Source organism: Castor canadensis, chromosome 16, assembly GCF_047511655.1.
Source record: "Castor canadensis chromosome 16, mCasCan1.hap1v2, whole genome shotgun sequence".
NCBI lineage: Eukaryota > Metazoa > Chordata > Mammalia > Rodentia > Castoridae > Castor > Castor canadensis.
The window spans coordinates 77796628-77868716 of record NC_133401.1 but is presented as its reverse complement, the minus strand read 5'-3'; the positions used below and the strand labels follow the sequence as shown (position 1 = coordinate 77868716).

At 34.9% G+C, this 72089-nt stretch overlaps 1 protein-coding gene across 1 annotated transcript; it reads right to left on the bottom strand.

Moving 5' to 3' along the window:
* Positions 1-16677: 16677 nt before the first annotated feature.
* Gabra1 (gamma-aminobutyric acid type A receptor subunit alpha1) lies at positions 16678-71667 on the bottom strand. The gene is made up of 10 exons (XM_020154258.2): positions 71255-71667; positions 68816-68904; positions 65424-65536; positions 51302-51369; positions 43414-43634; positions 40718-40800; positions 34483-34626; positions 26390-26542; positions 21201-21403; positions 16678-19550 (listed from the first exon to the last, which is right to left on the bottom strand). The coding sequence occupies exons 2-10, from the start codon at positions 68887-68889 to the stop codon at positions 19239-19241; spliced, it is 1371 nt and encodes a 456-aa protein (XP_020009847.1). The 5' UTR covers positions 68890-68904; positions 71255-71667; the 3' UTR covers positions 16678-19238.
* Between the last annotated feature and the right edge of the window lie 422 nt (positions 71668-72089).

Sequence of the window (72089 nt, the reverse complement as noted above, 5' to 3'; positions counted from 1 at the left end):
CTATAGGAAACTGATATAAAATTATAAAAATACATAAAAATTTTAAGATGCCTTGAACATAGTTCTTTTCTACAGATACAGAAGTCAAGGGCTGGAGAGTTTTTGACTAAGAATGCCCACCAATTGATCAACAGTATAATTTTTATCTTCTATTTCCTGGCCTAGGGTTTTCAGTTTACACAATCTAATTTAAGTTTTCCTTTTAAATCAAAGACTGAGTTTTAGTAAGGCACTTATTAGTTGTGACAACTTGCCAAATTACTTTAGCTCTTCCTTTTTAAAATTTGTAAAATGTAGTTAATAATTAGATCATATGAAAAGTATATACCTGGAAGCTGATTAGAAATTACTGTGTTATTTGATATTTGCATTGTGGCACTTTAGTTCAAACACAGCATTTAAATAACTCAACTTTCAAATTCCTTGAAAGAAACTTTTACCAGTTTTCAAGCCTTAGTAAAATTAGGTATGTTTAATGGAGGAAAGCCACATGTTATGAAGGCCACTGATTCCATTGTGACTTCTTTAGCATAGTCTTTGCCTATATTTGACATAGTGAAGGGAGAAAGATAGATTAGAATATTGTGAGTAGCACTTGGATCATGGAAAGAAGTAGAGAGGAGAATCGGGAAGAGAGAAGAATGTCTGAGGAAGGGGAAAACTTTGAAGAGAACCCAAAATATCTTACATGACTTTTAAAATAAGATTGTCTCTAATTTCATCTCTTTTGCAATCTGTATGCAGCTTTCAGGATTAAGTGCTCCTTTTCTCACGATAAAGTCAATAGATTATTATAATTTATTTACATAAGCAAAGATGGCAACAACAGAAGGCATGGTGATGCAACTCTGTACAACACTCTTAAACCAAAAATATTAAAAAATACAATAATCAGTGATAAGCAGAGCTAGCAAATATAGGTCCTTGTCATATGCTTAGCACTGAGCTAGCTAATTGCTCCACTCACATTACCATATTTAATCACCATTGTGATTCTGTAGGAAGAATTGTCCTCATTTTATGCATAAGGAAAATTAGATTTGTAACTGTCAAACATATTGGCCTTGCTTTTAATCAGGTGTTGATTTTACATGTTTGACCCATGTCTGGTATATCCACGGTGGATCTAAGGGTCTTAGGAACAGTGACAAGTGTAGGAGTGAGAGTTGGCAAATAAAGGCTGTTTCTAAAGAAGAGAATAAGGACAATAAGGAAAGATAAACTTGTAACTAAATGAGAAAAGTTAAGAATTAAAAATCAATTTAAGACAAAATAATTCCACAGAGTTAAAGAAGACCTTGGTCAAAGAAGAAATTGGGGTAGCTGAAATGTACTCTCTGAGACAAATATTCAGACATCTAACTTTCAGTGCAAGAACTTGATCTCATGGCAGTCACAATCTTCTCAGGACAGTGAAAAGATGAAACTATACATTCCATCTATAATGCCTCTAGAAATGCTTGACCTTGTAGGTATTTCTAACTTTTCCTATTTTTGATAGTTTTTGTGTGCATGTCTTATTGTTTGTTGCTTTTATTTTTTCTTAGGATGGTATTAAGTTTTTATTCTTGTGGATCGAGAAAAGGATGTTTGATCTCTCCTTAAAAGTGGGTCCCCTTTGCTCTGGAGGACATTTGTATTCAATGAAAAAGAGCCAATGGAACAGTTGGGAAGGGAATATTCACTTATTTGTCCTGTGTGTACTAAGGTACCCAAACTTCATGCCACCTGGACCATTTAGCAGTCCTGATTAAAGAGCACAAGGCCTGGCGGTCTGTGGAAGGTTGCTCCCTGTGCTGTTTGGACAGCCTTGGGCTGCGAGCAGCTTTATGGTCTCCAGACAATCTGTCATTTCTGCTGTGTCCCAATAACCTTTGGCAACACCAGAAGCAAACAGGTACCTAAAGGCTGAGCAAAGACAAGACAGAGGATTTGCCCTTTCTTTATTGTAAAAAATGTAGCAGTCATTGGCATTAGAAGTTTCACTTACCATCAAGGTCACCTTTGTGCTTTGTATAAAGAACGTGTGGATGTGTTTTTACCACCTTGTCATAATTTTACTCTGTCTTCAACAGGTCTGAGAATAGGAGGAGATATTTAAGCACTGAGGAGAATAATACCTACTTAGGCATATGTCTCTCTACAGATATCCATACATCATGTAAATATATACATAGATATGTCTCTATCTCACAAAGATTTGGATCTATATGATATACAATGTCAGAAAACAAGAGTCTCCAGATGCCTTATGGTTGAGAAATGACCATGAATAAAGCCAAGCCAGGTGTTGGGATATTTTGGATGTCAGAGTATAGCAGGGGATGGTGAGGCTTATGGAGAACTGGGCACATTATGGCCAATCTGGACATGGCAACAACCACTGGCTTCTAGTTCTCTGGAATTTAGTCACAATATTTCTAGATTTTCTTTCTATTCAAAGCATGCTCACCAGCCAGAGTGCATACACGTTCTCTTCACTTAGAAATAGTGATTCTATTTTGCTCTTAATAAAAACTCACCAACAGGGTGAATATTGCTATACACAAGCCTTGTTCTGTAGCCTGTGTCTTCATGGTCAAATTGTTGAAATGACTACAACTCTCTCATTTTCACTTTCCTCTCTCCATTCCCCTTCTGCAATGAGTATCTTTATAATTGAAGCAAGTTAAGTAATTTTAGTAAGCTTTCAATTACTTCTTTAGATTAGAGATGTTGGTTAAAATTAGTACATTATTAAAAATCATTTTCATATGTTTGATTATAGTTTGATTTTATATGTTTGATTAATATGGTTAGAAAGTATATTTTAGAATGACTGTTACTCTAAAAATATTATCTCTTATACTATATTATTAGTATTCCAGATAATAAAAACAATATTCTGTTTAAATAATAATTTTTCTTATTCATCATCTCTTAAAAGTATCCATAATATAATGCTCATGTATTCAACAATGAACATGGGTTTTCTCCTCTTCATGAAAGCAAAGCCTATTTACTGAGATTTAAGTATTTCTTATCTATCATAGATCAAAATCTTTTCTGCATGATTTTAGATAAAGTTCATTGTCAGAAAACATAGTATGATGGCTTTTTGAATTTTTCTTGTTAAGCTCATTTCACCTTGTTAGAAATCTCTGCTTTTGGATATTGGAATTTTTAGTATTGCTGGTATCTGAAGAAGGTATTTATTCTTTAAAGAATTTGTTTGTGCTTAATTTACCCAATCCAACTTCAATTTTATCTACTATTCACCCATTCTTGCTAATTCTTTGTTGGCAGTTTTTACATGTTAATTCCAAGTCTACAACAAGTTCTGAATTTGTAGCTACAACTTTTCATATTTACATCCTCACCCCACAGACATTATTCATTAGGTAGGATGTGAATAAAACCACTCATTAAAAGAACAGTTTTCCAAATGCTCTTCCTACTTGGAGAAGTCAGCATTATTAATATTTATTTCTCAAAACTGCTTGGGATGCACAAATAATTTTGTTTTCCCCAGTGTAACTGGCTTCTGTTATCTGTTATGACTTCTCAAACATTTGGTCTTAAGAAGACACTGTTGCACTATAATAAGACAAATATTGAATATACCAACGATTTTTGTCTATATGTTTTATACCATCAATATTTATTATCTTAAAAATTAAATGAGAAAATATTTATTTTAATTCATTTAAATCTAACATGTAAAGATCCCATGTAAATGTATATACAAGCAAAAGATATACTGTTTAAGTTTTGGTTCCTGAAAAATCAGATTTCATTAGCAGACTCACTCACTGTTGACTTTGCCCACTGCTATTCCATTTAAAGCAGTTGCCCTTAGTTTTTTTTTCTAAAAGCTATTTGAAATGTCCAAGTGATTTTGTTTTCCCCCAATGCAGTTCTCATCTGTTTTCAAATCAACATTATACATTTTTCATGAAAGCAGTTTTGGTGTATGCAATTGGTAGGGTTGAAAAACTCAAATTTTTAACTCAGACAAAACAGAATGGCAACTAGCCTTTGATAATATCTTCTCTTTATACTTAGAATTGGAAACAACCACTTAACTATGGTCTACAACACCTTCCAGGACATGGGTTCTGGATTCTTGTCCAACGTCATCTAATTTTTTTCCTCTTTGCCTCAGTACTAAATTATGTGTACTTTCTCTTGCAGGTCTTACTTTCCTCTCTGACTCATGTGGCTATCTGTTGAGTTTATTCTTGACTTCTTACAGAGGTCATTCTTAACCAGCACAGGTATGACTTACGTGCTTATGTTCTTCATTAGACTTGTGATTTTAATGATTCAATTATATGTTAATATATGTCTTTTCTAGTCCAATGTAAAGTCTATGAGATCAGGAACCTGGTACTCTTCACTTTGACATTTCTGGTGCTTATGACAATGGGAAAAACCATTTTCTCTCTTTCTCTCTTCCTCCCTCTCTATCAATCAATCTATCCCATAAACTATATGAAGACTAATAAAATTAGTATTCTTAGTTTATTTAAAAAATCATGACATGTATAAATAATGTGAAATTTATTAAGTTGTATGCATTAATAAGGCTATACATGTAGACATCCAGGAGACTATCTGGCGACTTAGCAGGTAAAGAGCAGCATCCGTTATTATTTCCAGAATCTCATCAAAGATGTCAAAAGACCTCCAGAGAATTTCTCGTAAATGTCTTAAGAGGTTCTGTGGGACTACACGAACACGGAGCATAGTTTAAGGAAAGAAGCAGAAGGTTTCCCACTCTTGGATTTTAGCTATAATGTAAGGCATTTTCTAGTGTAAAATGTAACGGAAATAACTCAATACCCAAGACTCAAGTCATCATTATTTAAATTTTTAAATAAAAACTTCTTGGAATGTACAAATGATCTTGTTTTTCCCCAAAGGAACTGGTTTCTGTAATCTGTCGCTGGTTCTCAAGAATCTGATTTCAAGACCCCATTGGAATATAACTTAAAAATTGAGTATAAAAAAGATTTTTTCTTTATGCTTTATACCTTCAACATTTACTAGCTTAAAAATTAAAAGAAAATTTTCAAATATTTACTTTAAGTCATATAAAAATAAAATAAGAAAATCATTAAATATAAAAACAGTATTTTTTGATGGAAATTGTTTTTCCAAAAAAATAGCAGAGTGACATTGTTTTATATTTATGCACATTTCTTCAAGGTCTAGCTTAATAGAAGAGAGCTGAATTATCGTATCTTGTTATCATCCATTCTATTACAATATGTCATTTTGGTTGAAATAGATGAAGAAAAAAGTCTTATCTCATACAGCTACCATAGTGGAAAAGGGAGGAGTATTTATATAACCTTTAAAAATAATCATGAATGTTCTCTGATGTTACACAAACCTTGAACAACAGTAGATTCTTAAAGTATAGCTTTCATGTAGAACTAAAATCATATCCATGAAACTTTCTTTCTTTGTTACATTAAAATTCAGTAGTCTACCTAGGAGAGTGAATGGGTATTTTACCCATATAAAGTTTTTTGTTGTTTTTAATGCTATGTACAAGTTGTGTGGAAAATATTGGTTTATTCAATGAGTTATGCAAATTTTTACTTGAAAGCTCAGAACTTTTCATGGGCAATAAATATCAATTGTTTTCCTTGAAGAGATAGGATGATTTCATTTTTGAGAAAATGTCTTCCCTATACTGAAATTTGAATATGTCAGGGTTTTTTTTTAAGTAAAAATTATACTCCATAAAACAAGAACTCCAGATGGAAATTCAAAAAACTTGTTTCAGTATTTTCCCTTGAGACATCACAATAATTCATCATGCAACAAATGTATCTTATCTATATTTCTCATTTCATCACACAGAATACCATGATGTTATGAACTCAGTGGTTTAGATTTAATGAAATCAATAGTTTTAATCTACTTTTATGGGCATTGCTAAGTGAAGCTGACTGTTTTCTCCTACAATATAGAGAGTAGTAAACAGCAGAAACACTAACTAGTAGTAATTTTGGGTTTAGCTGTCTTGATGCACTCTACAGTATAAGCAATTTTACTCACAATGTCTATTATATGGTCAGTACAAATGTCAATGCAATGAAATTAGGGAAAATGTCTTAGTACCATTATGAGAAAGGTTTTGACCATATGGCTTTGCTGAAAAGGTCAGAAGAATCCCAGAGCTCCACATAGCACATGATATCATCACCAAATGTTTGAACATATATTAGGATAGATGACTTCATCTTCAGTTCATTTCTACTCATTCAAACAAAGATTAGTTAACACTGACAAAGGCTCAATCAATTTTACTCTTTCTCAATATACCAAACAAAATGATAATATTAAAGAAACTAGAATACTTATATTTGAATTAAATTTGCCTTTCAAAAAAATTTAATTCAAACACTCAGCCAGGGCACTTTGACTAGCTACTAAATAAATAATCTAAAATGTTAAGATAATCAAGTATCATGATTCTGGAAGAATGGCTACAAGGGTGAATATTTAATATTCCATGAATAAGCCAATATTCAGGTCCATATTAAAACGTGTAGAAAATTTGTGCCACCCATTCTTGCAAAGGGAGCTGACCTTCTATGTAATCTACATTAAAAATGATGTACTTGAATTAAGTTTTACTCAGTTTTAAAAGTTCTTAACAGTTCCATGTTTCAATTTCTGATCTCACCATCAAACTAGTGACTCAAAACAATTCAGGTATATGTGAGCTAAGATTGAGTCTTTGAAGTGATAAAAGTAGTGAATCAAACAAACAAAAAACCCTTAGACAACTTTCAAATTACACATTCAAATATAAATTCTACTACATATGACCACAAATATTCCACAGTACATATAAAACATAACTTAAAATCCTTTTTTAAAAATTGTTTTGCTGGGTGAGGGTACATTGTGGCATATACAAAAGTTCTTAACAATATATCATACTTGAATTCAACCCCTTTACCATTCCCCTTTATCTCCTTTCCCCCATTTCTGGAAGTTTCAACAGGTATCATTTTTCATTTGTATACATATGTACACAGTATTTGTACCATATTTACCCTCCCACACCCTTTCCCCACCTACTCTACTGGTACCAACCCTCCTCCCCAGGTAGGACCTTTTCTGCCTGCCTGTTCTCTGATTTTGTAAAAGAAAAACAAATGACATTTTTGTCTTGAAAATCTTACTTGACCTATATTTTAATTGAAAAAAAGAAAGGTTTCAAAATTGTGAGAATCTGAACTCTTTAGACAATAAACTCTCCTGAACGTTTGCTAAGCAAATATCAGTCTCTGTACTTGTCTAACAGGTAATCAACCAGGTAGCTTTCACTCTATTTTGCCTGATTGAAACAGAAGAACTTACTTCTTCATACTTTTTTCTTTGAAAGAACCATTGCATTTAGTAATTTTCAGCTCTTTATTTTCAGCCATAAACACATTTTTCATCAATTAAACAAAAGCAAAAAGTCTCCAATCAAAAACTCTAAATTGATGGAAATCAGCAGGGAGGCATGAAGTGGAAAACATCTGCGATCAGGTTGAATGCAGAGCGGCAGAGTGAGCACTCATCTGAATTAGGCAAGGTTTCCTTTCTGCCTGATCACCCCAGTCCCAGTTCCTGGGCACCACTGGGGGGCTTGGGCTTTAACTGGAAGCTCATCCTTCCATGAGTTAAAACATAGGCGTGTACCACCATACCCAATGTACAAACCACATCCATCACCTCTAAAGGCCTATGTCACCTCACAGAACAATAAAGTCAGTGGTCACGCACCTGTGACGTTGGTGCATCAGAGCAACTCTGTTAATAAGTTCTCGCGATTCTTCAGATTCCGTCTGTCCCCTCCTTCGTCTGCACTATCCGTTTTCCCCTGGGGTTAGTTCCTCTCACAATTCCAAGACAGCTGAAATTCAAGGAAATTCTAGTTGTACAGATCCAAACCCAGGAGAAAAAGAGCACCTGTGTGCCTCTCTAGGGTGGCCAAAAATATTTTCCTTAGCCCAAGAGCAAACTTTACCTCACATTTTTTAAGCCAAAATTACATCACACCTGGCTACAAGAGGATGGGGCCATGAAGAGGTAGCTTAAGTCCATCAGGGTCATTTTTGTTTGGTACCAGGGATAAAACTCAGGTACAATACTACATGAAACATATCCCTAGTCCATTTGCTTTTACCTTGTTGTTTAGGATAAATGCTCCCTGACTTTTCCCAGACTGGTGTTGAACTGTGATCCTCCTACCTCTGCTTCTAGTCTATCTGAGATCACAAGTGCACACCACCACACCCTACCTGTTTTGTAGACAGTATCTTAGTAACTGGCCTGGTTTGGCCTCCAGCAGTGATCTTCCTGGCTCTTTCTCCGGAAAGAGCTGGGATTACAGACATGACTACCAGGCCCAACCTCCATTAAGGCTTTAGGTGTTAATCATTTGAGACTTAAACACCTTCAAATCCTGTTTCAAAGATTTACACAAAAATATCACCTTCTCCCCAGCCTCTAAAATATGGAATTTTCTTTTTTAGCTTCATTGAGAAAAAACTTTATATACAAAGTATTGCATACATACATGCAATACTTTTAAAATAATTTTTATAAGAATGTTTTTATAAATTTTTTATATAATGTTTTTATAAGAATGTTTAGCATGAGATCTACCCTTCTAACATGTTTTAAGGTGTACAATAACATATTGTTAACCATAGGTGCTGTGTTTTATGGAAGATCTGTTGATCATATTCATCTTGCATAACAAAAACTTCATAGTCATTCAGGAACAATTCCCTATTTCCTTTTCTCCCTAGCCTCTGGCTCTTGTGACTCTGATTATTTTAGATATCTACAATAAGTAGTTTAATGAAGAGGAATTTATTCTTTTCATTTCTCTTTTGATCCTAACCTCTTCTCTAGTAAACTGACTTTTCATGAGTTTAATAGCTAAGTAGTTCTCAGCAACAAGTATAATATTTGTTTTCAAAAGGGTAGTTTAAGTATTTTTATGTTGCAGATCTTGCTAGGAATGCAACTCTTTTACTTTTGGTAGAATATACAAAACAATCATAAACCTTTATATGACTTGAAAAGGGTGTGTAATTCAAATAAATGATCCCATAAGAGCCTGGCAGGCATTAGGACTGGAAATCTTTCTTTGGGTTTTTAGTGTATGTCCTAATTTAGTAATTTCCTAATGCAATCTGTTATAAAATATTGCTTTGGAGGTCATCATATCTTTAAGCTAACAAAATAACTTGTTAAACACCCAGGAACATTAAATAGAACCAGGTACATTACTTGCATAAGTGTGTGAAATTTGTTGACATTTTCACAGCACAAGGACCATTTGTAGCTTCCTTTCTCAAACCCAGTGTCTGTTAATAAACCTTATATTTTCTTGGTAACGTTGAAACTGCTGAATTGTTTAGATAGAAACATGAATAAAGCATCCTAGAAATAGCGTTGGCTGGGAGGTGAGATCACATTTCAGATACAACCTTTGCCATAAACTGTGTAAACTGGGCAACTCAAATCTGTGTGCTGTACTGGCCTCATGTATGAAATGAGGCTACTGTCCTGGATGTACCTTTCCAATTCCCTGACCTATATTCTCATTCCTAAAATAAGTGACTCTGATTCCTGGTATTTGAATGTTTAAAAATGGTCTGGTTAGGTTTCTATTCCTTTTGTTTCTTACTAGCAAGCAGTAATTCTGTATGTTGGTATTTTATTTTTCACCATCCATGACCTAGGATGTTTTTGGATGATTAAGATGATAAGGATGAGGATGAGGATGTTAGTTTGATCCAAATATGCCATTTCCTTCCCAGAGAGATCCAGGTTTACATAAAAATGCTTTTCTTTTGATGCATCTTTGTTAGATGTTTAAGCATCTTATACATAATATTTTCTAGTGTATTTTTCACTTTATAAGAATTATTTGTTTTCAAATGGTGGCATATGGAAGAGTTACTGAGCACCACTAAATAGAGTATTAAACCATTAGGTATGACTGTGATAAAAATCTTAAAAGTGTACCACGCTTTGTAGTCACATAATTCAGTACTTCAATTCTCAGAGTCCCTTCTTTAATAGACAAGATGAATTCTAAATTTCTTAAAGTCAAAGCTTTAACTTTTAGCTGTCTGATATAGGCAAGGTCTGTATCTATTTTTATGTATCACATTACAAGGAAATTGATGGCAGATCTACTTCAAAAGGTGTTGGCTTAGAATACCTCTTTCTTTAGGCTAGGAATATCTATTTATGTTATAGATTAATTATATAAATTAATCTATATTAATTTCTTAGTGCCATTATAAGAAATTATCACAACCTGATGGCTTAAACCATCACAAATATATTTTGTCAATGTTCTGGAGGTCACATAAATCAAGACGTCATTAGGATTTCACTCTGCCCAAAGGCTTCATGGGAAGAATACTTTCTTGTCTCTTCCAGCTTCTAGTGACTTCAGGATTTCCCATGACTGCATCACTCCATCTCTGTCTCCATCTTCATGTGGTCTTCTCTTCTGTGTCCTGTACTTTTCTGTCTATCAAATCCTCCTATGCCTTTATAAAATTATGACTTTTAAGGACTTGTTATTAAATGGAGGACCACAAAATCCAGAATGATCTCCTGTTAGATACAGTTAGATCTTCAAAGACTGTTTTTCCACATATAGCCCTATTCACAGGTTCCAGGAGTTTGGGAAATATATATTATATATGCTATATAGTTGTGCTGTGTGGGGGTACATTGTAACATTTACATATATTTTTGAAGCCTTCTATTCAACCACTTAGTCCACTGTAATTGTGTTCCACAAAACTGTCTTTAGCCTTTACTCTATAAGGTACCTATGTGTCAGGAAAAGGAGTGACATCTTAGAGAGAAAAGCCATTTTATAATCATCTTCCTATTTCTAAGGTCTAGCACATTTTCTAATGTACATTCAACTCACTAAATGTATCTGCTCAAGGAATTAATTTTATAATACATCCTAAAAGCTTTATCTCATTGCTCTAAACATTTGTTAGTATCGTCTGGTTAAATCTCTCCCTTTTTCTCCATGTAATACCATTGTTAAGGGCTAAAAGAACAGAGTGAAAAGTCCAATATAAAAGAACAAGTTCCTATTTTTTATTCCTTGTTAGAATTTATAAAATGCATACTACAACTCTGTACCTACCTTTAGCTGAGGGTTTAACCATTATGGCTTTCATTTTTTATTTGTATGGTAAAGCTGAATTTATGAGGACAACTGAATTCTAGAAATGTAGAATCAAATCCCATTTGTGAATTCACCAACCTCAGTAGTAGTCTGTAAAAACTAAATATGACCATTAAGGAACAAAGAATCATCATTACAAATAAAAACAAATTTAAGTGTTTACCTTTAGGAACTAAATGCCAGAAACACAGTGAACAGTACTATGAAGAGCCTATTTTTGTTGCTCTTACTCTGAGATAATTGTGGTGCTGTAAGTTCAAGTTATATTCAACAACGTGTTTTCACAACCTTTTATATTATAAACATCTAGCCAGTTTTTCATTATGCACATTTTCTACTCTCTAAAATTAGATCATTGTAAAAGTAATCTACACTTTATCTTCAAGATTATAAAAGCTTATAATAATTACAATATTCACAGTCAATTTTCTGTTCCTAAATCAGTTAAAAAATAGAGCTAGCAGGCAAAGTCCACATAGCCACAAACAGCAGGAGCTAAAGCTACAGCCTGACCTACAAATAACTGTGTTATATATTGTAGAGGATGGTCTCATTTACAGTGTCTGAAATTGAGTTTCTGCTTTAAAGAACAAAACAATTTGATTTTAAAAATCATTTCAGTTTTATTATGTAAGAAAAAAATCTTCTGTTTCAACAGGTTCATTGAATTTTATTCCTTTATTTTAGTTGTACTCATTTTTCTGTTTGTGGGTGGGATTAACAGTTTTCAATTTTATATTGAATGAGACAAAATCTCCAAGATCTATTTCAGTAAATCTTTGAATTCCTTGTCATTAAAAGTCAAATATACATGTTTTCCTTAATAAAGCCATTAATTTATAACTTAAGCCCTCAGTCTTCCCTGTTTCCACATGAACCAGGTTAGCAGGTAGTTAGAACACAGCCCTTGGTAATAAATCAAGGCTCACAAAATGTTTTAGTTCCAAGGTCTCTGTGAGAAGCAAAAGGCATGGAGACTACAAAGGTTTCCATGAGAAAGTACATGAGGCATGGCTCACTTCCTCATCTATAGGATCATGGCTGAAGTCCTTCAGAAAATCCTCGTCATTGCCTGATGCATGCTCAGAGACCTGATAGGGCAAGAAACATAACCAACTCATGCAGATGCCTGGTTGGTCCAAGAAGGCCATCTGAATGGTTTCCAACCAATCAGGATAAGGGGCTTTGTCTGAACTTTCTTCCTTACAACCATGTCTTGGGACCCCTCCCAGCTGTGGAACAATTCAACTGTGGGACAGCTCAGCTGTGGGATCTCTGTTCTGTGCCCTTTCTCCCTCTTAATAAACTTTCCCCACTTTTGCTCACTCTTGTTGTCTGTGACTTTGTCTTCAAAATTTCAAGACCAAGACCCTAGGCTCAGACAAAGCCAGTCAATAATATTCATTCACATGGATTTTTGCCTTAAATTCAGAAATAAAATAGATGACTCCATGAACATAGGCTGTGAGTAATGCTAATACCACGTATAAATTTCTCCAAGTGTGTACCCTGAACCATAGCACCAGCATTGTCTGGGGACTTGATAGAAATGCAAATTCATGAACACTATCCCAGATTTATTGAATTGAAAACTCTGCAGATTGAGTCCAGCAATTTGTTTTAACAAGCCCTTCTGGGCAACTCTAAAGCATGCTTGAATTTGAGAACAACCAGGCTGTGGGTTTCTAGAATGCTGAAATTCTGAATTCTCCTATCCCTGAATTCTCTTACACACATTTGATAACAGAGACACCACCACAATTCTTTCCAATAACTGTTGTCATTTTTCCAACTTTATTGCAGCATAACTTACAAAGCATAACAGTTATTTATTAAATTTTAGTGAATTCACATTGTACAGCCATGAACAAAGTGCAATTTTAACACGTTTCCACTGTACCAAAAATATCCCTGATGAATAATTACAATCAGCCCTGACTCCCACCCCAGCAGCAGATGTTGTAATCGGCATTACCTTTGTAGGACATTTCATGTAAATAGGACCACAATATGCATCCTTTGTGTCTGGCTTCATTCACATAGCATAAGATTTTTCAGTTCATTCATATAGCTTGTGTCACTCATTTGTTCCTTTAAAAATGCTTTGCTAAATAATACTTTCTATCTATTCATTAAGTAAATGTGGTGTTTGTGGTCTTAGGTGATTATGAATAATATACCTATCCACATGCAATTCTTTGCGAGGATTTGTACCTTTGTATTATTTGGAGGGGTAGTGGAACTGTTGAGATTTATGGAAAGTCTATGTATTTAAGAAATTTATAAGCCATTTTCTAAATGTCTAATATGGGTTCTAATTCCTCCACATTCTCTTAAATACATTTTATGGATTGTCATTTGATTGTAACTCTTCTATGGTATAAATTGCTATCATCATTGCAGATTTAATTTACATTTTGGGGTGGTACCGGAAGTTGAGTTCAGGGCATTGCACTAACTAGGTAGGTGCTCTACCACTTGAGCCATGTTCCCAGCCTTTTTTGCTTTGTGCATTTTTTATATAGGGTATTGTTTTATGGCTAGTCTTGCTGGCACTGTAATTCTCCTATTTATGCTGCCCATGTAGCTGGGATGGTAGGCACATACTACCACACCCAGCTTTTATTGTTTGAGATGGAGTCTCTCACTTTTTGTTCAGGGTGGCCTCAAAACATGATCTTCCGGATTCCTGTCTCCTGAGTAGTTAGGATTGCAGGGTTGAGTCACCCATTTGGGCCTTTTAATTTCATTTTTAATGACTAATGATAGTGAACATCATTTTCATATGCATGTTGGTCAGTTGTGTGAGAGAGACAGAGGAGAGAGAGAGAAATAGACAGAGATACACAGAGAGAAAATCCAACAGAGACTCTCTGCTGTAACATTCATGAAAGCTCTGAGTTTCTCTTCAGGTCGAGGTCTGAACCTTGGTCAGACCTGAGGTCACTCTTCTATTTCTTGATGGCCTGTTTATAATTCCTAGGAATGTATCCTAGTGATTTATTTATAAAACTAAATTTATTGAGTAAAAAAAGTGGGTTGTCAGTGATCTTATGTATTTCTGTGAGTTTCTTTGTTTTACATATTCTGGGTATTTGTCCGTTGTCAGATATAATTTTTATGGATATTCTCTTCCACACAGTAGATTAGATTTCTTGATATTTCTTAATTGTTTTAATGTTGATTTTTGAAGCATAATATTTAAAAATTTTTTTATGAAGTGCAATTTATTATGACTATTCTCTTACAGACTTTGATTTGGAGAAGTTCAAGAAACATTGATCAACAATGATGAAGATTTTACCTTTTTTTCTAGATATTTTATACTTTGGCCTCTTACATTTTGATATATGATTTAATTTACACTTTTGTATATAGTGTGAGGTAACACCTATCTATTTTCTAGGTGTCTTGTGTCTTTTTCATTCTTCTCTTTGTTTTATTATCACTTTTGGCTTAAATAGACATTCTCTAGTGTATCATTTTTAATTTGCTGTTTTGTTTATTCTGATTTGTTTTATTGTTAATATTTTAAGCTATACACTTTTCAAAACATTTTAATTGAAAAAATGTATGTATTTAGTGCACACATGTTTTGAAACATGATTCCATTGTGGGAATGAATTGAACTTATTTCCATAAGTATTCCCTCAAATTATTACCACTTTTTATGGTGAGAACTCTTGTAATCTACTCTCTTAGAAATTTTCAAAAATACATTGTTATTGAGTTATAGTCACCATTCTATACTCCTGAATTTTTCCTTCAATCTAACTGAAATTTTGTATCATTTGGCAAATACCCATTATTCTACATTCAATTTATTTGAGTTCAACATATGAGTGACATTATGCAATATTTATCTTCCTGTGCCTTAACATAATGTCTTCCAGGGTAACTTGCATTGTGACAAATGACAGCATTTCCTAATTTTTAAAGTATAGTATTCTACTGTTCATATACACATTGTAAATTTTCTTTGTATGTTCATCAGTTAATGGACTTTTAGATCGATTAACATGTTATCATGTTTAGCCAGCAGCTATCCCCTTCACCAAAATGCCTGACAAATTTTCAATTATCTTTCAAAGTGCTAGCTCAGCTAACATTTTCATATGAAGACTTCCCCCAAGTATAAAACCCCTACACCTGTGCTTTTATTTCAGGAAATATTCTAATTTATTTGCTATGAAATATTGGATGTCCTATGTGTATTTCATCATTTAAAGGACAAAGGTCATGAAATATTTTTCTCTTAGCAATTATCTACACATTCCTTAACACAGTGAAAGGACTCAAGAAATGTCAGTAGAATTTAGTATAATAATTAAATCAGTATTTGAAGTTAACTGAGCTAGTTGAATTGTGAGTATAATAGTCAAGTCAGATGCTCATTCTGATTGGCTACAAAAGTTAGATTTTTAGAAAACTCCAACATAAAGTTGTAACTGGGGTGTGAATTTAAAACAGATGAGTGGCAGTGATGCTCAGCCTTCTCTTATTTTATTCCCTTGACTGTATATGGTGAGTCTTGACATAGTTTTTATTTCATAGCCAAATAATCACCGTTTACTACATTCCTGTGTAGGAGTGCCCAGAAAGCAATGATGGTTCAGCTAGCTTTACATGGGTAGGGTTTTTGTATTAAATATTTTTTGAGGACTTAACATTGTTATTTTACAAAGTTCTGAAGTATGTTTTCTTAGGAAGTTGGATGCCTTTTAAAATACGACTTACTTTGTTTTGGCATAGTTATCATCTGACACAGAAAGATTTTGCCACATGTGATCCTGTCTGTAGAAACTGAGCAGAGTTTTACACCTGTCATCGGGATGATTTTTCTATTGTCTTTTAGGTGATTATAAAAACCTTGACCTTGCTGTTTTGGTTATAGATCTGGTAAGCAAAAAATATTCTAAATATAAACAATGTAGGGTACTGATGATCAGCTTTGGTTGCAAATAGTGTTCACCTAGAGATCTCCTAAAGCTGCAATGCTTAGATTTCAGTCCCAAAACAACTGAACCAGAGTGGGTATAGTTCAGAAAAAAAATTCTGTGTGTCAACAATAGACACAACGGGCAGAGCTGTACTATCATTTCAGCATTTTTATTTTCATCTTATGTTTTACGACTATTGGAATGCTGCAAGTGATACCAAATATCAGATGTTTAATAAATTTTAATTTTTTCCAGTGGTACTGAGATTTGAACTCTAGCCAAGCACTCTACGACTTGAGCCACTCAGCCTGCTCTAAATTTCTATTTTTAAGCAATTCTTTGAAAGTCATAGTTTAGGGTCACATTGCTAATACCAAAAATCTTGTCAAAAATCTTCTGATTTGCCAGATTGCACCTAGTACTTTTAGGTACTTCCAATCTGAAAAATGTGTTAAAACATAGAAACGGATTGAACTTTGGATAACATAAAAAGAAAGTCAAGTATTCATTTTATTATTGAATAATGTTAGCTTTATTATAATAGAATACAGTATGACATAAAATTAAGAGCTTTTGCTAAACTCTGTAAAGCAATACATGCATCTGCCATAAACAACCTTGGCTCATGTTAGGTTTTATTGCCACTTCACTGCACTAAGGTGCAATAAACATTCAGTGTCATCTTTTAAAAAAAATTCCTGGGCATAAACAGGAACTGTTCTCTATAAGAGTATATCTTTATTTTCAAGGAAGACTTAATCAATATCACATGGTTTAGCAAAGCGCTGTAAAAAAAGCTACATAGAATAATTTGTCTTTGATAACTGTGCAATCAGTTAATACAATAGAATACTACCCACATGTACTAACAAACTAAGAAATGATAGTAATGCCATCATTGCATAGCAGAAAGCTGACTAAGAAGAAATATTCACATCTAATGAGCAAAATACAGACCAAAAGTTAGCCGCGAGGGAGTCTGGAAGATAAAATGCTCTCAATAACACATTAGGTTAGCGTCGAAAAAATAACAAGATAAACAGCAACACTGAAGTTAGAGCCATAATTTATTTTATTTTCTATACATAATATCTACATATGATACCAGAGGATGAAATGTCTTTGACTCAGTCTTTACTGGACTCGCTCATGAAATTTAGGTCAGACCAAATTAAACAATGAAGCACATTTAAAATGAAAAGCAGAGTTTGTTTAGGAAAATATCGTGTATTTTCCTACATCATTGGATTGCAGCTTTTTGAGAAAAACATTGCTCAAAAACTCAGATATGGATCCCAACTATCTTATTTGGCAATTATGCTAAAAGATTTATGTCATGGTATTGTAAATGTGTTTGGACCATGACCTGTGTATTCTGGACACTAAATTTAAATATCTGTGAAACTCTAACAGACAAAGGAGGCTTCAAAAATACCTTCTGCATAAATATTTATCTCTAAAACGTCTGGGCAATAATGAAAGACTAGAATTTTTATAGGGAGTGTTAATGGACCTCTTTTATGTAAAGCCCTTACATAGTATACCTACAAATATATTGCTACAGTATAAATGAAATGTAGTAATATTACTCAATAAAAGCTATTTCCTGTACATTCTTTTGTGTATTTTATATTGAATGCTACATATGATACAGCACTTATTGAAATAGTTGGTATCAGCAAATATAGCAATAATATACAGTTGATTTTTTTCCTAGCTTCAACTAATGCTTCCCATAGTCTTTCTATATTACAATAGCTTAAAAGAGGAAAATATGGTATGGCAGGACTTGAGCTGATAGCAACTGATGTACTACTGAACACTGGACAACATTTGAAATGATGAGCCTTCCTCTGCATAAGAGGACTTCATCCTCAATACGCTTTAAGTTCCATCTGCTTCCTACAGGCTGTTCTGTTCCTAAATGCAGGCTCAAAATGTATTCCCACAGCATTTAACAACATTCTAACAGATAAGAGTGGTGACTTCTACACAAGTTCTAAGAACATAACTTAAAAAAAAAGTTAAAAAATGTACAATCTCATGCTGAATATTTACATATATAATTTATATATTCTATTTTGTTTGCTCGTCATAAATTTCAATCTAAAGCTTTTAAAATAGTTATTTAAAAGAATACATTCAACAATTCTGGAGCTTGCAAAATATTTTTGCCCCTCTAAAAACATCTTCATAGTAAGAACGGAGTGATTATTGGAACCAGTGTGCTATCCGGAAATTAAGTGGAAAGGAGGATTTTAAAAAGCGAGTTGATTAATTAATGTTTAGCTTCTACTGAGTGAACATCTCCGTTAAGCTGATTCTTCATAGACTATTGGTGAAAGCTCAGGTGGTAGCAAAATAGCCTATTTAAAGACTTCACTCCATTGGATTAAATGTGCTCTACAGTGAGCAATGGCACCTTTGCCTATAAAATTTCCATGAATTTTAAACAGCATTTAACAACAAAATAATGCATTAGGATTAGGAATTTTTTAAAAAAAGAGAAAGAATGGAGAATTTTTAGCTTTACAAACAAAATGTTAAAGCTATATATTTGCTTAAAAATCAAAACAGAAACAAAAGCACACCTTCATTTGTGCAAAAAGACATAGACGCTTTAAAATTTTCTTCATTAAACATTTATATTTTATCCTTTGGAATGCCTTCACACAAAAATATTTTTGACATATACAGTATTTTTTTTGGAGTATTTGGAAATATATATCTACAAATGACTTAGGTGTTATAGATAAACTCTATTTTTCTTCTACTTTTCCTCATATCTTTGGACCTTCTTCCCACTCTTTTCCTCTCACATCTGTCTCTTTCTGACATTATTTTGCACTCTTGTTTCCTCTCTCAGAATCCTGTCTTTGAGCTGCATATTCTGCTCTGCTCTCACTGCCAGACAGGGGTCTCTTGCTCTTATATGATTTATGGAAATAAGGAAACCTTCAAATTCTTTAAGACAGAGGCAATAAAGCAAATAGGAATTACTATGTTGAGAACAGAAAGCAATTCCCAGTGCAGAGGACTGAACAGCAGAATGTGGGTAAAGGAACCTATTGATGTGGTGTGGGGGCTTTTAGCTGAGGCTCTCTGTTTAAATAGGTAGCCCAATAAACCAAGTTGAAGATTCCAAATAGCAGTGGGAAGGCTATTCTTGATAGTCGGTCAATTTTGCTGACACTGTTAAAGGTTTTCTTGGGTTCTGGTGGTTTTGTTTCAGGCTTGACTTCTTTTGGTTCTATGGTTGCACTTTTAGCAATGGTGGCTAAGCCGGGGTCACCCCTGGCCAAATTAGGGGTGTAGCTGGTTGCTGTTGGAGCATAAGTGTTGTTTTTCTTAATGAGAGGATCCTTCACTTTCTTTGGCTGTAGAAGGAAAAGTAAAGCAACCTGTTTAGCAAACTGTGAAAAATAAAGTTACAAGTTGTTGAGCAAAGTCCCTTGCCTTGGGACCCAAATTTTGCTTCATTTAAAGTCTAAGCAGTGTAACTTATGACTGCCTTCCTGAGACAGAGTAAAAACACAGACGATATTTTATACCCCTTGTCAACTAGAGGTGGAGTCTGTTTCCTCACTAGTTGAGTGTAGAATGGACTTGTGATTTTGGCAAGGTGGTGTTGAGTAGGCTTAGGATCCTAAACTCAAAAGCTAGTCATCTCAGCCTCCTCCTTCTGAAAGCATGTCTTACCAATGAAGACGTCTACAATGACCAGTGTGATGAGAGGCCCAGCTGATGACCAGTATCTGGCCACGGGCCTGTAAGAGAGGCCACTACACATCTTCCAGCTCTAGTGGAACCACCGTGAGCTTCAATTATGTGAGTTGAGCCCAGCTCACGCTAAAGAAATACCCTCAGGTGTTCCCAGTCTCAAATTCAGAATCATGAGCGAACAATTGGCTTTTGTTTTGGTAACTGATTTTTGGGTAGTGTGTTTCACAGCAATAAATCTGATGTGCCAATTTTTATTTTCTCTCATTTCAAATGGGTAAAAAATAAGACAGGGTTAGTCAGGGTCTCTTAAATTCAGTATTTGTTTGACTTTACTTGCTCAACAATGTGATTTGTGCAATGATTAATATTTGCAGCACGCTCTAAGGTTTCATTCATACATGTATTTCTTAAGAATGATCCTTGTTTACAGGCATGTAGTCTGATACAGTTGTCATTAACCATGTGTAAGTACTGAGCACTTGAATGTAACTCATCTTATTTGAGATGTACTTTAAGTGTAAAATGTGGAAAAGATTTTAAAGATCTACTATGAAAAAGTACAATGTAATACAATGCATTAATAATTTTTATATGGATTACATATTATAAAGCCAGAATTTTTTTATACACTGTGATAACGTATAGTATTGAGGTTAATGTCATGTGCTTATACTTTTTAAATGATACAATTAGAAAACTTTAAATAATATTTGTGGCTCACAATTGTGGTTTGCACTATTGCAGGACAGTTCAATTCTAGAACCGTGGATCTCCTTTACACTGAATCATGTAAATGCCTATTTCAGATAAAGAAAATAGGACTACCCTTGATTTCACTGAAAATTGGGAATTGTTCATTTTACAGACTCAGTTCAAAGAAAGCACTGTAATAAGTCTATGACCAAAGTGATCAGGCTCAGAAAAAAAAAGGATATGATTTTCAAGTTACAAAAATTACAATGGACTTGGTAAATAATGAATTTGGATAAGTTTGTTTGTGCCTGATATCAGATTTGTTAAAACTGTTCTCACATCAATAGGGACCAAAAGAAGCATATTTGAGTAGAAATCCTTCTCTTAGTTGTCTTGTATCTCCTTTCCTCTATCTGTACATCTATTCACCCAAACAACCTCTCCTCTCAACAGTAGTAAAATTGTCATTTCGTTTAGTCATTTCTGACACACACACACAAAAGCATGCTTGTTACTCCTCTGTTGCTTCCCTATGTCCAAATATTCCATCTCAAAGTTTAAAGAGTCACAGTCATGGTACACTACAGGAACTGCTAATAGTAAGCACTTACCTTTTCTGGCACCACACTTTTGCCATCCCATGCATAACCTCTCTTGGTGAAATAGTTTACTGTGGCAAACTCAATCAAAGCTGAGAAAACGAAAGCATAGCACACAGCAATAAACCAATCCATAGCTGTTGCATAAGCCACTTTTGGGAGGGAGTTTCTGGCACTGATACTCAAAGTTGTCATTGTCAGCACAGTTGTGACTCCTGTAAGGAAAGAAATTAAGTAAGGGTGCACACACTGAATTCCGTCACTGGAAGTCAGCTGACTTGAACAAAGAGAACACAACAGAACCACATATGAAACATGGTTTTAAAATCATTCCATTTTGGTTTGGGATGGATGAGTTATAATTTAATCCCAGAGTAGTCTGTACTTTATGGGGAATCTATTTAGGGGAGCATCTTGGATGGATAAATGACTCTTCTACTGAGGAGCTATTAATAAGATCATGAAATTCTTATACATGGGCACCTTATACATGGTATGCTAACTAGGATAGGAAATAGCATTCTTCACTGTACCCAACTTTTGAAATTAAATCATAGATTTTCACTGTCCCTACAAGACAAAACACATCTAGATCTTCAATTTTGTGTCCCAAATGGAGAAACCAGAAAGTCAATGACTTCTTGGAAATTGCCTGACAAGTCAAGAACTTCAGGATGATAATTGCCACATTACCACCTCTTCTCTTACACTAAAATAGCTGCTCATTTGAAGAAAATCCTGTAAGTGACATGTGTGTGTGTATAAAGCAAGTCACATAAAACTTATTATATATAAAATAACATGTAACTGTGTACCTGTGTATACATATATAATAAATCTGATGCATCTTGTTTAAAGTCAGACAGCTAAGAGATAGCAAAACAAAACTTTGAACACAAGTCGGTCTGATTCAAGGGTCCACAATCTTTTTCTTTCTACTAATGCTATTTAATCTTTCCTGCTCTGCAAACCCCAACCCTAGAGACTAAAACAAACTATTTTCAAATTCAAAGCAGTTTTCAAGTCTACTTTTTAGTTTATTTGGATACTTAGATGAGTTGATAAGTGAAGATGAGATCTTTGATGTCCATTTAACACATCGATGTTCACCAGTCTGCCGTGTGTAATGAACGGCATTAGATAAAATCTACTAAGTACAATGCTGTAAGGTTCTTTGTAGGTCATTTGAAAAACCTTGTAAAACATTTCACAGTAGTCTAGTCAGAGAGGATCAGGATCTCTTCCATGGAAACAGTCCTGATCTCTTCCGGTGACTAATCCCAGCCTTACAACTTAACTAGCTTTTAGGCCTCAGCTGAGTTAGTTAACTGACAGGGACTTCAGCCTCATGTTTGTAAAATGGATGATTAATTCTTCCTGTTCTCTATTTTCTATGCCGTATTGAAATTCTCAGAGGGGGAAATTTCTGCCCATTCACGTTACACTTAATGATATTCAAATTTACCTTAAAGATTATAAATAATGTACTGCTGTGTAAAGTGATATCATTCCACATGTCTGAAGCTTAGGTCTCTGATTCCTCCCATTAGAGAGTCAGCAGGGTCACCCAACTGCTATGAGGCTAACTTTTGTATGGGGCTTCAGTCACCCAGTACTGAGTCTCTGCTTTTCCATGGATTTCTCAATAGATAGCCACTACACCAGGAAGTGAGATCATTAAGAACAAATGTTAAGATTTTTTGCTAAATTTTATTTTTGACACATGGTCAGAACTGCAAGAAATAGATTTACTTTGAGCTTTGGTGGGGTAACAGAAAATTCTGGGGCATTATCCATATTATATAACTAATAATAGTTTAATGAATACTGGCTCTGGCAGGCAGCCCTCAAATTTACATATCAATATTACCTAAAGAAAATAACAAGGTAATTAAAAGTCAGTATTTGGGGAACAGAGTAACCCAATTTCAAATCCCAGTTCTGTAATAGCTGAATGACCTTGGAATAATTACCTCACAATCTTGAGCTTTTTGTTTTTGCTCTTTTTATTTTTTTATTCTTGTTTATTTATTTCATTAAGTCTAAAGCAGAGAGCTATTATATTAGATGAGATAATGTAGTAAAGTTTTGCTTAGCCTGACAGTTACTTAAGGCATATTCAATACCCATTACTGCTGAAAATTTCAGTATCCTCTTTGATAACTGTTTACTACAGTGAATTTCATTTTTTTGAAAATTTGGTCTATGTAGACAGCTCTCAGAAGCAATTTGGCTTCTGATACATCAAATGTATCTATAAAGTAAGAACAGTTGAGAATAGTGGAGTAACATAAAGTGAGGGGTTTATGTGTATTTCTTGGGGAGGGGGTCTTGAAATCTCTGCTGGAGAGAAAAGAAAGTATGTTGAACAGCTAAGTTCCTGGTTCTCAGTCTGACAATTTATTTTTATTTATTTATTTATTTTATCAGTCTGAAAATTTATATATTTCCTCCTCTTTTTCTAGTTTAATTCTTTGAACAACACCACTTTCCTTGCACTCTCATGACAGGCAACCAGAGCTCCGAAAGGTGAAGTGGCCCATGTCCTACAGCTGGTAAGTGGCTGGTGAGATTGAGCCTAACACTTGGAACTCTGACAGCAACATTACACAGCAACATTTTCTCCAAACGACAGAGATTACAGAAGCCAAGAATATCATCTATTAAGGCATAAAGGGGACTTCAACCCTGTTGCGTTCTCAAAACTCTTTTTATAATAAACTTACAGGCTATAACTTTTGTTTGTGCCTTTTTCTTTTTTGATATTTCTTTAAATACTAGTGATCTCAGACATCTACAGAGCTCAGGGAAATATATTGAGTTCAGACCAAACAGAATAGGAGCATGTGTACTAAAGAAATGTTAAAAGGCTAAAGGTCTAAGAAAATTGTGTTTGTGATTTCGTGGAACTTAAACACTAGAAACTTCTAACTCGATACACAGAAATATTTGCCATGGCTGAGTTTACAGATATACAGTTATGTTTGCTAAAAGGGCATGAGTCGATTGAGAAACACGGTTGTTGAAAATGTTAAGAGCAATGTTTTCTACTTACGAAACATTTTAAAATGCTTTGAGGAGTTCCCAAGTAGGAGGGTAGCATTTGTTGTAGTGTGTGGGTGGTGGTGGGGGAATGTCATCATTTAAAAAGAATCTTTTTCACTATACTGCTAGCCTCCTTCTTCAAAACTATAATAAAGCAAAACACATTAGCAAGTTATGTGTTCTTAGTTTTTTGTTTCCTGGTGAGTTAAGGGCTTGAATGGGATGTACATATAGAGGTAAGCATCCTATCAAGAGGTCAGTCTTTACCGGCTTCAGTGCTTGTCAGTATTGACATATTGTTATAAAGAAAAAGTTGTAAATGAACTGCTCTTTTGCTTAGGGACTGGAAATCACTTTGCATCTTAATTTAGCTATATGCTTAGGCTTTGGTCAGAGCACCAGAACATAGATTTGGGGGTTTCCAACCTGGAGGTGTTTGCCAAGTTCAAAACAAAAGATACTTTTCTAGGCACCTGTAGCAGAGTCTTGCTTTTTCTCTGAGGCATTGGATTGTTCACACCTTGAACATATGAAAGGATGATAGCATGAGAATCTCTGCGCATGAGATCCTTAATTTAGATTAGAACTAAAGTTTTTAATTCTGTAACGCATGGTCTCCAATACAGCAGGTATAAAGTTCGTATTTGTATGACAAACCTTAATAATTGTATTTTTCACCAATAAATATGTGGTTATTATTTTTAAATGAGTGACATTGTCTACAATGACCCAGTTCTATGTCTTGTCATTGAGGCAGGATGTCTTCAAAGTGATGATTAAGCATCATTTTTACTACACAGACCAGGGCTAAGTGTTTGGGTCTTATCCTGTCTCCCTCACTTAACTGCTCCTGACCTGGGAAAGGTTACTTAATCTTGTGTTCCCTGGATTTCAAGTTTATAAAATGGTGATAATGGTAGTATATAGGACTTCTTAGGTTTAAATACAATAATATAGGTTAATTGCATTGAACAATATAAAAACACACAGTAGGTATTCTCTCTGATTTTTATGACTATTTGAATGTCAACCTCTGGAGGATAAACTTTATGCAGGGAGTGGTCTATGTTAAGATCTCAATTTCGTCTTGCTCCTAGGACACAGTAGTAGAGCTCATAGTAGGTTTCAAATGAACATTTACAGGATGAATGTATCAATAAATTTATTGTAGCAGAATCTTTGGCTTCGTCAGTCTGAAAAGTACAATTGAGAGTGGAATACAGTCAGGAAATTCACCTTTCTATGAAATGCAAACTAAAATAAACTGATCTGCAGGAGGTCAGTTTTCCCACTAGAAGAAGGTTGCTTGCCCTTTGACTATTTCTCCATCCTATTGCCCTAACTTTAAATATTTAGGTCATTTAAAAGATTTTAACAGAAAAAAGTATCTTTGTAATTTTTCAGGAGTGCATATATTCCTTAAAGCAGGGTATTCTTCTACTGACATGATCATTAACAAGTTCCCTCTACTGAAGAAAACCCTACTTTTATGTATGTAAGGAAGTAGTGTGTCACTGTTCTCTAAGATTCTCAAAACACATACTTAGGTATTCTAAATGTATTGTTTAAATATTAATGTTTCCATGTATGTGATTTTTTTTTAAAATAAAAACTTGTTTATTTTTTTATGTTTTGCTGTGGATAATTTGTACAAAATTTCCAAATCTCTGAGACTTGATGTAAAATGGATCTTTTAAGGTGAAAGTAGAATGCCAGGTCCTAATGAAGGAGTAAGAGTTGTCTGCTATGTGCTTGGTGTAAGTGCCCATGCTGGAAAAAAATTTCTCAATATGAAGATGCTGGTACAACTTTTCCTATTACACAATTTCTTACACAACCACATGTTAATCTGGTTTAATGCTACATATGTCTGCTTCCTGTAGAAAAGCAAAAATACCAAAATATCAAATCAAATGGTTCATTAACTCTATCAATACACATGCATGAAAATGACTTGCTATTTAACCATAAAGATAGCCCTTTTTTTTAGCTGTAGAAGAATGGCACTTCCTTGAACCTTTCTATCATACAAACCTCAGAACTTTAGCTATGAAAGTATAGTAATTTTTTTTTTTTGCTGTCTTTGCAATTTCACAGACATGGAATAACTTGCCTTCAAGATCGTTGCATGCATGCCTGGCTTGACTGACACTTACCAAAGACAGTTCTTGCTGGTACAGACTCTCTGTTGAGCCAGAAGGAGACTTGTGAGAGAATAACCGTCATTATGCAGGGCAGGTATGTTTGAATAACAAAATAGCCAATCTTTCTCTTCAAGTGGAAGTGAGTAGTCATAACAACATACTCTCCTGAAGGGTGAAGCAGACAGGAAGACTGAACAATTCGTCCTTGAAAAGAAGTTATTTCTGAGGGTTTTTTTTTTATTATTATTAGCAGCCTAGTCCTGGAGGTTAGACATAGCCCTATTCCAGATGACTACAATCCCTGAAGAAAAAAGCTTTTGTTCAAGAAGGACTTTTTAGCAAACATGAAAATCGCTCTCAGGATGAAATTCAGGTAACAGAGTTTTCTTGTATATTCTAACTTTCTAACACACTACACCACATAGTTAAGGGACATCTGAATAGGTATTTGAAGACTGGCTTTCTTTATCATGTAGGCAATAAACTGACTACATCTCCAGTGTGGCCATCACAGAACAGATTCAGAATGTCTACTCAAGGTGCTTCAGCATGCAAGTCAGACAGCAGCCTTTTACCTCCAACCCTTCATTGGACCTCATAGATGGCCTGAGATACAAAATGAGGAGTGGTCTAGACTCCATTCTTTTCTCAAAATTTATTTCCCAAAATAACATGCAATGGTTTTGAAAGATGCAGTTCTTCAAATACCACTTAGAGTTACAAACCAAGTTTCCAGGGAAATTTGTATCTGTATTTAGCTTTGATGTTTTTCAGTGCTGAGGACAGAACCCAGGGCCTCACACATGCTAGCCAACTGCTCTGCCATTGAGCTGCACTCCTAGCTTGCGTCAGTTCCTAGCCTGTTTTGGGAAACAGCAGACTAGCTATTTACTCTCCACGGTCTTTCTATACTCCAGATGCTGGCTTCATCTAGAAGTCTGATGCACTAGACACACAACTCATCTTATAGGCTCCAGATTCTCCAACCTGTGAATGTGCACTTACACAATCTATTCACTGGGGACTTCTTGGCCATCAGCCTCAGACTTGTGCATCTTGTTGGGAGACTACCAGCTTCTTGGTCCCATCAGCTTTGTTCTACCTTGGCTGTATATCACAATGTCCTACCTCACCAAGCCCATATAGCCAGTGGGCCAAGGATGGTGCTCTTAAACTCCCGAACCAAAGAAAGTCTTTCCTCCTTTTCATTTGTTTACCTCAGGTGTTTTGTCATAGTAATGACGAACATACCCATTATCTACATTATCTACATTTTCCTCAGTGCTGTTGGCATTTGGAGCAGATGTTTGTGGTCAGGGGCTATCTTGTGCATTGTATGATCTTTGCTCTCTGCTCATTAGATATTAGCGCAAATGATTGTCCTTTCTTCAGTATGACAATAAAAACTGCCTGCTGTTCTTCACAGTGATGAGCAAACTCCCTAACTTGTGTTCAAGACTGTCCATACCTCAACTCTCATAGGCATTGCTGGCTTACCTCCCTCCACACACTTTGATATCTCAGTACCTTCGCTAACAATACTCGACATCCTTTTGTGGCTGAGCAGTTTGCTCATCTATACATTGGGTTCAGTACAAGCACCAGGTCCTCAGAGGTACAGGAAGAAATTTTCTGAAAGGAAAATGTATTAGCCTTGGAAGCAAAGTAATTTGATCTTTATTTTCTTGCTGTGTAGCTTTGGGCAACTCATGTAAACTCGCTAATCCTCTATTTTCTCATCTACAAAATATTGATAATATAATATGGCAGAAGAAAAACTAATGACTTTCATTAAGATTACACTAAATAGGCATGTTGAAATACATTTTAGTTCATGTCTCCGTTTTCTTCACTTGTCTCCCCCATCAAAATTGGTAGATGTATTGGCAGAAAAAAACACATCAGCTGTTTACAGAAGTCAATCATGCATGCATTCTTTGATGCTCTTATTATTAATTGTTGTTAATGATAACATCTGCCATTTAATGATCACTTACTAAATACCTTCAACTTTACTTAAAACTTTTTTACATGCATAATTCTATCTCATGCTTGTGTGTTATTTGTATGTCTATATCCCTCCCACCAAACTGAAAGCTAATTGTAAAGAGGAATAGCTCTTTGGATATAGTGTGACTTTATATACCCCCAGTCTTCAATACCTGTCTATGGTGAAAATGGAAGCTTTAAGTAACTCAATCAAAACAAAATCAATAACCAAGCCTGACTCATGCCGGTAATCCTAGATACTTAGGAGGCTGAGATCTGGAGGTGGCAGTTCAAGGCCAGCCTGAGCAAAAAAAAAAAAAAATTCACTAGACCCCATCTCAATCAAGAGCTGGACACAGTGGTGCTTGCCTGTCACCACACCTATGGTAGGAATCTAAAATAAAAAGTTTGCACTCCATGCTGGCCAAGGTACAAAGCAAGACTCTAGCTATAACATAGCCAGGGCAGAAAGGACTGGAGGTATGTTTCAAGTGGTAGAGTGCCTGCCTAGCAAGCACAAAGCACTGAGTTCAAACATTACTTCCCCCAAAAAAGAATTAATGAGCATCTCTATTTAGAAGGATAAACAAAATATCAACTCATTCACTTTTAATTTTCTCTATAAACTTTTGATGCCTATAAGGACATTTGAAAGAGAAAGAAGGAATCCAAGTCTGAGGAGAAAATGCAGAAAACCAATTTTCTCAAAACTCTGCTAAAATATATCCCATGGGGACAAACCCATGTTACATTTCACCATCCCAGGGGTCCACATTGTTATTCCTAACCATTCATTGAATGGTGGCTTGCAAAATGTCACCAGCTCAAAGAAAAAAATATCCATCTTTCATACAATGTCAGGAAGAAGAGTGCCTATATACATTCCACTATCGTTTGTTTTTTGCAGTGTGACATTTTTGTGAAGAGTCTGAAAAGAATATTATTCTTGGAGATCTGAGAAGCTATTATTTGGTATTATATTTGTTTCATAAACAACTTCTTTTCCTCACAGATTAGGGAAAGAATAGGAGGACTTCTAATGCTTTGAAACCATCTTCTGAAATGAAATGAAATCTAAACAGGGTTGGCCCAGAACTTTTAAATGAGGGACAGAAAAGGCAGCAACATCAGAATTATGTTGCAGTAATTTAAAAATGAAAGAAAACACACAAAAAAATAAAGCCCCAGTGTCCTAAATTGGCTTGAAAGAGAGCCTGGACACTACATGTTTTATTCACAAATTCTTTTCCTCTAATTCAACAGTCCAGAAGAATTTTAACTCAAATATTTTTGCATATCATCTCACCCTGAGGGAAACTTGTAAATTAAATATGTCAATATTTCTGATACACTACCAGATAAAATCAAGGGCAGTGGAAGAAAAGAAAGAGGGGTATAATTTGGCAAGCTGGCATTAATGGTTTAGAGCTGGCGTCTAGTCTTAGCCTTCTCAAACATTACTTACTAAGGGGTAAATACCTCGTTTGATTTCATTTGACTTTGCTTTTTCCTGATTTATGCAATCTATGTAGTTGTATTTAGCAGAACTGCTTCCTGGGATGCTTTCAGGTTAAAATTAATAATAAAAAGTAATCTGAGTCATATGCTATGCAGATGAAGAGTATGAAGATAGAAGGAGAGATGAAGACAGTGTGCCCAACCAGGAAACCAGAACTTTAGTCATTTAGTGTAAATGTTGGTGACTCTGTGTGCAACTATAATATTCCTTCCCAGTTCTTCAAATTAAGTATTTTATATAGATACGACAATGTTAAAAGAAATGATGTATTAAAATATCACAGAGGAAGGGTGATGGTAATGTTGTATTAACTGCATAGAAGAACACTGAAATAGAATTAAGGAAATAGTGTACTAGACCTTTCTGGACCCATTTCCTTACTTGAAATATGAATGAGTTGAGTAGAAAACCACAGTAGTTCCTTTCTTCAGATCTCAGATTCTGCGTTTATAGTTAGTTCTCTGGTGATCAGGTACTAGGCTTTACAAATGGGAGCCCTGAAGCTCTGTGCTGAATGTTGATCTGTACTAATGCCTCATCATCAATGAAGTCAGTGACTTTCCTCCTTATTTTGACCTCACAAGGTCATCTTTAGTACAACTCATCCAGAGAAAACTCTACATGTAAGACAGAGGGTTCTACAAGTGCTAAGTTTTAAGATCTACGGTTTACTGATAGTCACTCAGGAATAAAAAACATCTTAGTTACCAAACTAACCTAAATTTCCCACAATCAGATTTACTTTGGTAAATTTGAGGAACTTACAGTCATCATTGCAAGTTTTCCTAAGACATTCTCATTGCTTTCTGGAAACTGTTATTATTTCTGTGTTGATATCCAGTTTAATTAATTTACTTTTTTGTCTGAGTGATCTCAATTACTGTTGTAACTTGTTTTGGGGAACTTTTCTTAAATTGTTGCTTAAGAAACATCATGTGATATGATGGAAGGAGACAGCAGTCACACCTGGAATCTAGTCCCAAACTGCCTTCCCCGATATTCCAGCAGCAATGACCTCTTCTTCCTTCCTGCCAATATAGTACTCTCTTGCACTAACCCCACAAGCACTAATGCTAATATATGATATCTGTTGATGGCGTTTTCACAGCAGATTCTCTTCTAACCAGTTGACATGCATTTTGTCATCTAAATATCACCTAGCTTAGGAAGTAAATATAGAAGAATAGATTATCAGAGAAATTAAATGATTTGCCAAAAGTTATACTGTTAATATGTGGAAAAAGCAGCATTTAAACCCTTGTGGCATAATTTCTGAATCTACTTTTTAATGAACATTCTTTCCCTTCTCCCATGTTACTAGCACTCTGTTTAACTGAGAACACATGCTGTATAGCCAGAGCACCCCAGTTCATATCTTACCCCTCCCTCTTTCTAGCTGTTTGACCTTAGAGCTGATGAAACTTCTCCTTAATACAAACATATACCCCATATATAAAATGGAAATAATAATAATTTTAAAATACTAGGATTTTTTTGGTGAAAGTTGGAGAGTAGCAGAATGTCAATAATATTAGCTCTTTGTCTTTCTCAATCAGGACAGCAGGGGCTATGTATCTTCTCTCCCTCTTATCCAAGCCCAATCACTGCATTGCACCCAGAAATTGAACAAATGATTACAGGAATATCTGGATAAATGGATGCTAACAGAGAATTATATGGTTTTGAAATCTGGTGAGAATTTATCTCTTCTATGTTCTTATAATGGTTTTGCTCTGACAGTTGATTAAATGGACTTCAAACTCAGGTTGTAATTAATTTTCTTTCCCTACAGTTGATGGCAGACTCCAATGAATGGATTGGGTGTTTTCATTGAGTTTGACAAATCCAAATATGGTGCCAGTGTCTCCATCATTTTCTCACTGATGTCACTGATATGATCTGGAAGTATGTTGACTTGAAACATGTCACCGAGATTATGTGTTTCTGTGTTCACACAAGTGTTAATGCCAGACAAGTATGACATCACCTCCTCACCTAATGAGGTTCTCCAACAGAGATCTTTAGGTAAATAAAACTGCCTTTCATCAAGCCATTCTACTTGTATACTCTCTTTTGCTGTCATTTTCTAATCCTTTAGCAGAATCAGGGAGATCCTTCCTGAATAGCTAGAATGTAGGCAGCTTGAATCTTTGGAAGTGAAAGGAATCCTTTGGAAATTCTCCAAGTTCATTTAACTAAGCCACTAATTTTGCAGACATGGGAACTGGAGCCCACAGAGGGCTCTTGTGACATGGTCAAGGTTATTAGGACTGGAAGAGTAGAGTCTTTCCCATGTGCAACCTTTCAGATTTGTCTTACTTTTGCATGCTTTTGGTGGTACTGGGGTTTGAACTCAGGTCTCCTGCTTACTAGGCAGGTGTTGTTACTGCTTGAGCCACTCTGCCATCACTTCTTTTGTGATTGTGTTTTTCCAGATGGATCTCATGAACTGTTTTCCTGGGATTGGCCTCAAACTGTAATCCTCCTGATCTCTGCCTCCTGAACAGCTAGGATTACAGGTATGAGTCACCAGCATTTGGCCTTGCTACTGCTTTTGAATTGACTCTCTGACATTCTTCAGCCTCCATCCTAATAATAATGATGGAATGCTTCATTATTTTGGATGCCCTTCACCTAGAACAGTGATAATTTGTCCCTCCTACAGATATAGACTAATAAAATGAAGTCAACCCCTGAAGCATTTTTTCCTCAATTATCCTAAATATTATCTTTTTTCACTAATTCAAAATACTTATTCAGTGCCTCCTATGTCTCAGCAGAAAATCACAGGGATACAGAAGACTGACATGGTCTCTGACCTCACAAAAGTGTTAATCACAGCACTTAGCACCCATTTTGATAATTATAGTTCATGTGCTCATCTGTTCTCAGATTTCACATTCCGTGAGAGCAAAGTCTATGAATTGTTTATCATTGATTCTCCAGTGCTTGTCATAATATCTGGCATATATTAGCATCCCATTTTTCAGAATTAAACACAGCCTTTTTTTTTACTCTTTTTCAATATATGTTATATGAAAGAAAACTTTCAGCATTTTCCATGTTTGGGATATTTTCAAGACTATAACAACAGTGCCGAATGTCATTCTGAGCTACTATTATGTAACATGCCACAGTATTTTATACTGTCTAATATTTTTTCTTCTTCCTTTTCCCTTTCTATGGTGCTAAAGATCAAATATGCTAGGCAAGTTCTCTATCACTGAGCTACATCTCCAACCGCTGTCTCATCCTTAATGAAAAATTATAGCATTCTCATTCCTCTCATGCTTTGATAAGTGACCTGCTCAAATTTATAGGCTTTTAAATGAGTGGACCAAGACTTGAATCTGAGTCTTTGTCATTGCAAAGCCATGCACTTTCCTCTGTGCCAGTAGCATAATGAAGAGCAATTTTCTCCACTTTTTAAACAAGAAGCATACATATTTGAGCTTCAAAGATATTTGTGGGTGGTTTTTTAAAAAGCAAAAGGCAGATCCTGTTAGCAGAACTTGCACAAGAATTGTAGTAAGAGATATTGACTTATCACTAGAAGGTGTTAGAACTATGAGGGTCCCAAGATAAAATATAAAATATAACAAAGAAAATTACATAAGAAAATTAGTATCACCATTCTTCTATCCTGGTACATCATCTTTCTTTAGAAATCACAAAATTGAATGAGATAAATTCAAACTTTGTAAAATATCCACAAAATAACCATTGACCCTCATACAAAATATTTGAGTGATTGAGGATATTTTAAAACAACATTGGGATTTGGAGACAATAAGTTTTATTAATTATTAAAGACCAGATTTTACTTATAATTATCTTGTCCCATAGTCAGATTTTAAGTAGTATTAAATGGTACTATGCAGAATTAAACTCCTATCGTTTGAAACAATTTCAAAAATTTAGGTCCAGTTTTTTGTAATAGTATCTAATCTAAGTTGAGAATATCATTAGTGAATCAGTTAGACCACCAAAAAGATGTCATTCACCTAATTTAATTAGAATATGGGGTGCTCATTAGCATGTCTACATCTCCATTGGCGTTAGCTGGGGGACATCCTAGGCTAGAGATACAATTGGTGTGTAGGACAAATTGACTTTTGATGTCCTATGTAGAATGATCACTATAACAAGTGCACCAAGATTAATTAATTCATGAACATATATAAGACATATTAATAGCTAACATGTAGGTAAAGTTTTTCATGTGCTGGGAATTATTGATGTGATGTTTATGGACTTAGTTTGTTTATTCCAGCAACACCATAGTGACTATGATTGACTGGCAAGGTAGAAGAGCAAGGATTTAACCCAGCCATTCTTACCCAAGTGTTCAAGTATGTGTGCTACACTGATTGCATTGAACCAAATTTTTATTTTGCAAATAAAGAGAAGCACCAAGTCATCAAACGATAGATCTAACATCACAGATCTGGAGTTTGCATTAGTTACCTGATCAAAAGATCCTGATTTTGTGCTGCCTTCTGTCTTCTCTCTTTGTGTTATTGCAAGAGTCAATGAATTCTCACAATATATTCTTATACTTCTTCCTCTATATCCAGAGAAATCAACTGCTGCTTACCTGTACTAGACTGTACAATTCCAGAGTCTACTGTTTGTCCAAGAAGGTCATACTGGTTTAAGCGTGACCCATCTTCTGCTACAACTACTGAGCGAGCTGGCTCTCTAGTCCATTCATAGACAACTTCGGCTCTTGTATAAGCATCTAAAAGGAAGAGATGGAAAATTATCAAGGTATTTCACTTCTTTGATTTTTAATTAATTAGTATGATTGATTTGGTCCATATTTCCTATCTCATGGCTTTGTATAGCAAGCTAGGAAGGGAAAGTCCACATTCATTAGTTTGAGAATATTAAAACACATTTTTCTGATTCTTCTACTCATTTTTTCACTCTTGCAACAAATGCATCTTTAAAGCACAATGTACAGTAATAATGAACATAAAGTTCCTGTTCTTAGGGAATATACAATAAGAATAAAAACAGATAATCAAATAAATAACTATATAATTTCACATAGTTTAAAGTGCAATAAAGTCATACACCAGTGGGCAAAGGGATAGAGAATGAATGAGCAGAGGATTATTTTGGGTCACAAAGGGGACTCAGAGTGTCTCAGAAGAGCTGGCATTTATACAAGTATATGATCGAAATGAGGGAGTGAGGGATGCAGAAGTCACTGAGGAGAGATTGTTCAATAAACAAGCAACAAATGTTTCTTCTATTGCAAATAAAAGCCTGAAGAGTTTGGAAAAGACCAATGTGTCCAGAGTGCATGGCATGACACAAGGTTAGAGTCAATAGCTTGGAATCACAGTATGGCAAGCCAGGACCAGGTTATGATCAATGTCAAAAGCAACACTAGAAATACTGCTTCACAGCATTAAGTCTGAGTTTATTTCCTTTTTTATTTGCTATGCTTTTTATAGATATTTACCTTCATAAAGATGATGCTAATAATGGTTATGGGTTACATTACTTAGCTCTCCTTCTCAGTCATTTTCATTTACCATGTCACTTTTAGTCTAGCCCTTCTTCTGTATGAGAGATGTGGTCAAGAATCTTTAACCCATGAAGGTTGGAGTGGGAGAGAGAAAGAGAAGAAATCCTGCAGGTTTTCTGATTTCCAGTCACTGAACATCAATTTCACAAAGATTGAAATGATGGTACATGATCTCCCCTGGTCAGATACATAGTGATGTTAAAATTTTAAGAAATAACCCCTTAGAGAAAGTAAGCGATTTCAGGGTGTTCAATGGGAGTGCAGGATAGCAAAGGTCAGCTTTGCTGTAGAAGCTCAACTTATTGGCCAATGGCCAATTTCTCCATTAGGCCCAGTGGGCACAGCGCCCAGGACCCAAAATACTTTTAGAAGGCCATGAAAATGTTTTAACTTATGTAAATCAGAAAATAAAATAAACATAACCTACCCTGGATTAGGTTCATCCTTATACCAACATAGTCATAAAATAAAATTTGAGTTTTGTTTTGGAGGAATGACCCCTATAAGCAAAAATGACAGCAGTCCATAAGTCATAGCAGATTGGGAGTTGTGTCCAAATAATGTTACCACTCAAGCTAGAATATTATGGAGTGTAAAATTATGGTTGCCTTCTTTTTACATGAAAATGAATCTGCATGAATAAAAACATGCTTTGTCTCTGCAACAAAGCTTCTTAAAGTGATTGCTTTTCTCTAAGTTGATGAATACCAAAAAAATGTAGCCAACGTTTATGCAATTTTATGTAGGTAGGTATCCTGTCTGGTCCAGTTTCATTTATGGATCCAATTATAATAAGATATCTCTAACATAAATTTCCCTAGAACTTGAAAGAAAATAATTAAGTGATTTATGAGACAGATATAAGCAAAAAATGGATAAATTGGAATTTGTCTTTATTGACTTTTCCAAGTTTTCATTATGATTGTCCTAAACAAATTTTTTAAAATGATGCATTTCAATGCTGTGTATAGTGAGAATAGTGCATCTGGAGGGTATAAATTTTGATTTTTTTAAAAAATCATGGAAGAGTGTAGAACATACTAGTTTGGTAAGGACCACAGTACTTAGAATCTGTAGCTATCTACATTTAGGAAAACATTTTTCTGGTCATAATAAATTCTTTTTGTCTTACCTAAGAAGGCATAGTGGGTTTATAGTAGTATGAAGTGATTGAATGCTATATTCAGAAATTCCTCAAAGTCACATGGTATCATCTCATTTTACAGATGGTAAATGGAGACACACAACATTATATCACTTATTTAAGGGCTGTTTAGTGGAAAAAGTGAAGGAAAACTTAGGATGTCATTCATTCTACTCCACTGCTCTTTGAAAGATATTTCTAGGCAAAAACTATATTCTATGCTCATAAATTAAGAATAATTGGTGGTCATATAACCAGTGATGAAGCCAGGTACAGCTCTCCTGACATCTCAACAAACACTGAACCTCTTGCTACCTTATTGCATTGCTGCTAACAGCCATGAGGGAAGCCTGTCATTCTGTGTTGTCATTCAGATGCTAATGCAGTTGTAGAGGGAGAAATAATGGGTTGCCATTTACTTCTCCTTTCATATTATTTGGGTATTGTTTCACTGGCAATTTCTTAGAACCACCATTTTCTTAGAACCACCATTTCATATACATGTATACATTGTATATGAAAATGTGCAGACCACTGCTACAACACTGGGAAAGTACAGGTCCCTTATTGTTCACAGCACTCCTGGGAAGTTGTCTAAACTAAGAGTCCACTTGCTTAAGAAAAGTTGATGTTTTGCCATGGAGAAGACGTACATAAGGTCTGAGAATAGATGATAGGTTCTAGTGATTCTCAAATTCCAGTATCCAGAAAGCAGTTTCTATGAAAACTTACTTGATTTGAGACTTCTTAAGCATTTGGAAAACAAGGTTTAAAAGTCTTCAACTATTCAGTCAAAAATTTTGAAATATGATTTCAAATAAATCATATTCCTAAGGAAGATAAATTTAAAGACAAGAAGATTTTGCTTGGGGTTATGAAAGGACTTTGTGGTGGCAACAAGACTGGAAGACTAAGTTTAGTATCAGAAGAGGAGATGGTAGTTGGTGATATCATTTCATGTTTTGGGCCTCTGCTTTTCCATTTCCATGAGGCAGCTGAACTAAATAATATTTAGAGTTGTCTATTCAGAAATTGTTTAAATTCTTACTCCCTCTCTCTGTTTACAAGACACTGATAATTGGTCAGGAAAGAAACATACATTTACTAAGATCTTACAGAACCAACATTTGACTAGATGTCAATGTCAGACATCTTCTTTTATTTATTTATGTTTTTATTTTCTATTTATTTAATTAATTTTTGTTGATACAACTGGGGTTTGGACTCAAGACCACATGCTTGCTAGGTAGGCACTGTATAAGTTGAGACATGTACCCAGCTCTTTTTTTTGGCTTTTGGTTATTTTACAGATAGGGTCTTGGGTTTTCTTTTTGCCCCAGAGCTGGCCTCAGACCAGGATCCTCCTACTTCTGTCTACCAAGTAGCTGGGACTGAAGACCTGTACCACTACAGGTCTTGTTCTTTGTGACAGGGTCTTCCTAACTTTTTGCTCTGGCTGGCCTTGAATAGTGATCTTATCTACACCTCCCAAGTAGCTAGGATTACAGATATGAGCTACCACAGCTGGCTCTGAATCTCGTTTTCTTCAATAGACAGTTAAAAGATGATAACAGTATCATGTGTTGTTATCGAAGTAACTGTCCTTATGAAGAGGTCTTCGTCCCTTACCAGCAGAAAGCTATAGCTGGTAATTGGAGTTTCACAGACAGTCATAAGGAAAAATTGCTGCTTTTCCAGTTCAGAGCTTATCAACACATGGATGTGGTTGCTTTAGAAGCTTCATAAACATGTATTGAACAGCATTTGCTATTTTTTTCCAACCCAATATTAGTTATCCTCTTCACTGATATTTTACCAACATCTTTGCTCTAAAAATTGAGTTAAAGAATTTTTTGTTCCCTTTTGTCTCAGTTTCTTCACCTTTGAAATGTGCTAATTAGGGCCAGGCCAGGGAAATGACAGGACAACAAAGGGACCTCTACTGACTCTTCCCTTGGGAGTGTCAGGCAATGATGAGGATACATGCATTCTCTTATACCACTCAAGACCACTTGAGCCTGTGGTTCAATATCCAGTCTCTGTTTTAAGTTTAATTCCCCATACTTCTTATGCCCTCTTTTCTGAAAGCTAAACATCAGAGAAGTATTTGAAACCTGATTAGTGTGATCTTTATCCACTCAATAAACACTTATTGGTTACACTGCATATCCTTCTGCACTAGGAAATGATGAAAAATAGGTACCCTACTCTTATGAAGGTGGAAGTCATCAGACAGTAAAACTCATTGACTTCTAAATAAAACTAACGGTGCTGTGATTAATGTGCACTTGAATCAAGAAGATTGATGGGTCTATGTGCGAATTCCCATGAGGTTCTCAGGGAAATGGTGACATTGAGCCACAAGGAAAGAGTAATACAGGAAAAGATCATGAACAAAGGCACAGAGGCAGAAGACAACTTATGTGTAATATTCCCTTCGTTTCCTCCTTGGCAAAAACATTGGCAATGTGACACACATTTGAATAATGAGATGTGAACAGATGCATGTCAAGAATTTAAGAAAAGCTTCTATCTGTTTGATATAGTTACTGCTTGCTTTTTTCACCATCTATTCTTTCTCTTCTTGAAATCACATGCAATGGCTGGAGTTTCATCAGCTATGTTGGGATGAAAAGATCATCAAAGGCTACTCTAACACATCAGCTTTGTTTAGCATCCTAAACTATCCCAAATCACTTATCTTCACACATTTGATATGAAAATATGAACAATTCTTTTCTTCAAGTATCCTTCTTGGTGAAATAAATCCTGACTCATGTAAAATGTGTAATTTATCCCACAAAATTGGGGCATTTTTGAAGATGATGGAGGTATTCTGAAGTAATTGTATTGAGAAAACAGAGATAGATCTGTACTTCCCAGAAAAACTATGGTAGGTGATCTTCTGAACCATAACTTTACAGTATGGTTCAGATGATCTTATGAATATAAGTCATTTAATTGATTACCTGGCAGGCGAGTAACACATATACACATCATCACGTTTAAAAATGGAGCTGGAATTCAGGAGCCAGTGGGGAGAAGGGAGTTCTCACCAGAGACCTGTGTAGCTGACAAGTCTTGAGGCAGTCTATCTTTGACCTTCACACAGAATAGGTTTTATAAATAGAGAACGCTGTCTCTCTGTGAGTCGTGCTGTAAGGACCTTTGCTATTTTCATTGCTTGCTATCTTCCTACACTACCACTATTTTTCTTCTATGAATCATATCTATACCAAAATAGTTGCTTTGACTGCCTTTCTACTGAGAACAGAAAACCAGTTAGGTAGCCCAGGAGTTGACTCAGTCCTTGTGCACAACTCTATAAGAAACTGGCACTACATTATCTTCACTCTTTAGGAATGAAAGAAGCAGGAAGGGTGTAAGAAGACCACAAAACCCAACTCTCCAGGACCCTGCTCTCTTGGATTCTCAAGGTGTACCTCAATATTTTCAAAGAGTAGAAACCCAGAAAGTTATCACATTAGGAGATGTATCTAGGATACAATAAAGAGCATTAGTGCACTCATGAACTCCATGGGATATTCCACCTGATCAAGATATTTTTAAAGATTTTAGTAAGAGCTAGGGGAGTGGCTTAAGTGGTAAAGAACCTGCCTAGCAAGCATGCAGCCCTGAACTCAAGCCCCAGTGCCACCAAACGAAAAAGTTCTCCAATAAAGATTATAATAAGGGTAAATTATTTTTTAGAAATTTCTGTGAGGTGCATTATGAAGGGACATTTACCTATTGTACATTGTAAACTTTAAATATTTTCTCCTAGTAAACAGGTTGGGTTATTTTGAAGATCATACAATGTCAGTATGTTCATTTATTGGGAGGAAAATACGATCCATGAGGTACTAGCACCCACTCCTTTCTCTATGAAAAAATTTAATAGCATTCTTCCACTAAACAGTTTCTACTAGATTCTTCTACTAATCAATGCTTTTTGGGAAATAAAGAATGACCGCTTTTTTGAAATAATATTTAAAAATGAAATTGAGTATTACTATTTATAGGAAGCCCATATAGTATTTTGCTATCTGAATTTTCTTGATGCTTCTCGAACAGAAATGACTAAATGGAAGGTTGCTTAGTCCTGAATCTCTCATAAGAATAAAGAAAATTTAAAACAAATTTACTCACAGCTTCCAAATTTCAGTGGGCAAGCATGAGCATCCATAGGGAAGTCCTCCAAGTGCATTGGACATTCAGCTCTCACTGTCAACCTTATTATTAAGAGAAACAGTAGAAACAAAACCCATTAGATTAGATACCCTCTGATAATAAGAGTGGGGTGTTATTAACTGTAGTAAATATATTAACAAAATAGAAGAAACTGGTATAAACTGCAGAAATATCTGAGTTGCAAATAATCAAATGACCTAATAAATACAATGATTGATTCTTTTCCTTTTTTTGTTTGCTTTGAAAAAATAGGCAGCATTTCATGTTGAGGAATAAACAGGCTTTGATAACTTTTTCCCAAACAAACACCATTCATCAACTCACCTGGCTGTAGAAAATTCTTTAAGAATTAAGCTAGATATAAGCAGATAAATACTTGTATAATTATCCTGATCTGATCATTACACAAATCAGGGTATTTTTGCACACAATTTATACATGCACTAAAACATCACATTGAAGCTGGGCAAGGTGGCTCATGCCTGTAATCCTAGCTATGCAAAGATAGGAGGATCTTAAGTTCCAGGCCAGCTCAGCAAAGTTAGAACAAAAATACTAGCAAAAGAACTGGGGAGAGCACTTGGTGGCATGTGCAAGACACTGAGTTCAGACCCCAATACTGCAAAAAGGAAAAAAAAAAAAAACCTCACATCAAAGATACTAAATATGTGCAATTATTACGTGTCACATAGAGCTAAAATAAAACTTTGAAAATGTATGCAAACTTTTAATTTATCCCTGATTGAAAAGAAGACATTGACAGTAAGAAAAGGCAGAAAATATTTCCTGTCCTGAGCGTAGCTTTCATCTCCTTCCCTAGAACAGCACCAGATGCATAAACCAAAGGAGTAGAAGAAGCAGAAAGTGTCCTCCAGGTGGGATGGACTAATGTAAAGTCACCTTGAGAGCTTTGCAATCTTATTCTATTCCAGCCACTTAGTTTTATTTGTAAACCCACTACCTTCTTGAAGACAGGACTCTGCTGTAACTTGGTTACTCTCTGAGATGTTCTGGAAATGTAAATTCTATTCATGTTTTAAACATAAAATTGTTAAGAAAAAAATTCACTGAAATATATTTACTCTCAGTTTGTAGACATATGAAGGAATTTATATCCATTTTCTTTATATGACTTTTAGCAAGTTTTTTATTACCCATATTTTTAAATTGCTCAAACATGTGGCAGAATGAATTTACTGCTAATAAAATCATTAAGTAGTTATAATACTGATGAATTCAAATATGAATGGTATTGCATTCTTAAGCTTAAAGAAAGTGAACACATTAGCAAAGGTAGTGAGAAATTTAGAAGCTAGAAGATAGACACAAGTTATTGATGGCAAACTTTACATCTGGAAGAAATTATTAAACTATTCAAGATACACTAACCATTCCCCTAGAAAATTGCCACCTGGAAGGAGTTAGGCTTAAAGATAATTTTAAAGGGTTTTTTTTTTTTTAGCCAGTGGGGAATATTTCATATTCCAGATATACTTAAGTCTTGCTTGAATAATCTGGTGAGATCTCAACACATGTGTCCACGTATTCTCTATTTTCTTTTTGGTTTATTTTCCATCATTCTTTAAGTCTTATTACACTTGGACTGGTTTGGTCCAATATCTAAAGTGACTTTTGAAGCATTTATTTTCTTTCCTTTTCATTTGGACATTTATGTTCAAAAACTAGACATACTAGCAGCTTCCTCCAAAGGCAAAATATCACTCAATTTCCATGTTAAACATACCCACTAAATTGAAAATTTTGCTTTTATTATAATTTTATAACAAAGGAATAATTGGACAGCCTGAATTGCCAAGCTTTGGCCAGATTTACAGAAACAACACTGTAACAAGTCAGCAGGGAATGAAATATTCTTGATGTCAAGAATAAGTCCTGATAATTCATAATTTCTTATAAATTGAGAAGATGTTTAAATTCTTCTTTTTCTCTACCAATGTTCAAAACATTTTTAGATTCATACTCCATTCATTTCTAGATGTATTAAGCGCTAACTAAATGCTGAACTTTGCAGGAATCTCAAAATAGGGTAATGTTTTTATGATATATATATGTATACATATAATGTTTTATGATACACACACAGATATATATATATATATATATTTAGTTTAAACAAAATTTAGATACCGAGTTCATGATACCTTCTGTGAATTTGTAGACTTCCCATACACATTTCTGTATAAATCTGTTTCCTTGGGAGAATTTTGTATCTTTTCATATTTTCTGGGTTTTGTTTCCTCAGTTTTTGTGGAGACATTTTTGGATATATACTGTTAGAAATTTAATTTAGACTTTACTGGAATGCAGCGATAGGTGAGACTTGCAGTAAGGAAAGAATTTCCTCATATTGAATTAAAGTGAGATGGAGCAATATCTTGTGATAAATATATATTACAATACTTAATATAAACTTTTTATCATTTTTATATCACTTTATTTAAGCTTTTAGTAATTTCACAGCATTTCAGCAAGATTTCATAGCAGAGTATTTTTTATGGTTATAAAACAGAAAATCCAATATTCCACCATGGCTCGTCAGCTTGATGATTGCCTACAGGAGGAAAGGAAAGCAGTATAGCAAGGTTCATGAAAGGAAGTGCAGCCATCTTGAAAGGAAGTGCAGCCATCCTTACCTCATGGTGTATAGTAAGGTGCCGTCCTCTGTGATTCGCAGGAGTTTATTTGGCATTGTCATATTGTGGGCCACAGACTTTTTTCCATTGTGGAAAAAGGTGTCCGGAGTCCAAATTTTACTGGCCATGAGGTTGTTTAACCGAAGAACTGTCATAGGTCCTTTAAATTTTAATCTTTCATCCTTCCAGCTTTGACGGAAAAACACATCTATTGTATATTCCTAAGTAATTTAGGAAAATGACAGAGTTCACAGTGTTATATTTTGCAATGCAAATATCTTACAGATAATGCATAATTTTTATAACTTTGGAAGCAAAATGTAAGCTAGGTGATATTTCCAGAAGTAAACTCGTGGTAGCACACAGATATTAGTGTCAAACAAATCAATGGTGGTTGGTATAATAATTTCTTTTAAATGTCTATAATGCTTGAGGTATATCTTGGATAGAAAAATGTCCCCAATTATCTTCTTAGATATATAAGGTATCAACACACCATAACACACCAAAACTAGAAGAAATATAATTCATTACAATTAACAAACTCTTGTTAGCAGGAATATGTATGGAAAAATATTTAAATTAGATAATTCCAGCCATAAAAATAAGGCATAGTGTTTGATGGGCCCTGGCAGGGTCTCTGAAAATCTCAACCTACACCCAAGTCATCATGGTTCCAAAGGCTTGAAAATAGCATCTTCTTTAGGTAAGTAAATTATATTTTTTAATAGGTAATGGGTAAGGCTTCTGATTCTCCTACATAGTGAAGAAGACTATGAAAATAAGATATCAAACTGGCAATTTGGATTTTTTTCCCAAAAAAGAGGGAGGGGGAGAGAAAAGGAGAGAGAGAGAGACAGACAGGCAGACAAAGAGAGAGAGAGAGTGCAAGGATGTGTGCTTGTGATTGCAGGAGGATATAAGTCACATGAGAAATGTGTGGAGCTCATCATCATTCACAGCCAGGGAATTTATTTATTTGAATAAACAAGGAATTCCTTATGGCAATACCCAGAGGCAAACATCTGCTAATCTGAAAACAAGCAATATGACTTACCAGCTCCTAAAATTGAAAAGGGTAGCATTCATTTTCCTTGTAGTACTTGCTATACTGGCATTAAATTTGTAACTCAATGGTTTGAAATAAAGATTACCACATTCTCCATTGATCTCAGCATGCTCAAAACCAGAAGGAAAGCAAACTTTAAAACATCATGCTATATTTTCCTAATCCACTAAACCGTGATGCATATGAAAGCAGCTCTTTAAAAAATCTTATCTGTGTCATCTTTAGGACATACAAAATAAATGGTGTCTGTCTTTACTCAATTTGTGTGAGGATTTTACTACCTCTTTCCAAGGATTTAAAAAAGACTGGATAAAAACTGAATGAAGGCATATCCTTCTAACACATGTTTGATATTGCTAAGCTCTTATTGATCAAGGAGCCTACAATTATTAGTGGATGGTTCATAATGCACCAGGGCTGATTGCTGACCAAGACAGGGAAAAAAAAGCAGAGCCTGATACCATTCTACCCATGGAGGCAAGACAAGTTACTTCATTTGTTGGTTAGCTTTTTTGTGTGTCTGGAATTGTTAGGTAAAAGTCACTGTGATCTGTGACCAGAATTTACTTATAGCAAACATTTGTTAAGCATCCATTAAATTCAGCAGAGGAGGAAACTATCTAGCCCTCAGTGTTGTCAGAAAATTCATGGAGGAATATGATTAGTTTACATTGGTATTTTCCATGAGGAGAGAAATGGGGAAGTAGATTGTGGGTTACACAAGGAAGTGACACAGTGTGACAGTGTTTGTCAGAGAAATGGTAGAATGCATCTAGTTGGGACTATGCATACTCTCTTTCTCTGGACAACAGACAGGCTTGTGAGGTAGGGATGTGATATATGATAATGTTTCCATTATTCAAAACCCTGCCACTGTATTACTGACAGCAATATACAAATTCAGTGCAATGCCCACAAAAATCTCAATGTCATTCCTTATAGAAACAGAAAATCAATCCTAAAACTCATATGGAAGATAAAAGACCCAAAATAAAAAAAAAAACAATCTTGAGCAAATAGAGCAACTTTAAGGTATCACAATACCAGACTTCATTATACTTCAGAATCATAGTAGCAAAAATGGCAAAAACAAACAGGAAAACCAGTGGAACAGAACAGATGACCCAGAAATAAAACCACATAGCTACAGCCATCCCATCTTTGACAAATCATCCAAAGATAAACACTGGAGAAAAAACAGCCTCTTCAGTAAATAGTGCTGGGAAAACTGGCTACCTACATGCAGAAGACTTAAACTAGACCTCTACTTCTCACTCTATACAAAAATCAAGTCTAAATGGCTCAAATGTCCTAATATAAGATCTGAAACTTTGAAACTACTGCAATGAAAAATAGGAAAATCTCTGGAAGATATAGGCATATAAGTAATTATATTCTGAATAGGGCTCCAATTAACAAGGAAATAAGAACAAAAATTGAGAAATGGGACTACATCATATTAAAAAGTTTCTTCACATCAAAAGAAACAGTTACCAGAATCAAGAGACAACCCTCAAATAGGAAAAAAAATCTCTGCAGATAAGGGATTAATATCCAAAATATACGAAGAGCTCAAAAAACTAAACAGCAGAAGAACATAGTCCAATTAATAAATGGGCAAATTAATTGATCAGATAGTTATCAGAAGAAGAAATAAAAATGGCTAATAAGCACATGGAGAAATATTCAACTTCCTTAGCCATAAAGGAAATGCAAATCAAAACTACACTAAGATTTCATCTCACCCAGTCAGATTGGCAGTCATGAAAAGAACAAACAACAAATGCTATTGAGGATTCAGGAAAAAGAAACCCTCATACACTGTTGGTAGGAATGTAAAATAGAGAAACCACTATGGAAATCAGCATGGAAGCACCTCAAAATGGTAAAAATAGACCTAATTTATGACCCTGCCATACCGCTCTTGGGCATATATCCAAAGGAGCGTAAATCAATATACAAGAGAGATGCCTACACACTTGTGTTTATTGCCTCTCTGCAATAGACAAGCTGTTGAATCAGCCAAGCTGTTCAACAAGTGATGAATGAATAAAGAAAATATGATATATACATACAAATGTATACATGATGTACTATTACTCAGGATAAAGAAAACTAAAGCTGTATCTTTGTAGGAAAATGAATGGAACTGGAGATCACCATGCTGAGTGAGATAGGCCAAGCTCAAAGGCCAAATATTTCATGTTCTCACTCATTTGTGAAACCTAGAACTACAACAAGAACAAGAACAACAATGACAATAATTATAACAATGATAATGATAATAATAGAACATGAATGTATCTGGGGGAGCCAGTGGGGGGAAGGATAGGATACCGAGGGGTGAAGAAGATGGAGGTACACTGCATAAATGCATATGAAGACAGAATAATGAAATCCACCAAATACTTTTTGAAAGAGGGGGGAATTCAAAAAGGGGGAGTAGGACTATAATAGATGGGGTGAATTTATTCAAGGTACACTATATGTATGTATAGAATTATCACAATGTAATCTCCTCCTGTTATTAACTTGTGATAAAACAAAATTTTGTATATATATATATATTTTTTTTAAAAGACCCAATCACATATACTATATTCTCAATCCAGTTGAACTAGTTTAGACTGGTCAGTAGTAGAGGGAATGACTACTTATAAATCAAGATTCCAAGGATGTTTAAGTTGACCATGTTCCTGTGAATCTAAAAATTTGGCTCACTTGTTTGCTTACTCCAGGAATATTTTTTGAAAATAACTGAGCTTAAAACATTTATTATCTACTTTGATAAGATATATCCCAAAAGCAATGATTTTTAAAATATTCAAAATGTTTATTTTGTTTACAACTAACCATGGTTAGCTGCACTAATGGCAGACAATAAAATTCCCAAATCATTTCAGAAAGACATTGTTCTCTCAAATACCTCTCTCTCTCTCTCTCTCTCTCTCTCTCTCTCACACACACACACACACACACACACACACACACACACACACACAGCAGCATCAGCAGCATTACTTGGGTAAGCTTTCCCTTTCTTCTTGTTAGAAGTAGAAATAAAAGCTAAAATAAGTAATCAATGGTGATAAACTCATGTTAAATCAAGAGTGTAAATATTTAGCCTCTCAGTTTCTGAAAATGTCCCTGTGTGATTGTCCTGGTAGCTATGGGTAGCTCTCACTGGTGACTTATACAGAAAGACCTTGACTTTATGGTCACAGTCCATTGGACCAAGAATGGGTATCTGAACCAAGATGGCTAGACCCCCTTCTTTAGGAAGTTGGAACAAGAAGGAAAAGTGGGGCAGAGACATAGCAGGAGTGACCATGGGTGCAAATTCTAACCTGTTGGCTAACTGACCTCAGGTAATTTCCATACTCTTACTGAGGCTCTGTTTACCAATGTCTAAAATGGTGATAATTAATTTGACTACTGTGAGAAGTGAATTCTACTTGTGAACAGCTGGTAAGAATTCCTAGAACATAAATTTCAGAAATTATTGATTGTCCTTCATTTTATTATTTCATCAACATAAATTTTTATCAGATTTGAAAAAGAAACATTTCTATGCAAAAGTGGTAAGGCAGGAAATCTGAAGGTAGTGATAAGGCAGTTGTAACAAAGCAACAAGGAGATTGCAGAAGATGAGAGTCCATGGAAAAGCATCTGAACACATAGAAAGTTCTGCTAAAGAGCTTGGCCAAATGTCAGGTTCTAGCTCTCACCACACCAGTACAAAGTTTCTTAAAGCTACTCTGCTTTATAAAGTAGGTCCCTGGACAATGTGAGCCTTATTCTGAAGATCTGGGACAAAACATCTGCCATGTTCCTAAATAAATATTATATTGAAGTATTCTCACTCACACCACTTATTGCCATCTGTGTGTGCATTGACTTAATACATTTTAAGCACTATGAAAAACAAGGCTGTATGATTGAACTGCCTGGATATTTCTGTCAGGACTTAGTGCCCTGGGAATGTACTGTTTCATGGCCAATTAAAGGTTGTTAAAATAAACTTAAGGATATGTCCCAATTTTGTTTTCTATTCCAGATGAAGTCAGATACCTTGGGAGCTATGGAGTCTGTTGGGATGGACAGCCCAGGTTTCAGTTGCTACAGTTAGCTAGTGGGTCACTTTGCTTCTCTGAAAAAATGTGGATAAGAATAACACTTAGCTAAAAGGTTTCCAGCAAAGATTAGATGAAATATGTTTTGCAGACTCTTACCATGGTGAACAACATGCTGAAAACATTCAATATTGGTAAATGTTGTCGTGGTTATTATTAATTAGCTATTTTATTAGTTCTTATTTAAAATAAGCATCAAAGCATTTTCCAGTTTTTGAAAATAGCTTTATTATTCTGCCTTCTATTTTGATTGCCTATAAATCAACCTGCTCCTTTTTATACATAATTATCCCATAATATGACTTAAATTATTAATTTTCTAAAACACACTGATCAGGTACAATTTATTTCAGACACTTAGCAAATCAGTTGCAGACCTATGCTTAATTTTATCCTTTGACAGAAGTTTTAGGCAGTAAGGAATATCGCTAGCTTAGATACTCTGTTATTCCTAGCTGGTATTTAACCAATATGTGTATATGAAATGTCATCCATGATAACCACATGGTTAACGGTACACCAAAAAACTTTTTATGCACTGTACTCTAAGACAAGAACAAAAACAAGATCACTGGCTCCTTAAATCTCAATTAATCTGAGCCAATAGCACAAAGGCATACTAAAAATTCTTCAGAGGAAAAGTTTTTGATCGCAATTGCTTGCTTTGGGCACGGCCCCTTAACTGTCCATGTTTTGAGCATCTACTTTTTGTGAGGTAGCGTGCCAGGTGACAGAGACAAAGGTAGAAGTATTGGCAGTAGTAAAGATACATTTTCATTTTCTGGACTCCTTCATTTATTATCGTCTTTCTCAAAAGTTTCAGACTTCAGGAAGAAGGGACTAATTTATTGTGTCCCACAAGACCTCAAATTTTTATGATAATATAGGCTCTTAAATCTACCATCAAGTAAGCAGTAATTCAATGCTTGATCTGCACCCGCGATGCAGTAATATTATGAAATTTGTGAGGAAAGTATGTCTTTACAATTTTTTGGCTCACTTCAAGGAAAGACATTTATTTACATAAGAAAAGTAACTTTACTTAGCAGTACTGCTTATATTGCTAAAAGCTAAATTGTATTTTATAGTCAATAAATGTGACTAGAATGAAAAAAGGGAAATTTAATTTTTATTGTTTTAAAACATGGTTTAATTGAGCAGTTGGATCTCAGTTTGGACCTCTGTAAGATACGGGGTTTAGATGAGTCTAAAGAAGTAGAAATTTCCACAAAGAGTACATGGGAACATAAAGAACTCAGAGGAAGAAACAAAAATGACTATTGTTTACCATGATAAGCAAGTTGCTTGCATATAGCATTTAAAATTAGTAATTATAGGCACCTATAACAATATAGACATTTGAGAGACTGGCATTTGGGAGAGTAAGGGATTTGCCAGGGGCATGGTGGTGGTCAGAATTGAGTTCAGGCAGCCTGAATCCTGCAGCCAGTCCTGCCATCCACAAGGCTGTGTGGCCTCACAGAAAAAAGGACTCTTGTGAATGGCTAAAGTAAATAACTCCTTTTGCGAACAAGTGAAGAGTAACAGCAAACTCACGGGTTACATGGAATACAGGCACAAATGTTTGAATTTGATTTATAAACTTGAAAAACCCCACAACTTTTATTCTGAATCACTCTGAGCTACTTTGAAATCAGAAGACTTTTACAGTACGTGCTAAAAAAAAAATCATTTAAAGATCGTATTCAGTTTGTGTATCTTTGAAATATTCATAGTGGTATGTCTTCATGGTTGCTTTATGACATTGTGCTTAGATAGAAGCTTGACTGTTACAAATTCAGAAATGATACATAATATCTGCAAAGCTCTACTGTTTTACCAGCTTCCATCACATAGGCTAGAAAGTCCTATTAACTTACTATGTTACAAAAGGAAAGGCCGGATTTGTGTTCATTTTATTCCCACATTTGGTAGTCATACTTTTGGGGAGTGGACCTGAGTTTTGAACTCAGGACTTCACACTTGCAAAGCAGGTGCTCTACCACTTGAGCCACACCTCTTGTTCATTTTGCTCTGGGTTATTTTTGAGATGATGCCTCACAAACTATTTGCTTGGGATGGCTTTGAATGACGATCCTCCAAGTCTTAGCCTCCTGAGTAGTTTAGGATTATAGGCATAAGCCACAGGGCACCCAGCTATTGGTAATAATTTAATGGAAAAGTTTTTTGCAAGGAAGCAGAATATTTCCTACTAGCATATTTTATTTTAACTATTTATCTCTTTAGATCTGGTCAAATATTCACTCAACTTTTCTACTAATTTCCAAAGGTCATTCAGAAATCACGGTATTAGTAGCTGTTCTCTAACCGTGGTGGCTATGTGAAAACCAGCATCCTTGAAACATCTCTGCCTCTTAATTCCTTACACTGTATGTCCTGAAGGACATCAACCAAGGCAAAGCTGCCATTTCAGGGATGGAGAAAAAGGAAGAATATAGAGGTTAATAGCCATAGAAATAGAACTTATCTAAGAAACAAATAGTTATTATATATATATATATATATATATAATGCTATAATATATATTATGTATACATTAAATATTATGCACACAAAGACAAAGATATAACCCAGCTTTTCCAGGTTGCACCATAGTTAGTCTATATTTTTCTCTTGAAACAATCTGAAAAGTACCCCAAGAAACCAAAGATGCAGTGTCTCTTACCATATCATGGTCTGAAACAGGTCCAAAGCTGGTGACGAAAATATCGGTCTTCACTTCGGTTACACGCTCTGATGAAGCAGGAAATGGGGCCAGTGAGTGTCTATCAACAGCTCTTATTAGATTTTACCACCTCATACACCCAAATGGGAGATTTATTGGCTTTGATTAGCTATTTCTAAAATTGGTCCACTATGTAGTCTTGAAAATTTACTGCTTTCACATGAAATTTCAGTCATTATTTTCAATGGAGAACAGAATCTAAATATGCCAGTTTGGGAGGCTTATGGAGAACACAGCTGATTCTTAATGAATTCTTGAAGAATGGACATCCTTGCTCAAATGACACTATACCTCTCCAAATTGCAATAACAATATATTAGCATAGTAATATGCCTTGAGTTTAAATATTTTTACACAGGCAGATCCTCTAGGTATGAAGAGTACTCTTGGGAAGTATATAGAAAGCTTTAGCAAGCTTTATTAACTCTTTAAGGTCTCAACAGTATGTTTTATAAATGATTTGTTTCTTGCACAAATTCAACCCTGAATTATCCAAATTATTCCCTGGGGAAAATATGACAACCTATGTAAATATTTTCAGTTTTGAGAATGGGGCAGACATTGTGGCACAGAAAATGTTAATTTAATACATTCTGCTTCTCTTTCAATGTGATTTTATTGTATTGGCCTCTGATGGCATAAATAGAAACTAATAAAACATTTTTATTGTAGTTCTGTGACAACTCAACACATTTTCAAAGAAATACAGTCACTCACCAAGAAATAGAAAAATATTGCTTGCATAAAAGGAAACAATTTGTTGAGGATTGAGAATGAGAAACATGGGTATGTAATTTTCACCTTAGCTCTGAGAAATAACCATCCTGTAGCTTAAGCAGTTCATTTCATTTGTTAGTACATTTGTGTCTCTGGCAGCACAGGACACTAAAAAGATGATCCTATAAATGAGGTAATAAATTCCTTTGAAAATCAAAAGTTGGCCTGTCTCCTTCAGCAATTCACTCTGGAAACTTAAGACTTTCAGTATAAATTCTTGCATCATGTAAACAGCTTCATTGATAAGATAATTTTATTCCCTTTAGTAACTGATCTAATGTTTTGTGTCTGGGCAGTATTTCACTGGCTTTCAAATATTTTAAGAAGCCCTTTCACACAAGAATTGTCTGGGTGTGTTAAAAAATACTTACGCTTGGGTCACATACTCTACAATTCTGATGTTGGTTCGTGATAAGTAAGACCGTGACCTTAGGATTTTTAAAAATTTTCCTGGTGATTTCAGTATGCTACCAAGGTTGAGAACAATTGATCTAAAAGTTCTCCTAGAGTTTTATTATTGGCAAAATAGAAAATTCTTGTTCCCTCCCTTCACTACCTCGTAAGGATATTGAAGATTAAAAAAATAATAATGAGAAAGTGTTGCACACTCTTTTCAGTTCTTTAATGAAGCATGCAGATGCGGAAGCAAACATTACTATTATTCTCATTCATACTATGATCTTTTGTCATACTTGACATAGGCTGTCTTAATTATCAGGTTTTACATGGGAAGGAACAAATATTAGGACTTAAGATCTGAAATGCTCATAGGCTCATAATTCATCAGAATTTTCATACAAGGAAAAAATTATTGGGGATTACCCTTTATTTTTATTTTTTTAATTGTTTATATATTTATTCATATGTATATACATTGTTTGGGGGACTACCCTTTAAATGACAAAAATGAAAATATAGATTGTGACAAACAAAAAAGAAGTAGAGGGTGTTCTCAGAACTCACTTCCAAACTCAGCATGAACACACTGCAGTAACTGTGTGTAGCTCGACAGGCACAGCTGCCCGTTGGGCATCTCTGCTGCCAGTCACCCAGTCCAGTCCTTGTTCTTGTGCCTTCCAGAATCTCCCTAGTACACATACCTCTCTGTCATACACTCTCTCTTCACATGAATTTTTACTAGATTTTATTGTCAAATCATCTATTTCTTTAAGTTCTGTCAAGAGTTCATAGTTTTTGTTGAGAATATCAGGATTCAGTTTTAATTAAAGGAAATAACAAAAGAAAATCTATGTAACTTATTCATAATGACTGCAATATGTATTCCATAATAAATGAAGTCTTTTTTGTACTTTCTTTTTCAGCACCTCCCCTTCTGGATAGAGCAAAGGAGCCATTCCTTAGAATTTCTCTGATATGATAGATAAATATTTGTGACTATTATTTAAAAAAAAAGCACAAAAAGAAGACAATATGAAAGTGTTGGGCATATTTTCTAAATTCTTTCATACCAAGTATTTCTTTTGTTGGAAATAAATTTACTTTTTATTTATAGATATATTTCTTTGGATTAAATGCTTCTGAAACTGTGTGACTAGGAGAACTAGTACCTAAATTCTCTTCTGATGTAGGTCTTGATGTGGGGAGATGTTTACATTGTACTTTTTCTAACGTAGTTGACTCAACCTTGTTTTGTTCCCAAGACTCAGTTTTCTTTCTCTCCAAATAAGTAAGTACAAGAGTTAGAGTAAATGTCCTGTGGTACCTAGTGCTGTGCGTGGAATCAAAATTGTATATTTTTATTTGTTTGTGAGACAGTGTCTTGCTTGATATTTCAAATTGACCTGAAACATATTTTAAATGGTACTGGGTTTGAACCTGGGCCTTGTGCTTGCTAGGAAGGCATTCTACCACATTTGTCATGTTCTGGTCCTTTTTAATTTCTTTAGTTTTTTTTAGAATAGGCTTTCCATTTTTCCCTGGGGCCAGACTCAGACTGTGATCCACCTACCTATGCTTCCCACATACCTGGGATTACAGATGTATACCATGATGCTGATATGTTGAGGTAGGTCTCACTAACTTTTTGGCCAGCCTGGTCTCACCAGATGATCTTCCCAGTCTCTGCCTCCCAAGTAGTCAGGATTACAGATGCTAGTCATGATGCCCAGTCCTAACTTGGGACTTTTGATCCTCCTTCCTCCTACTCTCAAGTGCTGGAATTATAGGAATGTTCCACCACACCGAGCATTGTGTTAATCCTTTTTATTTTATTTTTGAGATGCATATTGATTTATGGAACACAAACTAATCCTGTTAGTTCACATACATGTTTTAGACAGCCTGGGGCAGCTCTCTTAGAGAACTTTATCACCAAAATCTATTTCTTAAGTGTGGGACAAAATAGAGTGTAGAGTTTAAGAAAAATCCCCAAGATATCTAGCTTTACAAAATCACCTGCCAGATGATGTAGTACCAACCATGGCATGATAAAGTGCCATGGAGAAATGAGGTCTCTAGTTATTGAATATTTTCACAATTTTCCTTCCATTGCTTTTTTTAGATTGTTAATAATTGAACACACTACTTAAAAAACAACTTTAAATGCCCAAAAGCCTATTTATAAAGATTATAATACCAACCAAATAGAACATGAAACATGGTTACATTTAGGAACATTTAGTGCCATGCATACTTATTCCTGTAACCATAGAGAGATTAGGCATAAATGGAAAACAATTTACATAAATGACTATAACTACTTTTTTAAAGTTGATTTTTGTGGTTTATATAAACTGGTCCATAAACTTACTCAGCATAGAAAGTCATCATCTTCAGATTTTTTTGTCCTATTTTTCATCAGGCATTTAACCTCTGAGATTTTTTCTCAACACTTACCACTTGGATATTCCAAGGCAAATACCCTGATGTACAGCTCCCATCGTGACTCTCTAAAATGCCCTCCTCACTACACACTCTCCTCACCTATGTATCCTGAAAGAATTTCCGACTATCGGTCTATATTTTTCTTCCTCTTTCACCTCCAAACAGAAAAAGAACTCTAAAGCACACATTGAAGAACGCCTGTGAGGGACCACAATACACAGTCAATTGCTAAGAGAACAGGGTGAGTGTGGCCATAAGAAGGGAAAGCAGTTACTTGAAATTCCGCTTCCTTTACAGTTCTGGGAGGGGGGTGGCTACTTAGAAGAGAACCAACTCTTTCCATTTTCTCCCTTCTAACATATTTCCCTCACCAGTTACCCAATTTTCTTAGAGTTATCTGCTGGTATAGTGAACGTTCAGTGAAACAAAGTTTCCATAGCTGGAAAACTCTGCTTATTATCTATTCCTGTGGAAGATTAAGCATGAACATTGACATTCATGTCTCTGAAGTATGCTATACATAGCCATATGAATATAGCACAATGAAATTTGAAGAGGGGGGCAGAGGGGCAAAGAGGAGAAGGGGAAGGAAATATAATGGAGGGGGTGAACTTCTTCAAGATACACTGTAGACATGTACGGAGATATAATGAAATCCCCTGGCATTATTAATATGATAAGTCAACACATAAATTACATTTTAAGTAAATACAGTCAACCTTACTTACCTTTATATTTCCATAGTTACTTAAAGATACTACTCTAAAACATTGCAAAAACTTTAGGGTAAGTTTGAGGCCAGTATAATACATTATGTTGTTGGTTAAAAAAAATATTCATAGTGTAAGTTTAGAATTCTAGAAAGATAGGGAAGAAAGTAAAGATTTCTGAGAATCCCAGCATCCACATAAATCCACTTTCTATCCAATCTATATTTGAAAATTATTCTTAAACTACATCCATAAATCAGTCCAGTATAACTTCAATGACAAGAATCAAACTCCTTTGACCAAAGTAATTCTTTCACTATAGCACACTCTGAATTTGCTATGTGAACCTTCTTTAAAACAGAAGATTGATAATCCCAAGTGCAAAGGCTCAGGAGCGATCATTGCTGTGAATGAGTTTCAGCAAAATTGGAAACAGTGGCACAGTTGACTCCATTTCTTGGCAAAGAAATGGTGGCTTCAAATAAGACCTCTTTAGGCCCAGGACCAGGATTAAATGGAAAATGTTCTTGTATGTATGTTCTTTGGCTGAGATCTAGGGAAATTGTTGAGAAAAGTTCCTTTTCCCAAGTGTTGGAAAACTATAGTCTTCTCGGTTCCTACCCTCAATGAGATTCCCACAGACTATCTACCTGTCTGTCTATCTATCTATTGTCTATCTATTTATGTATCTAATCTACCTATTTGTCATCTACCTACCAATCTATCTCTATATCTATCAATCATGTATAAATCTGTCATCTATCTATAAAGCTATCATATATTCATTTATCTCCATTTATCTATCTATCTATCTATCTATCTATCTACATATCTATCTGTCTATCCATGCATCCATTTCCATTTATCTGTCTCTTAAGTAACATTCAATCTAAATCATAGGCTCTTATATCAGAATTTGTTGACTTAGCAAAAGATCTTCAAGTGCTATCAGAAATACCTGGAAGGCTTTCTATAGATCGCATGACAAAAAGTCAAAATGTTTTTATGCTTCCAGGTATTCTGTTTAAGAGCATACAACATGAGTCAGGAGCACCTAGTGAAGTTTAGATAAAAATAACTGCATGCAAAGCTAACTATGAGAGAACTCCTTAAGTAACTAGGAAATGGTCTAAAATGGACATCCATTAAAATATTTTAGATGGAACAAATATTTAAATAGCTAATTAATAAAATATTTTTTCAATCAAATTTTCTTCATAATAAATCTTCCATGTCCAATGTAAGAGAAAGTTGGCAGATTCTTTACAAATGTCCACATATGTTCAAGTTTTCAGGAGAAAAATAGGATAAAGATATATAAAGTTGGACCATGATAGTGATGTAATTATGATTGTTATTGTAATTGTTGGGAAATCTCAAAATTATAAATCAATATAAGTGAATTATTTGACAGTAAAGAAATCAGTTAAACTCATACTTACACACAAGCACACCCTTTAAAGTTACGTGTGTGTGTATACAAAAGTATAGGTATAAACATGTATATATACTGTATTATACATTATGACTGCTAGACAGCTAATCTGTTTTTAACTGGGAGTTTCCTACAATATTAATATCCTGACTATTAGTATTGAAATAACAGATGTTTGGAGGGGATCATTCAAAACCATGATGAGTACTAGAGATGTAAGCGAGAAATGTAGTGTAAATAAGTAAGTAGTAAGCCCACTGGATTAAGAGTCTAAGTGTTCAGATTTAACCTGATTTTCCTTGAGAATAAGCGGTGTGATATTAAGTGCAATCCTTTAATCTCTGAATCTATTTTCTCACCTTCTGAATAAAGAAATGACTCCTGGACAGTCAAATGCATATGTAGAAGAAAGGGTTAAGCAAAACTGCATTGTCAAAACACATGGGAAAGCACTTGCTGGGTACATTAATTTAGTCAATCAATGCCTAGTTAGTTTTTTCTACCGTGCTGGCTAGGTGTGATTCTACGTGATTGTAATAAGATGATGAACAAAAGTGCAAGTGCTCCTGTCTTTTAGCATACCTCACAGCTTTTTTAGGGAAAGCATATTTAGATGAATTTAGATGACAATGATAGATAGATGATAGATAAAGTAGATGCAATCATATATATAGTTATGCACAGACACACACAAATTGTTTGATTAAATTCAAATCTATAAAAGCTCAGAAAGAATTCATTTTCAATAGTGACATTTGAATTGAGACCTGACACATAAGAAAAATTCAGCGATGGTCAAATCCAGGGAAAGACATTTAAGAGAGGAAAAGTCAAGACAAATGATTCGAGATGAAAATTAGTATGTTTAAGAAAGAGAAAGCTGAGAATATCAGGAGCTGATGATTACAGTATAAGATGATGCTCTGGAAGCAAAGGGAGCCATAGCTGAAAAGTGGTGTTTCAGAAAGCAGCTGACCTTTATTTTAGCACCATAGGAAGCCTTTGGGTACTGAAGTAGCTCACAGTTTAGAAAGATAGCTGATGCTGTGTGAATAGTGGATCGTAAGAGTGACAGTAATAAAAGAAATGGAAGAGGGAACGAATGGGGAGGAATTGTAGGTGGTATTTTAACAATACCTGTCACAACCATTTGTTAATGTGGCATTAGCGATATTTTCACTGCCAAAGCTATTGAAGATCTTAGACTATTCACTAGGTCAGGTTCCATGTACTCATAACCTATAAGGGAGGTCTGTTGTCTCCTTTAAACTACTTTGTGTCTATTCATTCACACAGGCAGACACTACATGGAGACTAAATGGACCAACATTAGTCATCATAACAAAATGTATCATAAAATCCTATTTTAAAATGGTCCTGTTAGGGAGTTGAAAATATCCTGGACTCTCACATAAACATTGATGTACACTCCTGGAGTGGACAATGTTCTCACTTCTTGCCCACCTACCAAAAGCATCATTTTTGTTCCCTATCCTTCATTTCTATTTTCTTAATGCCTCAGAAAAATTGGCAACATTCCCCTAGCTGATATGTAAAGCTGCTTAATTTTGGCTGTGTTTAGCCACTAAGTCTGGAGATGAAATACACAGTCAGGTTCTAACATGTATACCAATCCCTTATCCTTTTGTGTTTTTGGATTCCAAGAACTGAAGTAATAACAAGTATCTTTGAGGAAGAAAATTCAATTTTACTGCAATAGACATTTATTCCATCATTATTGAGAAATTTCCATTTTCCTTCCTTATAAAATGAGTGGTTTTATTAGCAGAGCATTAACCAAAGTGGTAAGTGTACAAGCCTGTGTTGGAGGAAAAAGTTTCTTTTGGTCTGTATAAACATTGATCTAAAGTATACACTTTAGATCAATTTAGAAAATGTTGTAGTATTTTAGTCATACAAGAATAATAATCTAACAATCTTGGCTGAATATCCTATCAGTAGGAACTGGTTTTCCATGAAGTTTTCCAAAAATGGCAATCTGTGACAATTAACAATGAGATTTTCATCTCAAGAACACTATATTCTTTTCCAAATACAGAATTCAGATTCTGCCATAAAAAGTAATAATCTGTATAAAACATTTTTAAAGACCCCACACTAGTACTAGAATCAAAATAGGAAGTACAGACTGTATGAAAAGGTCAAGAGTAACTGCACAAGAAATCAAATATAGGCATTTACTAAGACTGGCTTTTGTAACCTGAGGATAGTCTCAGTCGGTTCCTTTTTTTCTAAGGAAATTGTTGGCATTGATCAGCATGATGATTTACACACAACAGGAAAGACAGTACAGAGTTTTATAAATATGCTAGAATTTTCCTTTGGGTATTAGGTAGATCCATTAGATAAACTGGATTCCTGAGCCCACAGGAATTCTCAGGCAGTAATGGTTAAGAGGTAATCTCTGTTCACTTAACAGTTCTTTTTGGGTTATTATGGTTGCTGTCTCTTCTCTGAAATTCAGCTGTGCAAGGGACTGGCTACATATAGTATTTATGTGGAAATGGGTTGAATTTGCCAGAACCTAAGCATCTGCTCCACACCTTGGATTAAAAGAACCAAAAAAACAAAAACAAACAAAAAACCCTACAGAAATTTTATAAGGAAAGATTCAGAGAGTAGAATTTAAAAGTGCAATGCTAAAGAGCATTTTCTGATCAGTGTAACAATAAGGAAAAAGGATTGGATAAGCCAAATCGGTATTATTTTTTCAGATATTGTAAGTAGAATCTTTCTATTTTAGCTAACACAATCACAATAGAATGCAAATATCTCATCTCTATTTTTAATAGTTTTTAACATAAATATAAATTTGCATGTTTAACATTTGTTAGACATGAATAAAATTTTTTCCTCTGATCTCAATATCTATGGAATGCCAAATAATAAAAGGATTTTCCTGTATATCAATCATCTTCTAAATGTGAGTTAGATAAAATTTGAATTTTAAGAAGCATTATATGCTCATATAGAAATGTCATTATGCCTTAAGCTATTCTTTGGTAAACTAAGCTTTACAAAGTCACACAAAATTTCACAAAAAAAATTTTTAATCACATTCTTGAGTTTTCTACTTTTTTGCTACTTTTAATAAAAATCAACCCAACATCCAAACAAATTCCCTAAAATTGCCATTTTGTAAGCTATAGAGAATTTCCAGCCCAGTTGGCTTGTTTTAGTAGTTGGGTATTCTTATACCCTAAAGCTGAAATCTCTTGCAAAAAAAAACTCTTTGGATTACTCCAAAGGGTTTTATAAGGGCATGAATAATCAAGGATAGGAAAGTTCTAATGAAAAATAGAAAGTCTGCTTAGAGACATAGATTGTTTCTTAAACAATATGTTAGTGCTAAAATACCCTGAGAGGAAACTAGTTACAAATATTCTTCTAATACTTTCAATTAATTGCTTGTATTTTAATTAATGTATGCAATCTCTCAATTAGTTGTTTAGATTTGCTTAGGCAAAAAACAAACCAAAACCAATGCAAAGTCCCCCAAACCAGGAAATCCAAATCTACGACACTCACAGCACAAAGAAAACTTCAAGTCCATGCTATCAAGTGCACACTAGGGATAAAGTCCTTTCTCTACTTCAATCCTATCTACAGATCCACTCCACCTGTCTGTCTGAGCTTGTCACATTAGCAATACACATTCATGCCTTTTTCTTTGGCTATCCTTATCTATGTAGTTTAATGATAAAAATCTTTCAGAGCTATCCATTGTTCTATACATTATTTATGGAGATTGGATTAATGACTGAGTATAGAAAATATAACAGTATTTCTGAGAATTATTAAGAGGGAGGAAGAGGGTGCACATTTTTTCTGCAATCTCTTCAAAGTGTGGCACAGCCAAGAGTTTATACCTTCAGGTCTATTCTATTTGTTTCCCAGTTAAAATTTTGTTCGCTTTCCTAGGAGTGAAATGATTAGTTTATAGAAGAAAAAACTGTGAAATGTTGATGGGTGGGGCTGAGCTTGTGGACAGAAGGAAGCGAATATCCTGAGCTCAGAAACATGACCCAGGCAATACACTGCTTATCAGCCTGGCTCACCGTTGGATTTGGGCACATCATAAAATATTCCTTCAGAATCAAGCCTTGTACCACTGTCTGTGGATTATTTTTTCCTACTCCCAGGGTGTGAGTGGAGACAATGTGAAGGTGCATTATCTTTGACCCAGGTCTGTGCAGGTCAGCTAGAGTATTATTTAATCTTTTTGGAAGCTGGAGGACACCAAGGGTTTGTTAGTTGATCAAAATCATAAGCAATAAGGAAAAAGCTTAGAAAAATGAATTTACTCAGAAAACTTAGGATTTGGTCCTGATTGAAAACAGAAAGAGGAATCTTGATTGTTCAAGCAAGGCCTGCATCTATGGAGACTCATAGATGCAGATGTACCTTTCCTCTGTCTTTCTTAGCATCATCTCCATCCTTCTTGGTTCTAACTGCACTCTCCTTATCTTCTGTGGCTCCTTTTTCTTTAACCTTTCCTTTCATGCCTTCCCATTTTTTCTGACCTTTATATTTCTTTCCACAACTACATTATTTTTCTGTACTCAACAGTAATGCCATACTTTAGCCAAAAGATTTTCAAAAACATTTTATCCATATCTTGCCAGCAAAGAAAGACATTATAAAATGAGAATTAATTCAACAATTACTGACTGTTTTGATTTGCACTTTCTGGCTACTGATAATTTTAATTCAAGTTTATTTAAAGTTGAAATTTAAAATAGGAACCTGGTTGAGTTATTTTTCTCTTTATATTCCTGAGTATATTAAATTTTTAGATTCTACATATTCAAATCTATTTTAGCCCTCCTAGCTGTAAAAAGTCCCTTCCTGAATGTGTCTTTTTCATGTTACCCTTTCATTTTCACTTTCTCAGGATAGCTTTTGGTACTGAAAAATAACCTTTTTAAATCGTGTTTTAATATCTGCAAGCTTATTTCTATTATTTGCATCAACCAAGTTATAGATTTTATTCCTAGTTGTTGGATCCATAGTGTACATTCTCAAAAAGTAATGCTTTGCATATGTGTTTCTAAAAAAACCAAGTCACGATGAATTTGCACATATAAAAATTCCTTACATTTGTCTTAAGTCTCAGCTGACTGAATTTCTACATATTTGAGGATATTCAGAACAAAATATCCCTACCTTTTGCAGTGTTGTTATTTTTATAAAATCAGGCATTTATCATAATCAGCAAGACAAAGGTGCCTTTTCTCTCCTAGGAAGTTATTCTAGTTATGATCATGAACTCACTAAGAGGAAACTTTACTCCCTTACATGCTAGAAAGAATCTTTCAAGGATTTTTTTCTGCATAGTGTTCTCATCTGAAGGAAAATCGGTCATGTCAACAAGTCAAGGGAAAGAGGTCCATTTTACAATAGGGATTTACTGGAATCTATGTTATAATGAAATGGCAAAAGGAATTAAATACTTTAATCCCGAAGAAAAAATTTTAAGACAATTTCAACTTATAGCAGCTAGAAGTCATGTTAACATTTTTATTTAATTTGGTGGGGACTATGTTTTTATGAATATCTTGAAATTATATTTATTATTAAAACTGTAATTCTCTAGTGACAAATAATATCAAAATGGACTTAAAAATGTTGATGATTTGTTGTAATAAACACATGCCATTTACCCCTTAAGGATTTAAAATATATTCCAAAATATTTCTAAAAGCAAGTTTATCCAGTATTAAAGCTTTTAAATGAATCTCAAACCTTTTACTTTTGGTTTTACCACTTTCCAGAACAACACTTAAGACCGAAATAGAGGATATATAAGAGTTACTTTAAAATTTGTTTTTATATCCATTGTTTAAATAAGTATTGCTAGGAACCAGAAATATCTCTAAATTATCCTTAATAGAAATTAAAGCATATCCATTTTTTTTAAAATATATGCCTTCAAGTTCATCCTGGAGGTCTTCATTACGATAGTCTATTATATTCAGTTCGGTGTAAAAGAATATACCTTGTCTATACGTGACCAACAATTCTTTCCACTCTTTAAACTTACATGTCTTTTTTTAATGTTCAGAAATTAAATATATAGTAAAATGGATTCAAAATAGTAATGTTGAGGATGAATAAATGTAGTTATTACTGTAAGCTAAACTCCCATAATTGAAAGGACCGAAAACTAACTTTTCAACATATTCTTAGTTCAGTCTGCACATCAAGAAGGTCTATGTCACCCCATGGTTTAGGTAGCATTTTAGGATTCAAATTCTTCCTTCTTATCTACATTTGAATAAGAGTCAACATATACATTTATTAAATAATTATTGTATACAGTTAAGCAAAAATTAGCAGCCATGACTTGTTACTTATACTCAATAAAAATACAAGACACGAATGATATCAAAGTGTGTATGTGTAAAATTGTTTAACAACCTGAAAACTACACACAAGTCTGTAAAATATTAAATAGGATTTCCTAAACTAGGATGAAGAGGAGGTTTTTAGATGTGTTATAAAATTCTGCCAATTTTATAAGGAATAATATGCAGCAGAAAAAAGATTCAGTAAAGGAATCATATTCATTTTTACCAGTCTTTCAAAAGTCTTGTGTTTTAAAACTTGTGTCAATAACCTGACCCTTTCGTCTTTTTTGGGCATTCTCCCCTTATCTTCACTCTTTATAATTTACTTAAGATCTTATAAATGAATTGGCTCTTGGAAGCAATCCAGATGTTTACATATAAACAGACTGCATTAACATATTATGTGCCCAATTATTCTAACCATTTTGTGACTGTTCCATTTTAACTTGAAGATTTTTATATACTTTTTGAGACAGAGTCTCCCTATATTGTCCAACCTGCCATTGAACTCTTGGGTTTAAGAAGTCCTCCTGTCTCAGCCACCTGAGTAGATGGGAATATAGGTGCATGCCACCACGACTGGCAACTTTAGGTTTTTTTTTCCCCAAAGGATGTAAATAAAAACTAGGTAGAGATTAAACCTGAAAAAACAGGATGTCCTACAATGAATGTTTGAGATTAGTAAATAAGAACACCTGGCAAGACCTGTGATATATATTTCAGCTGTGTCTTTGATGAGGCAATTCCTCTTAATTCTCTGACATACTAATGACACTTGACTGCTTTAAAACAGATCTATGATGTACAGACAAGTGATCAAAGCATGCAAAGAAATTTTTAAATCACTGTAGGACTGGGGATATAGCTCAGTGGTAGAGTTTCCGACATAGCCAAGGCCCTTGATTCAATTTCCAGCATTACAGCTAAACTTAAATCCTTGGCACCACCCAGTTTTAAAATTGATGTTTGCTTATCTGAGCTGTCTAAATGAAGAAGAGGTGGCTTTCTTAATATTGCTGTTTAATTACTATTTAAACAATGCTGTTAAATAGTTTCCATAAGTGCTTTGGGAAAGGTTAAGTATTAGATATCGATTGGAATCATAGATTCTAACACTGGCTTCCTGTGTGACTTTGAACGGTAATTTATTTCCTCCCTTCCCTTGTTTTACTATAAGATCAATAGTTTGATTTGGCTTTACTAGTTTTTGTTTAACCACTTGAGATTATTTAGATATTTTATTCAAGAATTAGTTAAATAAATATGAAATTTCTAGAACTATGTTACATTATTGTTATATGTATATACATATATATAGTATTAAGCTTTATTTTCTTCCTAAGCAGAAATTCATCAATATAACCAATTAATTGACAGACCAAGAAAAATAAAATTTTACTAATGAAAACCAGGGTGTAAGTTCAAATGGATGTTTTAAAAAAAAAACTACCACCTATATCATTCACTTTTGATCTTGGAGGTGGTGGTAAGCCTACACAAAATAGTGGCTCCATGTGTAATCTAAAATAAATGCTTGGAGCAATACAATGAGAGATATCCTGGTGGAATTCAACACAGACATATCAGTGCCAAATGAAGTTGGCAGTCTTTAGGGTGGGAGTAAGAATTTTATCTGCATTCCTTTTCTGTGTAATCACATTATTTCACAGAAAAAATGTGTTCATCATATAAATTTCACATTCCTTCACATCATTAAGAGAATTTTGTCAGTCTTTTACTATATATTTGTATATGTACAAAACTGTCAGTAAATTGAATTTACATTAAGTAATCTATTATAAGTAGGATTAATTATCAAACTCTAGGCTATATTCTCATTATTTTGCCATTGAAGGGAGACCATGACTGTCACGGTAAAGATTAAACACTACTCCCTAGAACACGAGTGTAAGAATGCAACTCACCTCCCAATCCTGGTCTCAGGCGATTGTCATAACCATCTAGGAGTCGGTCCAAAATCCTGGTGAAGACAGTGGTATTGTCTTTAAGTTCATCTTGTAAAGAGGGCTGCCCATAGCTAGAAAAACAAAAGGAGAAGCAATGACTAAATTATACATTTCTTCTAAGACCTGTTTCCAATTAAAACCTTTCCTGGATTTTCCTTTTTTTTTTTCTATTGAGTCCTGAAAATTCCATCCGATGAATTTTAAAAAATGCTGGACTATAACTCTTGTATGTTCTCCTACTCATCCTTACTCATGATAGGGCTTTCTTCTAATATTTCTACATATAGGGGAAAGTTCTGTGTCCTTAATCTTTCAATTCTTAACATATATATTGTGCTGTAATGCATATCTTCCTGAGCAAGCTTGAATGTTAACACACGCTAGAAGAAAAATCTGGGAAACTTCTACCTACATTAAAATAAAACCTACATATATAGATGTAAGTTGCAAAAAAAAAAAAAATCAGTTTTTTTAAATTTAGAATGTAGCAAAAAGCCTAAGTTTTCACCTACAACATCCTTCCTTCATCTACTTCCTGTAGACCTGTGTTTTGATGTTTTTGGGTTTCTTTTAAGATATTTAGGAAAGAAAGAGATAAAACTTATTTCTTAGGTTAATTATGTTTTTAAACAGTATGAAAATTCCCTTTCCCCTTAAGATTTAGGATCCAATTTTAAACATTTTTTCAAATTTCTAATTGATTGAACTTTTGTCATTGCTGTTCTTAGACATAGCAAAGTCGTTGGAAAAGATCAACACACTTAATTTATGGTTTACTAAATGGTAGCAAAATTTAAGTGTTTTGTTTAGGATCCAGTTATCCATAAGCAAAGTTTGACCAAGAACCAAGCTTTCTTCAACTTTTGGGCTAAAATTTCATCTATATTCTTCTATATGAGAATAATTCTTCCTATTTAAATCTTACTTTTTGACTATGTAGCTTGTATCTCTTGTTAGTCTCTGATTTTCAACCATATGGTGACCACAGTTCAAACACTGTGTATTTCTTTTATCAACGACATTACTGTCCATTTTCCTTGAATCACATGAAATGATTTGCATGACACTTCCAAAATCCTTTGGGATAAGCATTTTCTATTTTAGGATGGATCACACTCACTGATAATTTTCAATGATTGCTCTGACCTTGAGTTTAAAAAAAAGTGAATACAGAGTAGAAACCAAGCAACTCCCACAAATCTATCTTTTATAATTTCTGTTTAACATACTTTTTTCTTCATTTTTGTGTGCTTAATTTGCTGATATATATATAAGAAAAATAGTAATATTTTAAACAAGAATTCACTTATTTGACAGGAGCAAGAAATAAAATCAATTATCATTCAAAAATATTGTTTCACAAGAACTTAATTTTGTATCAGCAAAAGGCAATGGGTTGCTTTTCTGATAAGGTTTTAATTTAACAAAGTTATAACTAAAAGCTACCTATGAAGTTAAATATATGAAATGTATTTCTGTGAAGAATTTTTATTCCCCTAAATTCAACATTAATATCACACAGATTGAGTGCTTACTCTCCTTTGGCAAAATTAAACTTCTTGCTGGTTTTCAAAATCAAACTTTCAGACAGCTTTGTGTCTTCCAGTATGTGTCACTGGCAAATGACAGCAGTAAAGCAAAAATAGTTTTCTGAATGCAATTATTTGTAAAACCTCATTGTCACAAAACCAACTGCCAGGCATGCATCTTTCAAGGATATTGAAAGGTCATCTTGAAAAAGCAATGAAAGAGCAATTAGCACACCTTAACTTGTGAAGAACTTCCGATAGACAACTCTTAAGAACAAAGCAATACAGTAAGAAGGGGAGAAAAGGTGAGGTGGGTGACATGACAAAATAGCTAGATAATTAACACAATCCTTAGAATACAGGGTGCCTACTGCCTTTATCCGTGTTCCCTAAATTTTCACAGCTTATGTAAAATTCAGAAAATGCATATCCCTCTGTTTTTGACTAATAAATATTGCTTTCACCAACTATTTGCATTTAGATACAAATGCCAAAAGAAAGTTCTCCCCTTTCCCCAGGAAGACCAGTTCTGATATCGCATTTGGAAAGAAATATTTCTTTTGTGTGTATTCCTAATCAGGATCTTCATCTTTATTTTTAATTTACTATGTCAAACTGTAATTGCTAGGAGAAGACCCTAGGGAAGAAATCAAGGTTGTTTATTTGGGAATAAACAGTCATGCCTATGTAGCATGTTCTAAACTGAATATATATTTTGAAAAGAAACATCAGTTACAGTACCTGATTTTGATTCCATATGAACCATGATATAATAAAACACTGTGCACTACCTCCATCTACAGGTCATAACAATAGTAACACTTCATATGAATTTTCAAAAGCAGTAAAGATCACTTATCTCCTCAAATGAAGAGTATCTAGCAATAATGTGTGCCCTGTCCATCTGGTACTTACCATGCATAATAATTAAGAACAACAGACAACTTCTCAATTAAAAAAACTAGTCTCTTAAATGTTAATGTCTTGCCAAGTTATTCTGTCTGTCTGCCTCAAGTCATTAAGGTTCACTTTTCATTACATTTGAAGAATATCGGGTATTTATAATATGTCCAATACTTTCTTCCAGGCCACCAGAATAGGCTATACAATAAATATTAAAACAGATAAGGAATCTGCAATATTCGGTCATTTATATAATTGCCAGTCTATGTTACATTCTTGATTAGATTATTAGAAAATCTTTTGCATGAGATTAAACTTATTTAAATTTTCTCAAAACTTCCCTGCACAGTAGTTATGTTTAACTAGAGAAGGTTGATTTTACTTAATGTTTCTAATTATTTTTCTGGTATAATCCACCTCTATGAGTTATATAAATAACAGTTTCAAAACATAATATGCACATACACTTGTAGAGATATGACTTTCAAATTAAAAATATTATTTTACATTTCCACTTCCGTGTACTCACAAGTTGTTCTATGATCTCTACAACTAGCTAGAAATTTTGTTTTTGGAAAATCATCATGCATAGTATGCAGAAATTAACTGGAATAACTTTTTCCATAAATTAGGAAATGGTATGTTCACTTACAACAGAACAATGAAAAGTTCAATTTAAGGTTTAAAAGTTGAATTAATACATTTCTTAGCAAAGGCTTATTAAATGTATTCTAACTAAGATACAAATAAGGTGTCTATTTTTGTACTATTCTTCATTCTTAGATGGAATTTTATTGCAGTTAAGTTTTTTGAATTCCCTTAGTCATGAATTCCTCCATGGACAATTTTCTTCCCCCTGATGGAATAAATGAAAAGTTACAGAAATTCTCATGCAGAGTTAAAATAAAGTGTCCCCACCTTCTTCCAGTCAACGTGCTCAGAAGGAGGGTCCAGGCCCAAAGACAGTCAGAGAGACCCGGACTTTTCTTCATCACGGGCTTGAGCAGCTGAAAAGTAGAATAAGTTAGAGATCAGTGTGTCTTGTAAGAAACATCAGGTTATAACCAACCACTAGGGCTGATTGAGGCAGTTCAGATGAATGCTTTGAAGTCAGGAAATGACCTCACTGTAATATGACACCTCATTGGAAGCATTGGGAACCTGGACCATCCATTCTCCACTTTTCCCTTCCACTTCTCCATTCAGAAAAAGATCAGTGTGTTAATTTCTCCTGTAAAAAAATACATGTTGAAATGCTTTCAGGTGACAATATTGCTCAGCATCAAACTGTGGGTTGTTTTCTGTAGGTTCTATAATTCCATTATAGTTTATTTTCTTCTTGTTAGTTATCATATGAAAATTTTGACCTTTCTGATCTGAGTCCCCATGACTGAACTCTGCACTGAGATTTTTAAGCTGGTGTCTCTAAAAGGGAGAATATGTTTGTGGGCAGGAAGTGATAGGTTAACATAATCTGTTGACTGAATTCATCACTGAATTCTGGATGCACCTCAGAAACAACTGTATTTATCTCTTTATAAAGACCATTGGAAGCACACTGTTGAATACCACAATCATGCTTCTGTTCTGTGCCTGTGATTGCCTTGTTACACATGCTCTCTAATGAAGCTAAAGGGCACACTTTATAGTCAGGCCATGTGCGAGTTTCTCTCCCTCATGTACAAACCACACACACACACACACACACACACACACACACACACAGAAACGCACACAAACAGGCCTACACATCTCTTTTAAACCCACCCCAGTCTGCAGGTTGCTGCTGGAAAAATGTTTCATGTGAAACAGATGGAACCTGGAGTGCTCTGCTTTGCATAGAAAGGAGGGTGTTTATTCCCTTTTAGGTAAAGTGCAATCAATTGCTATACTGATTGTTGAATTTAGACTTGGTAGTGGGATGCAGAAAGAATGGATGAGTGTTGAAGGCTTACAAAATTAAAAATGTATATCATCTATTGACTGAGTCAGTTTTTGCAATTCAGTGCACTACCTGGATATGAAGCAGTCAAGGTAACATTTCACTTTAATGAACTGTAAGTAATTGCAATCATACTATGAGAAATGTTAAAGGAATTTGTTAGCACTTTCCTGAATCTATACTCCTTAGCAAGGCCAATGGTCAATAGATTGCAAGTATTTTAAAACATAATTTTTCATTAAGCACTTCATAGTTTAATGTGGTATTCCTTTAAATACTTCAAAAAATGCTTCCCACACTCTCAGGGATCATTTAAATCAGTAAAAACCATTACAAAAAGGTAAGTAAACAGTGAAACATAATTAATGGGTTTAGAGTGAAATGTATAGAGATAAGAACTGAGTCTCATCATAGCTTTACTTAATATAGTGACTGGTTTTGGCACAGATCAGTAGAATATGACCAGAAATCTTGGATAAATATTATTACGTTAAAATATTACATCTAAATGGCACAATTATAATTCACCCTTTCATTAATCTTTAACATCTGTTATGAAGGGAAAAAAGCAACTTCTCTTAGCCCTATTAATTTCCGTTGATCTTTGTAAAAGGGGGGAATTCCTGAGGGATAAACAAAACAACCCCCCCACCCAGGCAACGCACTACAGCTTTTTGCCCTCTTCTGATCTTTTAAAAGAGGAAAACAAGCCTATCATGGCACTTGTGTTGTTAAGAAAGTTTCTTGCAAATACAAACATAATAGTTTAAAAGAAACACTAAGCTGCCTTGTGCCCCTGTTCCACCTTCAACCTTCCCCATCCAAGCACACATGCTCTGCTGAAAACACCCATAACCCATGCCACCCATATAAAATGGTAAGTTGAGTTTTTCCTAGTCAGAATGGGAGAGACCCCTACACCAGAGGGCATTTCACCAGCGTGCACAGGAAAGGGGGAAAGAGGCAATTTTTCAGGCAGGGTGAGAGAGTGCATTCCATATGATGAACAGGGAGACAGGTTTTCAGTCCTAACCTCTTTTAACTTTACATGATGACCCCCTATGCCCCTCCCAAACTCACCCCAGCTTCCCTTGACCCAAAAAAAAAAAAAAAATCTAGAAAGACCAAAACAACATACCACCACCCCACCCCGTGGTAAAAATTTCAAATCTGGCTAAGAGAGGAAAGAAGAGAGAGACAGAGATGGGGGGAAAAATATCATGATCTTCTATCGCTGCAGTTTTCAGCCTGAAAGAAAAACATTCCTTGTCTCTATCCACTATGGGATCAAGCGCTTGTTCTGCTCCCTCTCGCTCCTTTCACCCCCCCGGTCCCCCACTAGAGCATCCCTGTCTCTCCAGCAAGAAAAAGCCACGTTCAAAGCCCCGAGTGTCGCGGTCCGAAGCCGCACTTACCTCGGGCCCCCTCTGGACACTGGATCGCTCAAGACCGGGGAAAAGTCTGGGAGAAAATCGCGGAGAGCCGGGCTGGGCGCGAGTGCGCGAGCGAGCGGGGCGCGCGGGGAGCGAGGGGCGTCCGCGCCCTGCCTCTCACTCACTCGCTCTGAGCCATCATGGACTCTGCGTGCTCCTGTGCTGAAGATTTCACACCCAAATTCGCTTCCCAATATCCACTCTGCAGCTATACAACAAAAGATTTCTCTTTACCAAGACAGTAGTAATACGTCCCAGGGCAAACCGGATGTGAAATAGACGGTGACTTCATGCCAGAGAGATTTTATTTTAGAAAGGAAGGTGGTACCAGCTCATTTTTTATATGCAGCACATTTTAACTTGCATCGCTCTGGCCCTAATCCCTTTCTCTCTCTCTCCCTCTCTCTCTCTCTCTCTCTCTCTCTCTCTCTCTCTCTCTCTCTCTCTCTCTCCTCTCCTGTCCTCTCCTTTCCTCTCTCCTCTCTCTCTCAGCTGCAGACTCAAATCCTTTTACAATCTGCTGTATGCATTCCTTTTTTCAGGGGAAGTGGGAATGGGGAGGGAAGGGTAGAAAGGGTTACAGATATAGGGACCATACTTAGGATCTTTTTCACACTTGCAATTTACGAACATGTTCTTTTTAAGGTGTGCTCACTAAAATGCAACTGATCAGTGTCACTATGTCACCTTTGATGGAATATTTAGCCGCTGCATACACGCGAATGAACGCAGGCTAGGACATAGGGAGACGCAGGGTTACACGTGTGGACAGCGCGCGTCCTCTGGCCTCCCTCCCTCGCGCACTCCCACACGTATG

Coding starts and splice junctions, on each gene's coding strand:
- Gabra1 (XM_020154258.2), bottom strand. CDS start 68,889: ATGAAGAAAAGTCCGGGTCTCTCTGACTGTCTTTGGGCCTGGACCCTC. Junction 34,627..40,717: donor CCCACTGAAATTTGGAAGCT/GTGAGTAAATTT, acceptor TCTTCCTTTTAG/ATGCTTATACAAGAGCCGAA. Junction 21,404..26,389: donor ACCAGCAAGAACTGTCTTTG/GTAAGTGTCAGT, acceptor CTTTCCTTACAG/GAGTCACAACTGTGCTGACA.